This window comes from Saccostrea echinata, unplaced genomic scaffold (genome assembly GCF_033153115.1).
Source record: "Saccostrea echinata isolate AGI-Se365-2 ecotype Australia unplaced genomic scaffold, CSIRO_AGI_Sech_v1 ptg000015l, whole genome shotgun sequence".
NCBI lineage: Eukaryota > Metazoa > Mollusca > Bivalvia > Ostreida > Ostreidae > Saccostrea > Saccostrea echinata.
In genome coordinates, this window is record NW_026889764.1 from 6,151,606 (window position 1) to 6,223,694 (window position 72,089).

General features: G+C 33.0%; 2 protein-coding genes across 7 annotated transcripts; both read right to left on the bottom strand.

Moving 5' to 3' along the window:
• Positions 1-4,750: 4,750 nt before the first annotated feature.
• On the bottom strand, positions 4,751-8,630 carry LOC133187789 (complement C1q tumor necrosis factor-related protein 3-like). Its single transcript, XM_061323190.1, has 2 exons — positions 8,546-8,630; positions 4,751-5,158 (listed from the first exon to the last, which is right to left on the bottom strand). The coding sequence occupies exons 1-2, from the start codon at positions 8,616-8,618 to the stop codon at positions 4,764-4,766; spliced, it is 468 nt and encodes a 155-aa protein (XP_061179174.1). The 5' UTR covers positions 8,619-8,630; the 3' UTR covers positions 4,751-4,763.
• A 2,219-nt stretch (positions 8,631-10,849) lies between these two features.
• LOC133187450 (host cell factor 2-like) lies at positions 10,850-30,763 on the bottom strand. 6 transcript variants are annotated; one of them, XM_061322835.1, is made up of 23 exons: positions 30,592-30,763; positions 28,025-28,246; positions 27,844-27,931; positions 27,434-27,642; positions 26,929-27,120; positions 26,506-26,651; positions 26,121-26,154; positions 25,603-25,836; positions 25,097-25,168; positions 20,243-20,358; positions 19,891-20,062; positions 19,287-19,495; positions 18,832-18,981; positions 18,019-18,277; positions 17,613-17,720; positions 16,922-17,305; positions 15,791-16,429; positions 15,422-15,531; positions 14,803-14,955; positions 13,304-13,504; positions 12,509-12,809; positions 12,201-12,264; positions 10,850-11,971 (listed from the first exon to the last, which is right to left on the bottom strand). In XM_061322835.1, exons 1-23 carry the CDS (start codon positions 30,749-30,751, stop codon positions 11,902-11,904), a joined length of 4,293 nt encoding a protein of 1,430 aa, XP_061178819.1. In that variant the 5' UTR covers positions 30,752-30,763; the 3' UTR covers positions 10,850-11,901. The 6 variants fall into 6 exon arrangements, with proteins under 6 accessions (XP_061178819.1, XP_061178818.1, XP_061178817.1 ...); XM_061322834.1 differs by having other exon boundaries at positions 15,791-16,463; positions 16,746-17,305; XM_061322833.1 differs by having other exon boundaries at positions 15,791-16,327; positions 16,430-17,305.
• Positions 30,764-72,089: the final 41,326 nt, after the last annotated feature.

The following is a 72,089-nucleotide window of genomic DNA, read 5'->3' on the forward strand; positions in this document are numbered from 1 at the left end:
AATATTTTTTTTATCAATCTTTCCATGCTGAAACCATGTTTCAGAAGAGGATGCCTTAAAGATCGAAAAATTATTGTTGCTGTAGAATTCCTCCTTCAATAAATACAGGTAAGCTGGTTCATAAATGATTGTAGACTCTACATGTACCTCGTAGAGGGCCCCTTAATTGAGTGTGATAATTAGATGTTTGTTTAGTCCAGTAGACGTTCGGGGAACACACCCTTATATATAAGTGTGCAGGTTTTTTTCACACCTGAATAGGCAGGAAAACAGACAGGGTTTTCTTATTCATACACAGATACAAGTAATAGACTAAAGTCTTAAGTGTCTTTTCTTCATATATCCTTTACACTTAAGAATTATTTAGAATTATTTATTGCATGTTGACTACACGAACCTAAGTTTATTTCCGCGAATGTAGCGAAAATTAACTCTGCGAGTGTTCGGAAAGTTCGTGGACTACCGTCATATCTTTTTTCCTTAACGTCATATTATATCCAAATTTGGAAGAAATATTTCAACAGTAAATTCAAATTATGTGTACATGTATTAATTTTTTTTTTAATATCGTGGTTTATTTCAAACTTATTTAGACTTAAAAAAAATGCGAAAATCGGATCACGGAGCAGGTCAAAATTTTGTAATTTACAATAAAAAATTTCTGAAGTCATATCTTCTGTAAAATGACACAAAACGGAAAAATAAATTGTTTCATCGCTTCTGGTTCCAAATTATGACTTGATATTTTGCTTCGTTGAAAAGAAATTAGTTTCAGAAGATAAGTAGTCCTTACTGGAAAAGGCAAAAAAAGATGACGTCGTAGAACGTCACGGAGCAGCATTTTGTGCTGTACTCTGGAAAACTTCAGAAAAAAAATTTGAAAATACCGGAGGAAGTAGGAAATATGTCAAAAGCGAGCCATGCATGTGTGTGTACATGTGTGTGTATTTGAATGATAGACTACTCTGCTGAGACGATGGTGATCTGTGCGAAAACGGATTATCTGTAAAAATCTTATAAAAAACATTGAAATGTTATAGTAACGTCATGCTAAGATTTTGGCGTTTCACAGATGCTGATCTGTGAAAGCACACTTATGCAGTGAAAAAAATATAACATTGACAAACAAAATGATGCTACAAGAACAATAGTTAGCAAAATAGATTTCAAGTGATAGAGAAACAATTTTAATGCGTGCACTGGTATTGGGCAATACTGTGTGAAAGGTATAGGGATAGTATTTTTGAGAACCTCATGTCGGTATGTTTTTGACTTTACAGTGTTGTTGAGTTTGCTCCGTATTTATAAAACGTTTTAAAATTAAATAAGATGAATTCTATAAAATCACATGGAATGAAACTTCACACTTAAACAAAATAAATATTTTTACATATGATAATGTGCTCATTTTAAATTTCTTGAAGATAGTATAGGTAAGATTGGCATAGTCCACGAACTTTCCGAACAACCCTCGTACATTACTCAATAGCCATAATTTCAATTAAAATGAATTAATCCACGTTAAATTAACTTAGCACAAAAAAGTCCTTTCTGATCTTGCTTATTTATGACGAAAGGTGCAGAGACATCCTCATTTTTTCTTCCCAATTCCTTTCCAAAGTTATAAATATTCTATCTAGAAGAATAGAAAATACTTAAAATAATGCAACTTCTAAACACCCACCTTTATCCTCAGTAGTAGTTCTAAGTGAAAATACTAGACTAGGGCTGCTCTACAACCTATTTATATCAGCAAGATATTTCTATATAAGGCAAGGGTCACTGTATCAATTGTCACTGAAGTAAGAAAAAATTGAATGAAACCAATGGAAACGTCAGCATCACACTTGTTAACATATGTTGAGGATTATAAATTATATTATTAATAAGTTTAATCAGAATATACTCATTAATTCTATATATAAGTTATTTCAATAAGGAAGTTCTTAATATTTTCAAAAAGGTTTCCTTATTGTAATGCTGTGGAACCAATTGATGTACTCGTATTCCATTCCCTACTACTATACGTATATGTTATGTGTATTATTTTACAAGAAACTATTACTTATAAAAACTATAATGTTATAACAGTGCTTTTGTGTATAAGATAAATCATGATAAGTTTTAAATTGCTTGAAATGGTTAAATGTGTAAAGCTAATTTCTATGTAAAATTTTATATTGTTCAGTTTTTTCATAGCTTGAATATAGCGGGAGATTACAAAACTCCCAAATCACATCTACAAGACTAGGCCACAATACAACAGGTTAGCAGGGCGGTTGAGGAGAAGGGAGGATTTGGTGAAGTGACAGTGCGATTAATGGAGCATATATCCAACTCGATAAAGAAAAACGAAGAAATCAAGGTTATTTTTTTTTAAAAAAAAAAGGTAGTTGAGAACTCCACTTCACCTCGACTTCTCAATGGTATAACAGATCGAGATATCGAAGTTCGAGATACCATAGCTCAATTGTATATATACAACATAGGCAGTCCACCTGCATGACTATATATGTACGTTTATATTTTTCCTAATAAAAAAAACACACACATACTTGTTTTATGAAATTAGAAAGCTAAGTTACTGTACAGTGTTGCAACTGATCAGTCTGTGTTGGCAACAAAAAAATGAAACTAAAGGAAATATTTTCTTTTCAAATATATGTAATAAAACATCTTTTTACGCCACAAAAGATGTAACTTGGGATGCTCTACAACCTATTTGTATTGGCAAGATATGCCTACTTTTCGATTTAAGGCATTGGCCATTGCATCACGTGTCACTGCTTTAGGGAAGATTAGAACGTCTGCATCACACTTGTTAACAAATGTTTCAATGGTTTTTTTTTTTTTTTTTTTTTTTTTTTTTTTTTTTTTTTTTTATAAATATTCTCTTAAATTAGTATTCTTGTAGGTTTAAGATAAAAATTCTGTTCATTACACTTATGGTAAGAACATTCATTAATGCTATAGATATATCAATAAGGAAGTTCTTAATACCCCTGATGAGTTTCCTTATCATATGCAAATGAAGCAATTTTGTGTACTTGTATTCCATTCATTACAAGTAGTTATGTGTATTTTATGTTGTATGGTATCTGTATAAGTAGTCAAACCATAGTGTTATAACAGTCCGGATCATGATCGATGTATAATAGTACATGTAGTACATTTGGAGATGGATCCTACCCCGCAACTATGTATTTTACTACAAATACTTGCCTTCTTGTGATCGAACAATCTTCCTTTGATACAATCAAAAAGATTTTTAAAAAAGAAAAAAACATGATCTTGTTAAACCCTCGTCTTTTCTAAAAGCCAAAAAGTTTCGTCTTAACGATTCATAGAGTAAATCATAATTAGTCATAAATTTTAAGAAAATGTTGCGTAATGTTTATTTTTATCTAAATATTGTATTGTTCACTTATTTCACACCTTTATACAGCAGGAAACTGTAAAACTTTCAGATCACATCAGTCTTTCAATCCCTCTGATGGCTAAGTCTCACTACGGGGAGGACAGTAGAGCGCATGAGGGGAGGGGGGCTAGTTGAGAACTTGAGATATATAATGGTTTGGGCTAGTAGGTAGAGCACCTGACTAGTGAAGCAAGCTAGGGTCCCGGGTTCGATTCTCGGTCCAGCCAAATATTTTCTCCTTTCGTGTTACATATATATAATAACAGAACGCTGATTAAATCTCTACCAGTTTCAAGAGTTTTGACATATTTCTATAGCTACAATTGCCTACAAACATCTCAAAGTATATTGTGATTTCGTATACCTTCGAATAAGTGTTGCGCTTAAAAAAGTTAAATTAATTGTGACGTCATATTGTGTCAACATTTTATACAAATAGTGCGGAAAAAGCGTAAAATGTCAAAATGATAAGGCATTTAACATTGGTTGAAACAATTAAATAAATTTAAGGACAGACGATACGTTCCTAAATAATATATAATTATTTCCAAGATTTTGTCATTAAAGTATTGCCACTCACAAAAAAATGAGGTACCTTACCATGCATTTGTGCAAGATACCAGAGGGTAGTTTTCTTATATAATCCTTTTGGAAAAAAATTAATTTACTAATATCAAACTCTTTGGTGTTTGGACTTTTTAAAGATGTTTAGAAACTGGTTTAGAAATCAGAAGGTAGTTAAAATTTTGAATATTTTTCATACATTACGAAGATCTACAAAACAGATATTTGAGGAACGTATCGTCTGACCTTAAATGTTTTCCTTGGTTTCACGTTCTTTTCTCGAAAGTCTTTTTGTAGACTTGTATATTGGAAATACAATGCAATGTGAAGCTAGGAAGTATGATTTTTGCACATGTTCAAATATATCCGTTTACGGCCGTTCATTTCATTTCAAATAAAGTCTTTCAATTTGTGAAAAAGGCAATTTTCACAAAAATGTAACGTTTTTAAGCCATGAAAAATGTATACCGTTTACCATGGTAGCCACTCACCATGGTAACAATCGTCTTATTTTGAATTTTAGATTCGCACATCATTATAAAAATATGTGCCAAGTTTCATTAAATTCCAAGTCCTAGCATGCTACTGCTACACTCCCTATAAAAGAGTTTAAATGTTATTTACCAAGTATTATGCGTTAAGTTGTATTGTGTATTATTTGTTATCTATTGGTGACTTAGAAAAAGAATAAGCTTTACACTCATATCCTTAAACCGTATTTTATTTGAATTTTCCTGATTTCGTTTACAAACAGGAATTTAATCTCCAATCAATAAAACCATTAGACATTTTCTGATATCAGAACTCCGGTAAACATATTGTACCCCACATGGTCATGCAGATGCCTCCCGGTCCAGGCTTGTCTTGTCCAAACAGTGTCTCCCTCACGTAAAACTAGGACAATGGTCTGCGAACTTTGGTCAGTCGTGCTGGAATATAAGGTGGAGATTTTCGATCCATTTTTCATTATTTCAATGTGTGCGTGGTACCGATGCTGAGCCAGTATGGTACAGGAGAACAGATAGAGTCCTTTAAGGGGCGCTGTAAAATGTCCTGACCATCTGTTATAAGCATTACCCTTATTGGTGATCACGGTGTCGTACTTAACCGCTTCTCCCTTTCCTAACTGGATATTACGGGAAAGCTTGGCACTGAATCCAATAGCTGGAAGGTCGGCTGAAAAATAAGAAACAATTCTGTTTCAGAAATATGTTGGCTGTCAGTCTATATATTCATATTGTTAATATAAGTACAGAACATGATCACAAATCTACAAGTACATATAGCAGTTTGCCAGGAATGAAACTATTTAATCATAAGAGCTCACCACTATAGAGTTAGAGTGTGAGCAAACTTTAGCAAAATAGGAGCTTTTCACAATGTCTTGCCTGGGCTTCAGTGTAATAAACTCTTATTATAATCTTTTATATATATATATATATATATATATATATATATATATATATATATATATATATATATATATATATATATATATATATATATATATATATATTAGGGATGTCAAATCGGTCAATTTTTTTAATAATCGGTTACTCGGACGTTTTTCCGATCGAGTACCCGGGTACTCGGTAAAAATGAAAATACAAGACAGTGTGATAATTTTCTTGAGCCCGGTAAAGCTCTGTTAAATCCCAAAGCTGTTTTATCACGTTTATAAATGTATATAAACAACTGAGTCAAAGGGAAATGATTTTTGTACCAAATTTATTTATCAAATAAACTCAAAAGACACAATTAATGCATAAAAAAAAAATAAAAATGGTTTACAGTTCTTGTTTAGGACCTATTTCATCAACGCAAAAGGACAATCTGTTAGGCAGTTTTGTGATGTTAGACAAACGAAAGAGAAGGAAAAGACGTTCTTGGGATTGCTAATCTAATCATTTCATAATTTGGTTGTTTCCCATTTAACCTACTATGCAAACTGACTTTCAATTTTTTTTAAAATCTTTAGTTATTTCTAAATATTTCTTCACTTTTGAAGTGGGTAGCTGTATTTCTATGCATGTCCGATTTCGCTACCGTATATTAATTAAATAATTTAAAAACGATTTGACTATAATAGACCATACTTAAACGATGTTTTCAATTTAATGTGTAAAATTTACACACTTTAATCTGTAAAATTAACACTTTAATCTGTAAATTTTACACTTTAATCTGTAAAATTTACAGATTAAAGTGTAAAATTTACACTTGAATCTGTAAAATTTTCACTTGAATCTGTAAATTTTACACTTTAATGTGTAAAATTTACATTTTAATCTGTAAATTTTACATTTTAATCTGTAAAATTTACACTCTATTCTGTAAATTTTACACTTTAATCTGTAAATTTAACACATTAAAGTGTAAAGAACTAAAGCCAAAATCTACATAATTCAGCCCTGTCAATTCCTGAAAATCAAACTTTAATCTGAAAAACTTATACTGTAATATTTTAAATCGAACGGTTGTTTCAAGGTGTTATACCTATGACATTTGAAAAATTGTATAAATCTGAGATGTTCACAAGTGTTTGCATAAAAGTTTATACATGTATATAATTATTGTCTGACGTCATGGCGTCAGACAGTATTAGATTTAGCCAAGGCTTGTTGGTCAAGTCGTTCAATAGAATTCTTGTGATAACTTGATCTTGGAAACTTCATACTATCTAAACTATTAATTGGCGAGCATGTGGAGTATAGGAAACATGCTAAACACCCAAACAAGCCAGAGTATTGGAGCCAATGCCATTATTATCACATTATACATTACAGGTTACATAACATTTGGCCATTCTCGAAAATTGCATCATTCATGTACAGCAAAAACAGAAGGAATGAAGCTGGTCAGGTCAACACTATCAGATAAATTACTGATTGGATGTTTATTTTCAATGCATGCACTATGTCCCTCTACCTTTAGAATTTTTATAAATCTACACATATTCATAACTAGCAGACGTTTGATTTATTCATAGTTTAAAAAAAATATCAAAGTGAAGGATGAATGTTGAATATTCTTTTGCTTTAAATTAATTGCAAAGATATTAAGTCATTTGAAACACGTTTATTATTTTTAATAAGACATTTCTTAATTATCAAAATTGTTCACCAATTGATATTTAGATTTTTATGTGTTGTAACTTTTTCTTTCAAAAGCACTGGTTATATCTTTCTATTCATTAACAGGCCCGTTGGAATAAATTTCAGAAAATTTCAGTTTCGGGTGGACATAATCAAGGAAAAATTCCTTATCGGGCATAAAAAAAATATCCAAAGTTAATATTTACATAATTCAGGGGACACAAGCATAAAGTACCTATGTATAAATCCTCGAAATTATTGAGCTCACGGTTCCCGAACATAGAATAAACTGATGTCCAAGTTTCTGAATTGAACTTTTCTTGTTTCTTAGTGCTAATTCATTTCATGACTCAGAGTCATGTTGGTTACACTGGATTTAACTTTTCTTGATTCTTCGGGTAAAAATAAATTTGCTCAAGTCAGACAAGCTTTTTAGGAAAGCTAATACTTGTGATAAGTAAGGTTGGGCGATTTTCTCATTGGCCTCGTAATTTTCCCCAGCAAAATATCGGAAATCTGCTTTCAATCCAGTATATTTCTTTAGTACTATAGTAAAGAGCGTCGAACAGTAAAAAATATCTATCTCAAATATGTTTGTCTTCTCACTTGCAGTTCAGATTGCTGTACATGTTTATGGGTCTATGATCATGATGTAAAATAGAACAGTTAAAATTACGGTAATTTTAGAACGTAACAATAATAAAACCTCATTGAATCAAAGGATATTAATTTCTATGCTATTCCAAAATTAATATAAAATCATATACTTTAATTATTTACATGTATATACTTTAATAATTAATATATTAATTGGTAATTTAAAAATTTTCCATTCAGTATGTAATTCAATTGGTGCCAGTAATAAATATTGAATGTAATTCAATTAATGCTATCAATAATTGAACTGCCTAGCGCATCAAATGAATTTGATATAATGATGTCAGTATCATATTCATTGAGATATGTGTGTTTGCTTTGCTCTTCACTTCCACTGAATTCATAATTCTTTCAAATATTCTACGAAAGTCTCACTTATATCAGTGATACCAGATTGCTTATTATTTGTATTATATCAATACATATAATATCTGATAAGTAATTATTTTCCACGTTTATTGTAAAATAAGAAATCAAAATTAGATTTTATCACGTAGGATTCATGCTCTGTTGGCTTTAAGGCGCGTTACTTTAAAAGATGTATGAAGCTGCCAAATTGATTGTGTGAATTATGCAGATTAAAGTGTAGATTATACAGATTAAAGTGTAAATTTTACAGATTAATATGTAAAATTTACAGATTAATGTGTAAAATTTACAGATTAAAGTGTAAAATATACAGATTAAAGTCATGTGTAAAATTTACAGATTACAGTGTGGAAAATGAAAAATAAAAAAGTGTCCAAGTGGCACTAATACGCTTCAGTAGATATATTATTTCTGTATTGTATGTCATTATATTTTTACTCACCATACGAGAATGCAACCAACTGCAAAACACAGAATGTAATACCAGTTAAAACGCCGAAAACAGGTTTTGTCATTTTCGTAAATCTTCTGCCTATACGGATAAATAAACAATTATACATGTATCATCGCACATTTTTGGTCTCCGTTTAATTACATGTATATAGAATATATTTTACTATAAGGTTGAGGAGAAACCATATGAAACACGTGTACTTCTTTTCTGTAAATGCAGAGAACAGTTTTCTTAAAATTTGCATCATTCTGTTTTTCGGCTTTTCGAGATCGATCTAGATTTAGCTAAATTATTCGGCTATAACTATATATATATATATATATATATATATATATATACATATATATATATATATTATCACAGTACATTTCGTACATAATTAATAAAAATTTCTTAAAACTTACCAGAGTATAGGTGAACCTTTGTATAAGATACCAGCTTTCAGTACTGTATATACATATACTAAATCTAGGCGTGCATGTTCTATATATATCAATATATAGTTACAGTTTCATTGGACTTTTGCGTGCTGTCAAAACATTATTTCGTGTTCAACTCATTTTCTTTTTTATTTGGGGGGGGGGGGGGGGGTTCAAAAACATTCAATGGTGAGAAAAACCAGGATAATTAGTTCAGAATATAACTTCACTGCGTATCAATATTCATGTATTTAAATGTCATTCTACACCCATTCTCATACAAATCTTGTACTTTTTTATCTTCTATAATTATTTGACAACCTTTGGTCCTTATATACATGTATACACAACACTTTCTAAGTCAGGTTTCTGTTTGTTTTGATATTTGACGGGCAGGGTTTTCTATGAATTTTAAAAAAAAACACTAATCTTTAAAAACTAAAAAGATTTCAATGAGGATATCTCGTAGGAATTACAATAACGTTTCGACGCTTCAGAGTAACTTGAAGTTCTTCCTTTCTCAGGGTATCATATTGTGGACATGTATGTAGATAGACTGAAGTACTGTTTAAGAAGTAAATCAATAATTATTACACTTTGACTCTTGCCTCAGATTTTTTTGCTTGAAAGCAAGTGGAACGAGTTAATGAATTTCTTCTGTAATTAGTTCCACCTACATTGTACTTATGGAAAGCAGGCTCCTGGGAACCGGGGGCACAAGGGGGAGGGGGTGTGCCCCCTCCCCATGCAACAATACAATAATTTTCCCATTGTATACTAAACATTAGAAAACAAACTTGATTTGTTAAAGCCATAGAATTTAACTTTGTGGGTTATACAAAACCAATCTGATATCTAACTTCTGATCTTTAACATTTTGTTAGGATCACTTAAAATTTCGTAAAGGAAGATGGGCGCATTTGAAGTGTGACCTACAGGAATCTTGTGCGAATCATAGTTTTAATGTCCAGTCAAACAAACGATTTGGTCTGCTAACCACAGCTGGACAGACTTTACAAAGTTGTGCACAGAATTTACATAAATTAATACATTGAAAAACCTTGTCAACTTGTAATATGTAAGTATGCTCATCTTAACAGTTACTATAACATAGTAACACTTCTTATAAATAAATGGAAATGTACGAGTTTTAAGATTTCAGTAGATGGGAAAATTTGCTTTTGCTCTCTGTGCAACAGAACCAAAATTGAACTATTTTGAAATTCTAATAAATCAGTATATGAAATTACACTAACAATTACCTTGATTGTTTGTTTAAAAAGAAAATATTTTTTTCCCAATTTTGCTGCAATGGACAGGTCCCATTTTCCACTGACCTATCCTCGCTACAAGTAAGTATGGATTTTAAAACGACAATAAAGCTGCGCATGTACAGATTGGAAAATTCTTTTGGAAAAAGTTTTTTTTTATGGTCTCTGGGTTTTTTCTCCATTTTTTTTTAATACAAATGTTTGCCCATTTCTTTGAATTAACTTCACACAATGACATTTCAAAATTGTAGAGAGATGACCTTGAGATAGCAATTTACAGTAGAAAAACCTTCAAAAACGTAACATTTTGGGACGTAATACCATCAAAGCTTCAGACAATGGCCAGACCAAACACTGCACTCACTGCTGAATCTATAGCAGAAACCACACAGGAACTCATAGACATTTCATATCAGACCCACAAGTTACTCAATTTATATATTCTCCACTAAATCTATTCTCCTGTCCCTAATCACTTTAAGCTGAGACAGGTTTAAGATTTACATTATTTGCATGAATGTAGACTTTAAGTAGAAACATTTTGCATACAAAGGGAAAACTATATCTATACATGTAAAATGTCAGATATAAAACACAAAATAATGATTTTTAATTATTTTAATTAATTGTAAAATATACAGTTTATTTACAAAATATTGACAGATCTATGACATTGTGTAGCACATTGACTGCACTGGGAGAATAGCTTCCACAGAAAATTTTATCAGGGATGGTCGAGTATTTTACAGATTTAATTGCTTTTACTTTAACATTTATTACAATAACTTATGGGGGGAAAATATAAAAAAAAATATTTGAAATGAATAAACCAACTCTGGCAAAGCAAAAATACACTGCATTCAATTTTAATATTGTCTGTATGATAATTTGTAAAAATAATATTCCTTATACATGTGTATGCACAGATCTTCTTTAATTCCTAAACCACTAAAACTCTAAATTGAATCACTACTTTAAAAAGTCATTAACATTTATACATAAAAAAAAATAACAAAGAATTGCACTTCTTCAAACAAATGAAGCATTCAGTATGCAGACCTCCAATACATATGAAACACTGCACATCAGCAATTTTAATGAATGATAAAAATATCAATATTTCTAATATTTGATTCTCCCAAAGTAATGGTAAAAATAACCTACATTTAATTCTCATGTAATTTCTTAAATATATGTACTTTAAATTGAAGTTACATGTTGACGAGAGAAACCGTATGAATCTACTTTGACATGATTGTATACAAGGGACCTACACAATTGCTGTAAACAAAGTCGATGTACACGATAAAAATATTTCAACAGGAAGGGAATAGCAGTCACAACAGGAATGATAAACAGCAATGCTGAGAGCGAGTCCACTGGTCTAACAATCTAACAATGAAGACGATGATAAAAATAATGATAGATGCCCTATGAATAATACAAAGATTTAGCTGCTAATTATGAGTGACAACAGAAATAAAATTTCGTTCAAGAACTTCAACATCAAGATAACATTGCAGTAAAAGTGTATATAAATATTTTTATATACTTTTAAATAAGCACACAAATTGTCCCATCTTCTGACAATCGGGATAGGTCACTTTGGATAGCCAATCACGAGTTGCTTCCCTTTGGCCTTTTATTTTTCTCTTTACATTGATTTCTCATTTTCCTCGTCAGTCTTCAGCTTCTTCACTTGACCACCTCCAACCACCTGGGGTCTAATGGGGAAAGAAGTTATGCTTATTTTTTACATATACCTTGTTTTGGAAAGTACAACATAAAATCTTAGTTGTTGACATTTTTACTGAATTGTAGATATGATTTTAAAATGACGTGTTCAAGTCTATATTCAAAGCATTACATCTACATTCATGTCAATATGTGCAGCATAATATTACGAAAGATTATCAATTTTAATGAATCCTGAAGAACGACGGTATTACTCACCCATCCCCTTGAGCTGGGATGGCTCTTTTGATGGCAACTTTTTGAGCAGCAGGACTCTGGGCATCTACAAGACGTTCATTAAAAATCAATATTCACAGATAATTTCTTCTTTAAGTTACACAATTGTTAACATAATTTTATGAAGTGTAACACTGTAAACCACAGCACTTCATTCAACAAAAAACAGTTTTTGACTGAAAATCTGAAAGTTTTTAAATTTTTTTTGACAAAAAAGAACAGTACTATAATTTCCATGATTTTGGGACTGATGACCTAGGAATGAAACGGAAGCAGAATTCCAGACATACCTTGAAGCCACCTGACTTGCGTAGCTGGACCATAACCCTTCTCATTACGAGCAGCGATTCTGAAGATAATGGCTGGCTTTGTTGTGTAGTCAATGTGCGCTGATGCAAGGCTAGCTGCAGTCACTGTACAGGTGGGGGCAGGGCCGCAGTAAACTCGGACAAAAGCCAGCTGGGCGGGAGCTCCAGGTTTCTGATCTACATGGGCAGCAGCATTACGTACAGCCAGATATACAGAGTATTCTGTGATCTTGCCAGCTGTATTCTGTGGAGGTTCCCAGGATAGGTGGGCACCTTCTGTACTCTACAATACATATAGAAAACTCTTTTTTCGTGACTTTACATATCTTGAAGATGGTGCAGCTAAGAAACTTCTTAAATACTGAATATGAGGTGAAAATCTCATTCATATCACCATGTTTAGAAAAATGATTTTAGAATTCAAGTTTATTTTTATAACATGCTTTTGCAATGCTTTTAATAGATGTAATAAATTCCTTGTATTGTTTACAGATAAATCAAAAGCCATGATTTTTTACTACTGTTGATTTAATTACACAGTTGAAGTTTTTATAGTTAAATCAGGATACACATATTTTCAAAGATTTTGCTCTTATGAAATGTCTTTTATAAAGCAGATATAATGTTCCTTCCCCCATTTTTTTTTTCAAAAGCAATGACATTTACAAAGCAATGATACAGCACAATTCACACATGAAGTAAGCAAAGATGATAGAAAGATGGAAGAAGCAAATAAAGATGATAGAAAGATTGAACAAGCCTGTGGATGATGCTGACCTTGCCTCCTACCTTGCTGATCTTGATGGCGGAGGGGGCACCAGGGTAGCCGGGTAGACAGGTCTTGAAGGCCGATATCTCGCTGAATGCACCTCGCCCACATGCATTGATCCCAGCCACGCGGAACTTGTAGGCTGTTCCTGGAAGGAGTTCTTGTTTCTTCAAGACATTCACATCACCAACATTCACAACATCTATGTCCTATTTAAAAAGAGGAAAATTAAAAAATAATCACACTTCTGGATTTAATTCACAAGCACTCTCAAAATATCAATTGAATTTTTTTCAGATAGAATTGTAAAGTACAACGTAGCATTCTAATATTTAAATCAAAAAATCCTGTGGTATATAATAATAAAAAAAAAATATCTTTTTTTTTTCCAAATCCTAATAGGATGCAAAATTAGCCTTTTCTCAGAAAGTTAAAATTTTCTAAGGCTAAAATAATAAAGTGGAATTTAATTTGTAAATACATTAGGATAACATATTTGATTCCTAAGTCACATCTGCTTTTGTTGCACGAGTACAAAGATCAAAGGTCAAAATAACACCCTCAATGATGTATCACATTCAGGGCACTGATAGTGCTTTACATGTGCTTTCTATTATTTTCAAAAAAATTAGCACACCTAGATTTTTCCATGTTTTAACCTTCTCTGTATGTACCGAAATGTTCTTTGATCACCATGAGTTAAATACATGTAAATTGCAAAATGTTTTTTTGTACTACAGTTAATTTTTTCAGGTATTCATTTAATAGCTAAATAAGTTCCATTCACACAAGCATAAAAAATTTTGCTTTTTACACAATGACAATGAGCACAAGAGGCTACATTTCTGTTAGCAATGTGCCTTAAACATGAAAACTCCACTCAATGACAATATTTCTGGACAGTGGGAATAAGATACATGCATCTCTAAAACCCCAGTCACATTTCTAAAACCGACCAACGGCCGACGGTTTCTGAGGCAAAAATGGGTTTCTTCAGGCAACTATCGGCAGTTCATAGGTCGTTGTCTTGCCCATTTTTGACCTCTTTTTTTGTCGGCCGACCAATTTTTTGTCCGTCGGGCCTAATTATTATTTTTTTCCGCATCAGTGACAGATTCCTTCAATTGAGACAGTCTTTGATAAGTCCATCGACCAACCTTTAATCATCATCCGCTCATCAGCAGACAGTTTGTTTAATCGGTCGTTGGTAGGTCGACATTTAGGTATTGGGTTTTCGTAAATGTCGACCGACGGTGAAAATCAAACTGTAGCTCAGCGAACAATGATCGGGCAACGGTTGGCCGACTTAAAAATATTTGAACTTTTAAAGGCATCGGTGTACCAAGAAATCAATGCGACAACTCTGCGTCACCCAATACTACTCTAGGCCATCCATGTTTTTTCAGCTGACGATACGAGAAAAAATTGGTCTCCAGACCATCAGCTTAAATGTGACCTACATGCAGGTGTTAGACACATAAAAATTTCATTTGTATACAGTACTTACATTTCCATTACCGCTAGCTTGCAAGGCATCAGCAGAGAGATAAAAGTGAGACACAACACATGAAGTGCCTTTAATGATCCCCACATCATACCACTGGTTACCCTCCTTCTTCACTGGTGTTGTCGGTGTCCTGGGGATGGCCTCAGGCTTGTCCTGAAAAACAAGTCAATTTTTACAATTAATCAATACATTTCAATTTATGATGGTCACTCCTTGGTGTGATTTTATCTTAATTTCTATTGCAAAGTACATGTAAGTTTTAATACATGCTATCTTCATTTATGACATTCATGTCCACCTGTACATGTAACACAGTTATAAATACAATTCTAGGCCAATGTTCTTGCTTTTTTTTTTTTTTTGATACAGTATTCAGTTTGACCCTTTTTCAGCAGATAAATGACCGTAGCTTTTTTCCATGGCTATTTTTTTTTTTTTTTCAAAAAGTCTGCATTTTTTTTTTCTATAAAAATGTTTTAGTGGTTAATTAAGGATGCAAGCTAAAGGAATTTTCGTAACATAGATGTGTAATTTTTTTAACATTATCTACATTTCTGACTACTATACTCAATTTCAAATTTTTGAGAGACGATTTTTCTGCAGAGGTAGAGCCTATTACCTGCACTTCCTGTTTAATTCCATTGGCTGCTAGAACGCCTGGCTCCTGTTTAATTGTGGTCTGAGCTGTGCCAGATGATATTGCTGCTGAAGCCAGAGTTGCCAAAGGATCTAACAGTAAAACATAAAATTCAAATCAGTCATACTAATTAACACATATTTATCTTTTTACTGTGGTCATGGCTATCAAACAAGGGATACTTTTATCAAAGTAAGGCTGCTATGTGCTAAATAAAATCATTACATATTACAAACTACTGCTTCATGAAACTGTGGAGAAATGTGATTCATATCCCTATCAAATGATGATAAAAGTGGTTCTTAACAAAAGATACATGTATATAGACAAAGACTTATCAATCAATCTTACCAGAGTCTGCTGCTGAAGTATCTACTGGCTGAGGAGGTGTTGCCCCAACAGGAGGTCCAACACTCAATATTGCCCCCTGGAGGGTTGCTACAGGGGCTGGCCCAATATCCATAGGCTCTTCCTGCTTTGGAACAATAGAAGTTATCTCTCCTTGTGATGCAGTTACTGCTGTTGTGGAGTCTGGAGCAGGTGCTTCCTGTGGAGGCGCCACCTCTGGTGCCGGTGCCACCTCTGGTGCTGGCGCTACCTCCTGTGGTTGTGTTACTGGTAACTCTGGTTGAGCAGCGTCCACTGATGCCACTGTGTCCATGGCTTCTGGTTCCATTTTAGGTTCAGTATCCTGCATCAGGATTGCAGGAACTTGCTCCGACACAGACACTGCAGCATTCGTGTCCAGTGGGACAGAGGGAGCCACCACAGCAGCACTATCTGAGAGGTCAGAGGTCGCCTGCTGCCCTGCAGTTTGGTCTGGGTTCTCATCACCAGGACAGTTGTGGCCATCTGTGCATACATTTGATGGCTGGGGGTTTTCATCACCTGGGCAGTTGTGGCCATCTGTACACACTCCAGGCTGAGGGTTTTCATCCCCTGGGCAATTGTGCCCATCTGTACACACTCCAGGCTGAGGGTTTTCATCACCTGGGCAATTGTGCCCATCTGTACACACTCCAGGCTGAGGGTTTTCATCCCCAGGACAATTATGGCCATCTGTACAAACATTCGGTTGCTGCTGGTTCTCATCTCCTGGGCAATTATGTCCATCAGTGCAGACTCCAGACTGGGGGTTTTCATCCCCAGGACAGTTGTGTCCATCTGTGCAGGCATTAGAAGACTGTGACTGATTCTCATCACCAGGACAATTATGCCCATCAGCACAAACATTTTGGGACTGTGCATTCTCATCACCTGGACAATTATGTCCATCTGTACATTGTCCTTTAGCAGCAGGGGGAACTCCATCAACTTCATCACCAGGGCAATTGTGTCCATCTGTGCATACATTAGATGGTTGTGGATTTTCATCTCCTGGGCAGTTATGACCATCGGTGCATACAGCAGGCTTTGGGTTTTCATCACCTGGACAATTGTGCCCATCTGTACAAACAGCACTGGGCTGAGCTGTCTCATCACCTGGACAATTGTGGCCATCCGTACATACAGCAGGTTGAGGAGTTTCATCGCCTGGACAATTATGACCATCAGTGCAGGGTTGTGTAACTGTAGGTGTGACCTGTACTGTGGGCTGGGCCTGGACAGTCGCTGAAGCTGCTGCTGGAGTAATAGTTATCTGGACTGGTTTTCCACTGCCCGTGGCTTGGATGGGTGTGGCTGAGATTGTCTGAGTGGTCAAGGTGACCGGTGTCTGGGAGACTGAAGGCTGTGTGATGAGCGAGATTGTGGGCGTTGACTGTGTAGGGGCGGATCCTGCTGTGGTGTTAATAAGGAGAGAGGTGGCAGATCCAGCCAGAGTTGTGGGTGTGGCCTGAATAGTCTTCACTATTGTTCCTCCTGTTCCTATAGTAACAGTGAAACATTTACACAAAATCTTGAACTTAACAGTTTTATGTAATTTTTCAAATATTATTATTATGACATTTTCTTTTAATTTTTTTGTTATAGCCATTTCTATTTAATATACATGTACATGTACCTATTCATAAATTAATGACAGGAGCTGAAGGGAAAAAGGACATTGTGATCATATCTTCTGTTATTTGTCTAAGTATTTATTGTACAACATGGAACTTTGAATTAATGTGTGTCTATCAAGGAAAGGAACTCAGAGATTAAACAGATTTTTTAAGGACTTCTCCTTGTTTACCTTGCTGAATGACTGGCTTGGCGACTTGTGAGGCTGTGACAATCTGATGACCTGCTAATGTAACGCCTGACGTAGTCTGTAGAGTTGTCACCTGTATGGGCTTACCACCTATAAAGATTACATGCTGGTATTTATAATTAAGAGTTTAACATAAAAAAGCAGCTACATGTAAATTTAGTTATCAGCATTATGGAGTGTTTCACTTTAATTTTCTGTAATAACTATTCTAAATTGCTTAAAGAGAAATGTTTTTCCCCCAATCATTTAAGTCATCACTTTACACAGAAAAACAAGAACTTCCCCGTGTGTAAAATACAGATACAACTTCATGTACATAAAAATGACAGAAGCTCACCATGACATTGATAAATCTATGAATAGCTAGCTCTTCAAACATCTGACCCACCTGATGTGATGGTATGAGCCCCACCAACACTGCTCTGTGGACTGACCACTATGAACTGGGTGTTTCCCTGACCAGCTATTTTCGGGACTGAGCTGATGATTTTGTGTGGAGTCCCTGTCAGCCCCCCAGTGCTGCCTTTGGGTGCTGCTATGACGATGGTTTTAGCACCACCTGGTGTCGTTGCAGTGCTGGTTCCTGCCTTAGCCATTGACAACATGGAAGATGGGATAGTTTTGATGATGGTTTTTGTTGTGGATGACTGAAAAGTTAAATTATACAAGCTACAAGCTTCCTTAAATTAAGTTAATATTTTGTTAATCACTCCTTCTACATGTATATATAACTTAAAAAAAGACTTATTAAGTCAAGAATAAAATAAAAGTTTTGTGGTTTAGGTTGTTTGGTAAGGGGGAAGGGGGGAGGCAAAAAAAAATTTATTTCTGGAATAATAGAAAACTTTTGGTGTACATATCAAAGAAACATGTCTTTAAAGTTTTATTAACTAATGTTGAGATTTAGGACTACTCTGAATCTGTACAATATTTTCATTCTTCAGAGGATGTTAACTATAAATACATGTACAATATGCTCTAAATAGCCTGTAAAAACACTGTAAAACTCGTTTAGTGCGAACATGGATATTGCGAATTCACGGGTATAGCAAAGTTTTCTTGGATCCCCAGCAATATAAATTTAACAAATTCCTTATACAGATATAACAAATTACGGATATAGCGAAGTAATTTCACAGGTCCCAGTGACTTCACTATAACCGAGTTTTACTGTAAATGTACTTCTCCTGTTGTACTGTACCTGCGGTTGTACGCTGCTGATTCCAAGAATTGTTGATGGTGTCTGGCCTGGCTGACTTGTGGTGATGATGGCTGTGGGTTTACCAGTTCCACCGGCCTGTGTGGTGACAAGCTTAACAATGGTGGCTCCCTGTGGCAGAGGCCCCTTTGTCTATAAGCGAAACGAATCACTTTAATCCTACTGATCTTGGGCATATTTTTTATATGTGTATCACCGAAAAAATTACAAACTTAAGAAAACAATTTCATTGATGTTCAATTTATAAAATCTACAGTATATCTTTTATTTTTACATGCCCTTTCCTTTCCAAAAATAAAGAAATATTATTGGTATTCTTTAATATGTGCTTCTTGAATACTTAACCAAGAAAAACATTTTTTTTTCCTTGGAGTCAAAAATTATACACTACTAATGACTCAAGGACAATAAGGACAATGATAAAACTTGATACTTACTGTGGCCACCTGCATGCCTTGGTTTGTCTTGACCAGTGTAACAATCTGTGGCTGACCAGTGGTTGATGTGCCACCAGTACTGGCCTTATGGACTGTGATGATCTGTTTCCCACCAATCGTTTGTTGAATGGCTCCAGGTGTGGACTTAAGGATGGTGGCTCCAGGTGTTGCCACTCTCACTGTGGGGGTGGTTGGGTTGGCGGTAGTAGCTAAAATGTCAGAGACCATACATATGAACTTAGGTTTTTACTGAACACCACCAATGATTTACATTTTTATAACAGATATACAAGTATGCAGTCATGGTCATCAAAATCTGTTTGCAATATCATTGCTACGTGAACATGGTGAATGGGTAATAAACTGAATTAACAGTCAGACTTGTATGCTACCAGTTTTTAACCATATGACAGCAATTTTGAATAAGAAATATTCTAGACACAATAATTACAATCACTGAAATGTGTCAAAATGATTTTCCCTGCATGGAATATTATTTATGCTTAAAGCTTTTCAAATTATATAGATCTTTCAAATTCTTTAGAAAATGTGCTAATACTAAAAATGCATGTACATGTAAATGATGCAATATGAGAAGGCTTACTTTTCAGTGCTTGGTTACCAATAGGTGTGACCTTGACCCCTGTTGGAGTTACAATAGTCGGGGTCACCACCTTGATGCCTGGAGTGGATGGAGTGGTGGTGGTGCCCGGTATTTTCTGAGTGGCTGCCGCGGCAGCTGCCAAAGCCTGAATACCAGACATCTGATTACCAGTCTACAACATACACATAAAAAAATTGCGATCTTTCAATAACAGTAAAGTCGCCAGGAAAAAAACGTCAGATTTGACTATGTTACAGAACTTGTTGTATGTGGGATATTCTTAGGACATTTGAAAAAGAAATTGTAACACAGTTTTTAGGATCATATTAAAGCCTGTAATTAATCTGATTACCGTGTTAGATACTACAGCTCTCTGCTGTGGCAGGGTCACGACCTGAGGGGAGGCTACTCTGATTGTTCCAGGGTTGACTGTGATTGGTGTTTTTTGTCTGGCAGTTACTGCTGTTACTATAAGTAAAAATAAAAAAAAATCACTTTCTCTCCCTTCACTTTAATAAAATTTTCACACTGTCAGTGATATTTAAGTCAAACATAAGTAACATACCACCTACAGGAAAAAGCTTATCTAGTCATGTTCAATGCACATAGAATCAACACTGAATTTTTCCAAAAGATGTCTTTATATTTGAAATATGTAACTGATGCAATCAGTGACTGTGATAGTTAAACATGTCCAAAAAAATGAATAATTTCTGTTAACTTCAATTTACTTTGAACCTAAATAAAAGAAAACTTTCAATTTCATAAAAATCTTTGGGCAAACAAAACATAAAACATCAGGCACACATAAAAAGCATGGAGTTAGTTTTCTACATCAAGTTAAAATACCTGAATAATAAAATCCAGCACCAATGCATACAGATAAAGAAATCTACTGGAATTTCATACACTTTCAAAATCCTCATATCATTAACTTAATATATCCAGCACTTTATTTTTTATTTCTAAACTATAAAGCACTGCAATAAAAACTCTAAACCTTTTGAAAATAAAAATAAAAAATTAAGTTATGGACATAAAGCAGTGCACAACATGTGAAAAACAACACAGTACTCCTCCTCAGAGAAAATCCATGCAACAATACAGTATTCCTCCTTATACTAAGGCCATACTGCTATTTAATCAGTCTTTACCAAAACTTTTGCCAGTAGAACCAGCTAGGTACAGTTGAAGTCAGTGTTCGAAATTAGCGTCCACTCGTCGGTCCTTCGCTGATATATAAATGGAAGGACTCACGAATAGTATGACTAAATGGGTCCTTGAAATAATTTTGGGCCGACAATGATTTGCCGGGAAACAAGTTAACGTCAATCACACCTTCTCAGACCTTTCCGAGGAGCTTGGAAAAATACACCGTTGTTTTTCTTTACCGCTTGTTGGAAAGGCTTAAGAAGTTGCAATTGAAGTTAAAGTATATTGGTTTATGCATTTACATTAAGGTAGAACCTATGTCAGAAAAGTCTTTGTCACAGGATTTTCAAACTTTTCAAAATGAGTAATTAGCACTTGCAAATTAATCAGTTAAAAATACATGGCATATTTCCATGTTATTGAATGTAGTGCAGCCGGTGCAATTTAAAATGATTATTATACACGGCAACTATAATTTTCAGCCATTTTAGGGGTACATGGTCATAAGGAGAATACAGAAAATCACAAAAATACTTCTTCAAACACCTTTGTTTATAGACTTTAACTAAGAATGGTTAGAACTATTACTAAAAATTAAAATGGTTATTCTTAAATTGACATAAAAGATTAAATCCACATTTCAATAAATATACGCAAATGTGCTCAATATTTTTTAAAGGATTTTTTAGTCCATCTACAACCCTAAATTTGTAAATATTTACCAAAAGTCTTGTGACAGTGTTTTCAATCCTTAATATGACGAAGAACATACCCAAATGATTACGAAAAATTATTAAAATATATACCATACCCCGCAAACTAATGAGAGAGGTGTTTTTTATCAATACTAGACATGTTGACCTTTTTGCACTTACACAGGATTTCATGATTAAATGAATGTTTTGGTGATACTTTCAGATTTACAATATGAATAGTTATCAAAAAATGAAAATCTCTCTTTAGAAATTAATATTTTAGCGAAATGTTATTATTATACATGAACCACTAAAAATCCAAGTAAATAATTAAGAAATAATTATAAAAATAAATACATTTCATTTCATAATAGACATTACAAACATTAAACACAACCTTTGATAAATTAAAGACTCAGAGGATATATATCATCAAGATATTGCACTATTTAATAGTTGACTGAAGATTTCTTTGCAACTTTGCATTCCTTCAAAATAGTTGCATGTCATTCACTTATCACAGTTGTGTATTTTCATTAGCTGAGACAGTCTTGCATTCGTTCACTTAACTATGACGTCATACGACGTAGGTTCTACGTTAACATGATATCTCTCCTGCATCTTAATTGGATATATTAATCATTTAATTTCTATAAAATAATTAATTCTGATTGGATAAAAAATTCTTTTGATAATTTCATCACTAGAATCTGCAGTTCACTTGCACTTAGCAGCCAGAACTACTTTGCCTGACTTTACATGTATACTTCTCGCTTCCAGATTACTTTGTGAAAGAAAAATGAAATACTTTTACTTTATTTTCTTGAATTTCAAAACTTGTCCGTTACTTTACTGAGTTATCTTCTACTTTCGTTTCTTTTCAAATTATTCCCCTTTGCTAAAGAAATAAGATCGTCTGCAATGTCAACAATGCAATTGCGTGAAAGAAGGAAAGAAAACATCATACTTATGTTATATGTTTGCCTTTGAGATAACTGGTACGAACAATAGAACTGTGAAGAAATGTTTTTATGCTACCAAAGCGGGGAAAGCCGTTAATCTGTTAATTTGTAGGAAACGAATGCATGTGAAAAACAACACTACGCGCATTGATGACGTATTCCGTCCCAATTTTTTCTTTGATACTTCGGTCAAAGAAAAAAATATTACATTCATTTCTTAAAACAAATTAACCAATGAGCATCTTTAAAAGAAATTGGACTTAAGATGGGTAAAACATGAAATTTTTATCAAGATCGTATCAATTCTTCTTTTCATATGCATTTTAAATAAATACTGAAGATTTTGATTTTTTTTCCTGCGTGAAATAAATTTACGCTTTTTTAAATATATGCGGTTACAAACTTTACACGGAAAATTGTCCAAAATACTTAAGTACATTTTATCAACATATTGTGGCAATCTAAGAAACCTGCGTAATTTTCTACCTTCAGATTTTAAAAACAGAAATTGTAATTCCAAGGAAAAGTATGTTTACATTAATATAAACACGTTAAATTTATTACGTATTATATATGACCAAGTAAGACTGTGTGACGATTAATGTTTTACCGTTTCATATTGTTAATACTTGCGAGTTGTAGATACCCCTTATTAAATTGACATATATTTCATATGAAGCAAAAAACTTACCGAGATCATCAATACGTTTAAGGAATCACTGTCTAGTTAGTGGAGTATGCCAGGACATCAACGATAGTTGGAAACGTGGGATAATTTGCATAACGGGCGAAGCCCGTTATGCATAAATTATCCCACGTTTCCAACTATCGTTGATGTTCCTGGCATACTCTACTAACTAGACAGTGATTCCTTATATTTCCATTTCATTGTGAAATAAAATTGTAAATTTAAATTTTAAAAATGTAGACTAATAGATTTAAATTACACGAGGCCTCACATGTCAATTTCAATAGTCCCCGCCCACTGACGTCAAACACAAAGACAGCTGCACGAGAATTACATGCATATTAGGCCTCCTTAGTGTCAGACACAAAGACAGCCGCACGATAATTACATGCATATAAGGCCTTCTTAGTTTCTGACCTTTCACTTGGCGAAATTTGCATTCCGGTAGAATGATCAAGAAATCAACTCTCCCAGCTTTCAAAGAGTTATCACAGAGAAAACAAATAGAAATGGAAATATAAATGTTTATTTTTCCCAAATATTTTGATGGTATTATTTTTGGGCCTACGCAGCCCTGGAAGGACTTGTGTAGTCCCTTTATCTGTGGGTCCTTTGGACCCATAGAAAATAATTCTGAATTTCGAACACTGGTTGAAGTCCAACAGGCTATTTGATTTCCCCGCTCAAAATAGCCATCCTACATAAAAACCTTATGTAGGATACACCATACTCACTTGTTTACATTCACAAAATAAAGGTACTCGTTTGCATTTATGAAAACAATTTAAAAAAAAAAACAAACTAATTATAATAGACATTTTCTATCAGCATGAAAACTCAATTACGGATAAATAACACAAACAAAATTTGATGCATGGATTGATATATATATATATATAATTTTTTACTGAATTTGAATAGAAATGACATAAATAATAAATCCCTTAAATTCAAAGAAATCCTATCTTTTCTTTGGTACTTAGATATTGTGTCATTTATCTATGTAACTCAATGGGAAATTTGTATGTATTTTTAACACTATGACAAAATCTTACTAAATTCTCCCACTTTTCATGGCAAACATTATTCAGGTTACCCATTTGAATATAAATCTATGAAAAATATTGCTGATTTCTGAAAAAAGTTGGTGTTATTTATCCTTATATGGTATTTAAAGTTTTTGTGTATAGGGGTGACACATTGCCTGGAAAGGCCCCCTAATCATTACTGATATGGAATCACTTTTTCTGGTGTACAAAAACGGAGGGGGGGGGGGGGGGGGGGGGGATGCTACTAATTTTTCTCTGTTTTCCTTGACTAGCTAGTCCTATGACCCAGTGAGGTGAAAGAAGTTTTGTAAAGACTGTTTAATGCACTAACTCCAGGAGGAATACTGTAGATGTTCTAATGAAGTGTTCTTGAAATCAGCCACATAAAAGAAAATGAAATAAACAAAACAAAACAAAAAAATAAATAAATATGCACTGCTAATTGAATCCAATATGCAAAAACATTTTAAAAAAAAAAAATAAAACAGATATTAAAGCGCACTGTCATGCTATGGTGATTCATATATATACATGTAATGCTGCATCGCTTACACCAGGTTTGCTTTTTTAAAAATGTAATTTCTACACCACAACTCACCCATTATTTTATGGGGCCAGCTAAGATAATATACAGACATGCAAAAAGTCATAGAGATCTACCTCTAATTGTTTGTGGCGATGCCATGGTAACGGAGCCTATTGCTCCAGAATTTGTTCGAATCTGTGCAATTCCTAAAAACAGGTATAAATAAAGTTTACTATTGATGGGAACATTGTACATATACTGGCAGTATCATCAAATAACTATTAAGTGCATCATTTTTAATGTCCGGGTAGTTCTACATTTTAGTCAAGTACACCTACCAAAATTTATTTATCTATCATTTAACATTTGTTTAATGTCATTTTCTTTTTCTTTCTTATTATCAGAGGTAGAAATTTTTGTCCTTTACACACCTTCTCCCGAGAGTGTTTTATTGTCTAAATCAAATGGACTAAGTGCTGGCAATTTGGGCTTATTATTATGAAAAAGCAGAGAAAAGAATTATAAAATCACTGATACACCAAAACCTCATCTAAAGAAAGATAGGTGTAGAAAACATTCAACATTAATGTTCAAATCTCCAGAATTCATATATTTGAATTCTAAATTTATTTCCCCTTACCTGGAGTAGGTGTTCTGACCACTGTGGGTTGTGGAGTGCTGGGGGTGGTGACTGCCTTCATCAAGGGGTTGGTCTGAGGGACCGCTGTGGGAGTAAGGGCCTGGGAAGGGGGTAGGTCATACTTCTGTAGTTGTAGAAGATAAGCATCTGCCGTGGGCACTGCTCCCCAGCACACCTCTAGCGTGTTTGTACTTGCTCTGACCAGCTGAACACGGGAAGGAGCAGGGGGCTTCTCTGTAAAAGCATCACAATCCTTTAATGTTTAACATAAAAAAAATGATGAGTTTAACCTTTTATATTACATATTTTGTAAAAGTGTTCCCCCCCCCCTCCCCCCACATACCATCCATGATTTTTCTGACAGTTAATCAATATTATGTAACTCAGAATCATTAAATTTTATCACATGATATCTGAACATAAACAAATGATACTTACTTTTGAACTTAAAAAGAATTTTTCAGATATTGTTGAAAAATTTTGCTCAATTCTACGTAACTTATTTTTAACAAACTTACCTGTTTCAAGAAACCACAAGTCTTTGAAGCAGACCTAGAAAGAAATCAAAGTAACATTCTGTACATTGAAATTCACATCTTAATTGTAAGAAGACTTCCAAAGACATGTATTTTTACAATATAGTATACATTGTACAAAATCAGAATTACCAATATTAGTGATTACTTTTCTTCACATCATCAGACTTTTTCATATTGCATAAATTTCTATGCAACTCCTTTCATAAAAAGGTGAAAAAAAACTTAAATGTACATCTGACTTGCTTCCCAATCCTTTCCTTTTCCTTTCTTGTGACCTCCAGATATAATGTACTCAAGCTTCAGTATCTTTTAAATTAATTAAAAACATCCTATCTATATATATGTATATAGAAATCCCACATACTTGGTTGTTCCATGCTTTCCTGTATCCATCACGCCCACTCCAGATGTACAGACGAGTGTGTATGGCGACACAGCAGTGCCCAGCCCGGGCTCGGGGAAGGGAATCCTCAAAAACCTCCATAGCTAAGGGCTCCCATGTCATTGTTTCTTTAAAAAGTATAATACAAAAGTCATAATAGGCCTTATAATAAAAAGCTGCTAAAAAGTGGTTACCATTATTGAGAACAATGGATTGTCTTGCTTTGAATGCTCGTCAATGTTATCAAAGAGACTGAAGATCACTGTCACTTAAACATTTGAACCCAAGCAGAATTGTTCAAATTCAACACATGGTAAACACGACAGATTCAGTTAAGTATGTTTAAATTTCATTTCCCTTTTGCAAGGTTAAAGTCAAAGAAAATATTTAATATGCCTAACTTACCAATATTAAGAGAGGCCAGGGAATTTGTACATTTCCATTCCTTTTCATGCGTTGCCACTTTGACGTCATCCATGACCAAGGGAACCCATCCTCCAAATACAAACATCCGATGACCAATTACATTTGCTGAGTGAAGACTTCTGGGTAGAGGTGGGATGCCCTGAACTACTGGTTTAATCCATGTATATGTATCTGCCACAAATAAATAAGCATATATGGGTAACTTAATGCAACTAACATATTGAATTTGTTAATCAAGAACCCATTAATCAACACTTGATTTCAAAATTCTTAACTTGTTGTACAAAGAAAGCTAAATTCTGTACCCCAAAGTTTTATAATTAAAACACCTTTTAAATCTTATACATGTGCATGTACATAAAATTGTATATGAATTACCATCTAAATTTAGACTAAGACGGTCTTATAATGTTCTCATGTTTGACTTTGTTTAAAACAAATAAACCCTGGCTCCTTGTTTCAAAAGAAAATTAAAGTACCACACCTATATCTAACTGCCACAGGTCTCCCAGACGACAACCACTCATTCCTCCGTATATGATTAGACGGGGCCTTCTGCCATCTTTTTCTGCGTACCCTACACATGTGTGGGATTCCCGAGGGGGAGGGGGCTGTCCGATTGTGGGAGGAAAATCCCAGGAGAGAGTGTTAGAATGTGGTTTAAGTTCCAGTACATAAAGATCGTTCAAATATCTACAACAAAAAAAAATGATAAAATTCAATGAAACGTGTATATTCACTGATCTTTATAAAAATCACAATGTCACATTTGTTTTAATTCTTATTTCTTTTAAACATGTAATTTTTTTCATATTTCCCTTGCCTTTTTTCTCTTAGGTGAATAATAAATTTAATAAAATCCAAGTTAAATTAATAGAACTGACCATAACTTACCTTGGTATGTTATTCTTGGGATCCTCACTGTCATTTGCAAGCCCTCCAAACAAATATGCCTTATTTCCAAGCAAGGTAAAACTGTGCCCTATATTCAGTGAATAAAACTTTAGTAAGTACTGCTAGAAAATACTTTCTTGGAGTTATGATAATCAATGGGAAATTTTGAAACAATTCCTACCCAATCTTGGGCATGGCGGTGGCCCATTTTTACAAGATTTGGGCTTCAACCTCTTCCACTCCCAGCGACTAGCTTGTAATTCATAAAGCTCATTAGAATATTTTCCATATTCCACCATGCCACCAAATACCAGAATGCGAGTTCCGTCGCAGATGAAACCATAGGCTGCACATCCTGGTGGAATATCTCCTCTCACTGCTGGGACAAACCACTGGTTTGTGGCTGAAAAATTATGATAATTTAAAAATGAGGCATGAATGTCAATATTATGATAATTTGAAGTATTATTATTGTTTATACTAAATAGTACTATATTGCATATCCATTGGAAACTATTCAATTTTCAAATAATACCATGTTTCTTTAACTCCCAAATAGACTTATTTTACTGTGTAAATGCAGGCTTTTCAAAAGTTGCTGGTACCTGGTATTTCTACCCACCTGAAATCATGATTGTACTGGCCAAAATACTGTTGGAGAAAAACTGATAAATATTTTATTGAAATTGCTTCCACAAGGTACCTCCAATTTTTGGTAAAGTAACATCTGTTTTCTAATCTTTTTGAAAGTCCTGGCAAATGTAATGCAAATAATTTGTTCTCATTTCAATAGACCGTTTCACAATAACTGCGGTACTGCTCATTTGAAGGGCAAAATGATATGCTTCGGTGAAATATGACGTATTATTATGCTTCCTGTCAGTTTGTCTCTATAAAATCAATACCCAACTATTTTCGCATAGTGTTCTAAGGATTTATATAGCGTAAGCATACTATGCCGAAATAGTGCACGACTTCTTTTTCTGAAGAAAATCCGACAGTGCCCACACCGAGGAGCGAACTCACAACCCCGAGATTGTCAGTCCGACGCGCTACCGATTTCGCCACAGACGCCGTTAAATAAAGCACTGCAGTATAATATATATAAACTTAGTTTCAAATATTTTACACTTAAGAGAAAAAAAATAAACAAAATAATTTTTCTAAAATAGTTTCTTGCAATTTTTTCCTCTTCACTCAACTAAAATTCTCTGAAACTATCTGTACATTATACCTAATGCATGAAACATTCAAAATTAAAGAAAAAAGATTATGACGTACATGTAGCACAACGTGACGTCATAATAGGGTTGTACTCACATGATTGTGAGAGGTGATGAAACATTGGAAATTGAGAAAATGTTGTTGTTTTTTTACAACAGTCAGCATTATAATAACAATAGTGTTGTGCTTTGCATGCACTATGTATAAATAGTAGTCAGGGTTTGACAGTACACTCGCCTCCGGCTCGTGCACCATGTGTCAAAACCTGACTACTATTTAGGCATAGTGCATGCAAAGTACAACACTATTATATAAATAGCAACTGTTTTGTATAGGTCATTTAATTGTCTGTCAACAAAAACTTCGCCAAACATTATTAATTTGCCCTGCAAAAGAGTAGTACCACAGTTATCGTGAAGGGGCTAATACTAACAGATAATTAACCTTTGAAGTATTTTGTAATTTTTGTTACTCTCATAATCTATTGACTATTCTCAATTTTCTAAAATAATTTATGATTTTTTTCAACAAGTAGAATCACCATGATCACTTTGAATGAAAATAATTACTTTATATTTCCAGCAATTACATGATTCACTTGCATAATTCTTTGGTAATTATTTAAGTATCAATTTTTATACAGACTGACAACTGATTATCAATAGAGATTTATTTAACATGCCTGATCGCCACCACTGTGATGTACTGATGTGAAAAATAATGTAGTCACAATCTATTCTGGATTAAGTAAAGCCCACAATGTGTTTCTCAATTAACATATCCTATACTGACATCAGTTTACCAATTTTAAAACTATTTTTAGTGTTTACAAGCCTTATAAATATTGAAAATTTAGTTATCTCTTAATTTTCAAGTCATTTCAGTTGTAATTTCTTTTTTGTCTCTATAATACTGTGAGGGCAAAGCCAAAAGGCATCTTTGGTCAAAATGTTGATTAGGCCCCTGAATTATACTAAATTTCAAAGTGTTAAAATTATCGAAGTGTCTCAGGCCGAACTGTCTGGTTACCTTGGGTTCAACATGAATATAACCCAGCCTCGTTTTCATTACGGCCGCCGCTTCAAAGAAGGCCGCCATTTTGTTTGTTTGTAGACAACTGCCAAAAACGCGAGCCATTAACTTTGTCAAGTAGCAACATATTCAAAAGTCTTGTATTACAATTAAATCCTTGGGTTAAAAAAACTCAGTTCCTTATGATCTATTAATAAATCAAAGGGGTATGGAACAATTATACACTGTCCATATCATCGTGGTTTAATATAGGGCGGCGCCATCTTGAATTTTCGGAACAAATACAAAATTTTCTGCCAAAGTCAATCACGTAGTAATAAAGCATAAACTAAATTCATTCTTTTTTAGCAAACATGTTTTTTCTTTCATATGCTTACATTGTTCAGTCAACAACCACTGCAACTTTTCATAGTCAAGATGACGCTGAAGTTTGACATTTAAACAAGATGGCGACACTCGTTGGCTTTTATCTTCCGACCCAAACAAACTTACCAGTGTTGTAAACATGCAGTTCATCAACGATTCCTTCATTACCACCACCAAAAACCACCATCAGATCTTTGATTGCAACTGCTCTATGACCATGTCTGGGTCGCGGACACGGTCCTGTAGTATTGGTAACCCGCTTCCACTTCAGAATGGGAGCCGCCATATTTCAATACTACCCAACATGCATCGGGAAAATGACAAGTGCCCGTACATACCAACATAATTTGCATAATCGACAAAACCTTATATTTATTTTTTTCATTTAAAAAAAATAAAACACACTTTATTTATTTGGAAAATGTGTTATTCATGTGAAAGATATGTATAAGAAATTTAAAATTAAAAATAGAAATATTCCTCAATTTCCTCTGAGATTTTTTGCGGGAAATTTAAACACCAAGTTGAAAAACTTCATTTTTAGATACTCATAAGAAGATGTTCTTGATAGGCATAGGCTAAGATTGGGAACTGTTATGGATACATATCCAAGCATAGGGCCTATAATATATATTTAATCTTATAAACAGTTATTATGATAATTGTTCTTTTTAAACTTTTTGTTTATTTATTTTCAATTAGGTAGATGTTAAATAAGATATAATGGTGGTATGTTGTTTTTTTTGAAAATTTTATAAGTGTATGTACGATTTCTACGAAAGCCTAATATGTTGACGGTGCGACCATTGGGGCGAGCGCATTGTTCACTTCATTTTAAGATCCGCCTCTTCAAACCGCTCGAGACATTCGGAACGTCTAGACTGTGACGTTGCATGACGTCGTATGTTTGTTGCATTTCCATAAGCAAAGTTTGAAAAGTGCGAAGATTTAAACAAAGAACGTTTAATCCACTATCTGTATGCAATATCCATTAAATTAAGGTGAGTTTATTTTTTCTGAATTTTTAGTTGTTGTTACCGCGCAAACGAAGTTAGCAGCGAGAACAACAAGCAATAATTTAAACATATTTTATTGAGTAATTCAATAAGGATTGGGCAACAGGCAATGCAAGCAACAAGCAATGCAATGCATTGTGGATCCAGAATTACTGCGGAAAAATTCTATTGAATGAGTGTGCAGTAGTCCGAATTTTCTCTTCGCCCAGGCGTTGTCGTTAGAGCTCGCAGAGACGAGCGGCGCTTCGCGCCGCTCGCTGCGCTCGCTAATATGTTGACGGCGCGACCGTTAGGGCGAGCACAGATACCTATATTCAGTTTTATTTAGATCGGGCTCATCAAATCGCACGTGACATTTAGTACGTCTAGACTCTGACGTCACATGACCAGCTGATGACGTCGCTTGTAAGTTGCATTACCAAAACGAAGTCTAAACAGTGCTAATTTTAATAAAGAAGGTTTAATCTACTATTTATCTGCTATACATACATCAAATCAAGGTGAGTTTATTTTTATCTTGGAACTTCTTGTTACTGCGAGAACGTTGTTTGCGGCGAGATGCAATTCGCAAAGCATTATGGGACCACAGGTAACTGCGGAAAAAAATTCGTTTGGATCAATGTGCAAAGTCCGAATTTTCTCTTCGCCCAGGCGTTGCTTTAAGAGCTCGCAGTGAGGATCAAACTACGGTAAAAAAATATTTAAGGTATGTCACTCGTGAAATTTCTTATATCAAGGATTTTTTGAGAAGTATATTTTGGATAAGTACTCATATAGTATGACTCAAGATCGCAGAGAAAAGGGTGTCAGTGTGCATCTAACTGAGCTACGGTACAATTAAGTTGACCTTTTTGCACTTAAATTGTAACTCTTTGGTTAATCACTTTAACCGTTATCATATTTTATCAGATGTAACCATGGCAATAAACATAATCTTAATTTACGTAAAATAGTTTGAATAATATTTATCATTGAACAAATCATGCAAATAAATGCGCGTGAATTATTGTGTGACCTTTTTGCACTAAAAAAGTCTCATATTTGGGGTATTAAAAATCTAAATAGGCAATAGAATATTTTCTTGTATCAAACTTTTTACGACTTAAGTGCTGATCGGTCAAAAGTATCGAGTAGTTTAAAATATTGAAAGAAAAAGTTGGGGTCAGTGATGTAAATTTTGAAATATTGGTCAAAATATGCGATTTTCTGGCAAAAAACTGTTTAAATTTTATCTTGACTTCTTCATTTCTTGGCAAAATTTGTTGAGCAAAGGTGTAAATTTTGTTATTATATAAAAATATAAATTGAGACCTATATATAATATTCCAGGCATATCATAACGGAATATATTCTCTGAGTAAAAATATGTGAGGCTAAAGTTCCAAGATATTAAATATTATAAATAAATGTGTAGATTTGCAGAAATTTCTGCTAAATATCCTTCCACCACAAGAAATAGTCCCTTATAAATCTTGTTTCTTTATAGATTTTTGAGCAGTTTTTTAATTGAATGTTGAACATTTTACATTGTTTAATTTAAATATGTTATAAAGATTGAATTGTAATAAATAGTAAATGCAAATCTAATTATAATCAGCCCCCAAGATGGGCTAAGTAAGTCATGTATTGAAAAAAACGAGGCGTAATAACGCCCTTTGGAAAGGCGTAATAACGGCTATTACAAAGGCGTAATAACGCCTTTTTAAAAGGCGTAATAACGCCTTTTGGAAAGGCGTAATAACGTCTTTTGGAAAGGCGTAATAACGCCTATTGGAAAGGCGTAATAACGCCTTTTGGAAAGGCGTAATAACGCCTTTAGGAAAGGCGTAATAACGCCTTTTGGAAAGGCGTAATAACGCCTTTTACAAAGGCGTAATGACGCCTTTTTTAAAAGGCGTAATAACGCCTTTTGGAAAGGCGTAATAACGCCTTTTTTCGCGTTATAACGCCTTTTGGAAAGGCGTAATTACGCCTTTATTTGTGTTATAACGCCTTTTTCCACGTTATAACGCCTTTTCAAAAAGCGTTATTATGCCTTTTTTCGCGTTATAACGCCTTTTGAAAGGGCATTATTACGCCTTTTTTCGCGTTATAACGCCTTTTGAAAGGGCGTTATAACGCCTTTTAATTTTTTTTACCGTAGTTTGATCCTAATAGGCTTTCGTAGAATTCAATTAAATAACCATAAAAAAATTAGTTTAAGGATATCCGATCCTCAGCCAGGAAGGATAACTCTTAAATTTATTGATTTATTTAAAAAGTCTCAAAATGAAGCTTGAAATTGAGATCTTTTCATGCAACAATTTTCATTTTATGCATCTTAATATGATTCAAGGTACTTTGAAGTCTTAGAAACGGTCTTGTAAAAAGTTGACATTTGTACCCCATAAAAGAAAAAAAATAATTCATTTTTAAAGAAATAGAATTTCCTTTAGTCTAGCTTTAGATACCACTGCTTATTAGCATGATATGAAATTAGATGTGATAATATGTGATGTCTAGCAATGATAGCACAAGTTTTTACACTATGTTTTATATGAAAATTGAAGTAAAAAGAAGAAACAAAATACTGTATAAGCATATAAAAGATGCAATTTTCTCTAAATACCTGGATACCTATATTTTTCTATCCTAAATTATGTTTGTTGATCAATTTTCAATTAGAAAATGCATAGCTGTTGTTTTTATTCGCATTTCCTGAAAATATATTTGAGATTTGATAATTTTCCCTATATAATATGATTAACTATAATGATGAACTTTGAAGAAATTCCATGGGTAAATTCACGTTACTATGTGAAATCAAAGACATTTTTGTGAGCATTTTCAATTACTTAAAAGCTGATTTTCAGAACCTGAGGATCGGACTACCTTAAATAGTATAACCTGTGTTGCCTACATCACAATTTTTTTTTATGACTTTCGTAAAAAATGTATCAATCACATATGTAGCTTCCACATATACGTCACCATATGCAAATTAAGGTGCTTGGGGACAGGACCCCCCCCCCCCCCCCGATATAGACCCCGGGGCCATTTTGACCTTTTTCTCATAAATGATCTTTTAATGTCAAATTTGTGATATAATATAGGGCTGGGTATCGGTTGAAAATTTCGTATTGCGATGTATTGCGGTATTTGGAACTGTATTGCGATATGTATTGCAATCAGTGGCGTAGCTGCCGTTAGGCACTTTTAAAGGCACGTGCTTACACTTAATTTTTTTCAGAAAAAAACTTAGAAACAAAACTGTAAAAAAGAAAGAAAATAAATGACTAAATATCATTTTCGTCATTGCTAGAGAGATCATGAATGTATAAATTAAGTACCACCGATCTGTGCAAAGTAATAATAACCTGCAATAGCTAACCGGCTGTTTCACCGTAGGACTTCTTAAAAATGTCTTGTTATATATATAACACGGCTAAATAGAATTTACGTGTAGCACATCCGTGTAGTGTATATATTACATCCAACATGTCCAATGAACCAACTCTGTCATCTAAGCGTATTAGTGTCACATATTATTTTTTTTAAAGTTGCCTTTTAATTCCAACTCTAAAGTTGGAAATTCCTACTTTAATCTTGGCTTTTCCAACTTTAAAATTTTAAAACTTTAATATGTGTAGAAAACCATCCTGCTTTGATACGCTTAAAATTTTTTAACTCAAGATCATTTAAATAAAAAATTGAATAATATTTTCTGCAAATACATGTAATTTAGTCCTTATATATATTTCCTAAAACAGCCAGTAAATACATGTATTTACTGAATTGTGTAGGATATATATACATTCAGTTGGGGGGGGGGGGGACCAAGCAAAAATTCCTGGACAAGTGCAAAATAAATTGATTAATAAAAATAAAATAAAATAAAACTCATGAGATATAATTACTGAGGGGGCCCAATCAAAAGTAGCTTTGTTTTCTAAAGTACATTATATCATCAGCAAAATGCTGCCTCCCTCCCCATGTTCTTATATATAGCTACGGCCAATTGTTTTGATGTCGCCGCAAAACATATGTACTTTTCCTTCAATATTGAACTTGTAGCTTTGTTGGAATGAAGTGATATGATTTCAAGTAAGATATAAATTTTTAACATCAAAAACAAATATTCTATCATATGGAATGGTAAAAAAAAAAAACAATTTTTATCTCTTTTATCAATTATTGTTCCCTTTTTATTATAAATGAAGTGGTTAGGCCATCTTTTAAATAATGTTTGATTGCCCTCATCCGACCCAGGGTGAAAAAAATTGGGTCGGTAGGTAGGTGGGATTTTTTTCCCAGAAAATTTTAATATCAATGATGAATTTTCAAAATATATGAAAATAAAATACTTGTTGACGAGATGAGAAAATTCCGGAATGAAAAGAAAAAAAATTAAAGTTTCTCGGAGGTTACAAAAGTCGAGTCGGGCCATTTTTTGTCTTTCAGTCGGGAGAGGGCAAACAAATATTTTATTTTTTTTTTAGGATGTCCTTATTTAATTAATTGATATTTACCTGTAAGTATTTATCACAATATTATATATGTAAAAGAAAGCTTTCTTGTGTAAAAACAGATGAATATGTTTTTTTCATCTACTGACATTAATTTTGCTTTTCTCTGGAACAGAAATATAGAGGTGAAAATGGCCTGAAGTGCAAAAGCGATTTTTTTTTTTTTTTTGGTTATGTTTTGTTTTATTTCTTAAGTTTGTATAATTTGTTTACTTAAGTTTGTACAGTTTTAAGTAGAACATACAAAATTTACGTTACCATTCGTAAAATATTAAACAAAATTATTATACCTCTACTGATTTTCCCTTATATAACATTAGGTCGTTAGATGTGAATTGCTCCCTAGAAATCGTTATGAATGGACTAATCCCCGTTCGTTAGTCAAGTGAGCTAATCCCTGCTTCGAAAGCTAATTCCCGGTTATCCGTAATCCTCTAGATTTCACTTTTATATTGGTATGATACGTGAATGGACTATTCCCCGTGTGTTAGTTCAGCGAGATAATCCCTGCTTTGAAATCAGGCTATCTGAATCTGAATAGTATCAGTATAATAAAACAGTTAAAATATATCATAGAGGGAGTAAGCAAGGTTCCAGTTCCCCTCGACCAGGACTATTTCCCTCGGTTTCGCCTCGGGAAATAGTCCTGGCCTTGGGGAACTGGAATCTTGCTAACTCCCTCTATGATATATTTTAACTGTATACTGTCTGTGCTTTTAAAAGCTTTTTTTTTTTTTGGTTGCTTATTTGATCTGATAGTATCTTGCAATATCTGGCTTTGACACGGAGACATTCTATATCTTCTACAACCCCTTCCTTCTTTTTTCTCTCCTTGCACTCCTATTCCCTTCCTTTCTGAATTCTTGACACTTTTATTCCTTCTTTTTTTGTATTGTACATTTGTTGGTTGTACATCATGGTTTATGTTTTTGTCATTTTCTATGTCTTGGAGAGTACAATCTAAGTTTGAATAACTTGTGTCCAATCCCATCGATTATGATATCAATAAAATATGTTTAAATCCTAGTCTGAAAGTGTAGCATAATCTAAATGGCTATGTACTGAAACTTCGATTAAAGAATGACTGCCTTTAACGCCGTTTTGGGGACTCTTTTTTGGTCACTTCTATTGCTGTTAGGGCTGCATTTCATTTCGTGTTCCGGAATTTTAGAAAATTTTCAACTTTTCATTTCCGACATTTTATAGTTATGATTTCCGACATTTTAAAGTTTTCATCTCCGACATTTATCATAAAGTTCTTTTCCGGCCAAAAAAAAAAAAAAAAAAACAAACAAACATCGATATCCAACATAAATTCGGTGCAGTCTATAGTTCAGTGGACTAGTTGAACAAAAAATTAATTTGCATGCTCTGTTAACTCATGCAAAACTTTTAATAGACTTAGTGCTACATTTATATACAGTGCATTGTAATATTTTTATTTGGAAAATGTGGTTTGAAACAAAAGTAATATAAATTTATATTATGTTTATATTCTATTTCCATCTCCTTGGTTAACATTAAATTGCGGGAAATGCATCCTTAAAAAATTCCGGAAGTGTAAAAAATACATGTCGGAAATGAAAATAAAAAATGTCGGAAATGAAAATAAAAATTGTCGGAAATGCAATGCAAAATACCGGGAATGAAATGCAGCGTGCGGTTATATCTTAACCTAATTTCACTTGTTTATTTATTCAAGAACCAGCTAAATGTTAAAATTAGTGTTGTCAACGAGTACCCGGTTAACCGTTAACCGGTAACCATCGAACGATGCAAGTATCGGTTAGTAAAACTGCTACTCGGTTTCTCGGATATATAACATTTTACATGTTAAAATGTTTAAATCAGCAGGTAAAATTTTTTTTTTTTAAATTTTATTTTAAATTTCCTTATTTTATTTACCATCATTTAACGATAGACTCGAATTAGCGTTTTACAAATACAATCAATTTGTTTTGATAAGTATTTCACAGGATTTCATCGCCAAGGGGTATACAAGTCACTTAAAATATTAGACTGTGATAAATAAAATTATTCTCTCTCTCTTTCTCATTTTCAAATATAGAGAATTTACACTTACCTGCCCTGATTGAACAATATGCATGATCGAGAGGTGTAGCTAATATTTTAAGAATAGGTCTAAAATTATAGACTAGCATAAATAACAATAACATGTATTAAAAGAAAACTTGATCATTCTTTCCACGTCTCGATCCCTCTCTATTCTGATGGCACAAGTATACTCTTTTCAAAGATTTCAAAACGAAATTAATAATATGGCCACGTGTATGTAAGTTTAGAAGATTTTAAATCAATGCCTGGCAATTTTTAAATATGTTCGAACACAATGTCACATGATGGAATTTAGAATAATATTCACAAAGTTACCTAAGGTAAATCACGTGGCACCTGAATTATACTAATCAACATATCATAACAATTGGATACAACAGAGAGTGTCTGCAAGAATAAGTTTTCTCCTCTTTTATATCATGAGCGCATGTTTGTCTATTAAGCATGTTATTAAGGTCATTCCAAGTTTTTTCTATGTTTAGCGTCCACGTGCGCATTTTTGACATCCCATGTCAGAAAAACAAACAGAATCAAGACTCCTAATATTGACTATTCTGGTTCAAATCTTTGAATTCTGTCAATGTGGCGGTAGGTATAGAAGCCGATTACGTTTTTAATGTTGTTTGCTTTTTTAATTAAAGATTTAAACTTAGAGTCTGTAGAAAAAAATATCGATAAACATGAAGATGGCTATAGCTTGCGTTTGCGTTGAATGTTTACAATATTTTCACTAATTGAGAATGTTTCAGTTATCTTGCTGGTGTTTATAGTCACTAGCAATCCTAAGTAATAAACATTCGTGGTTAATTTATATCTGAACAGTTTCAATGATGATGCTGAACAGTTTTGTCATTTTATCTGAGCTTGAATAATTATAAAATATGGCGAAATAAAATAGTAGCAGATCAAAATTTGGTCAGCCCATGTGAAAGAGAAGGAGAGTAAAATTTCCTGTGTAAAAAATGGTCTCAGCATAAAATTGCCTATCCATATTTTTTTAGCGTGTAGATAATATTCGAATATCTTTTTTATTTCTTTTAAAACTATAAAATATAAAATTAAATTAACCAAGGTTTTAAAGATTTTTTCTTTGCCTTCACATTTGATACCAGTATGTGCGTATGTACATACTTTGAAAATTTTTTAAAGTGATTTACGTATCCAGACAATTCATTTATCCGGACCCCTTATGAAACACGTCCGATCTGGTTGGTGTACTCTGCCATTGAATTACTGCTAATGAAAATACAAGCCTATTTAAGTACTGTATAAGAAAGGTATTGTTAAATCTGGTGATATTTTTCTGAAACGCTGAATATTTCATCATCCTCTTCGAATTGTGTAATACAAAATATAAAAAAGAGGAAATCAGTTAAGGAAAAGACTTTGTAGGCCCAGTAAATTAACATTCACAGATCAAAAAGCATGAAGAGGGTTTGGGTATTTGCTCAGTAAGAACAACACTATGTGTAGAAAAATGGGGTTTCATTGCTAGCCCAACCAACTCTTTACCTTTCCATTTTTTAATATTTTGTCCCACGTGAATCTTTTTGTAGACAATAGAATACTCAGTGTTTCAGAAGTATCGCTAGTTTTGCAATTCTTTGATCATAAACATCTTCAATAAGCTTTTTTTTTTTAGAAGCAATCATTTTAATTTGAACAAGTGTACAAAGAAAACGGCGAGTTTTTCATGAGAACTGTATATAAAATAAGAAAGTAGCAAGACCATTTTCAAATTTTATATATATATATATATATATATATATATATATATATATATATATATATATATATATATATATATATATATATATATATATATATAAAACTATAAAAATAACTAGAAACAAAAAAATATTACGCAGTGATAAATATGACCATCGTACATTGACATCTTTAATGAAGAGAGAACACAATATTGTTCAATAAATATACACATCTATAGACCTAGAAAAAGAGTCCTAAAATGTGTACTTGCAAATAAATTTTGTAAGCACAAGACATTTACATTCCAAAACAATATAAGTGCAAAATTATAAATCCGATTTTACTCGAGGTAACAATTTGTACAGATCTAAAATCTAAATTTATGATGAAAGAAGGACTGTAAACGATTTTATAGTTTCGCTGTCTACTTCTAGGCCAATTTTCAAAAGTTGAAATATTCCAATGATTTTTTTTAAATTCTTATAGATTCTGTTATCGATTTTCATAACATTAGAATCATTTATCAAAGGAGAGAGAGAGAGAGAGATAAATATATTTTTGTAAAACTAGCTAAATTTTCAAAAAAATCGATTGGAAACTGAAAATATTTGTAACTTTTTATGCCTTCCCCGAAAAAAAAACAATAAAAACAAATCCTTTTTGAAGGTATTTCAAAATTGTTATTTAGCATATTCATACCAAAGCTTTTGTTGTTTCACGGGAGGGGGCATATGCTTACAGACCAAATTCGCCAAATATTCAATTTACGATCAATTTCAAATGATGTATAATTACAAAGCTTAAAATTACTTTTAAAATGAATCAGTTTTATAAATAATTAAACAAAATAATAATTATACTGAAGTCTTCGGACACCCACACAGTTTTTCCTTGTGAACGCCTACGATACGTTAAACATTTAAAAACAAGAGGCCCAAGGGCCTTAACGGTCACCTGAGTATAATACAACACTGTAAAGGATCCATAGAAGTATAAAATAAAATTAACTGATTGTCAAAGCAATGTTACCCAAGAATTTCAAAAATCTGGTAAAAATACCCTTGCTTATTGTAACATGCTAGACCCGAGTGATCTCCTTGGGACCATACTTTTTTTCCAAAGTATTACAGGGATGATAATGAATGCAAAATATACAAATACAATGGACACTTGCTCATTGGTTTTCAATATATAGATATGTTTTTGTCACTTGCCTAGTGCTACAATTCAGTGCACACGGATTTGGGTATACAACGAGGCTATTCGCCATTGTCACTAATTACAACAAGTCACCCTGGCTCTCTGTGATTCTTTGTTCACTTTGTTAAAGTATAAAACAACTTTATCCAGTCTTTTGTCAACCACGACTCTACCAATAACAATAACTCATTTACTGTCAAACATATCACCACAGTGTAAACTAAGCACAATTAGTATATAAATAATCTTTATGTCGATCTTTCATATTTGCTTTCCAGGCAAGAATCTGACTCTGAGCATGCTTTGTTCATTTCAACCAAACATTCATTTTTAATTTTGTTTCTATATACAATGTTTAACATTCTTTCTTGTTTCTCATTCAATCAAATAATCTGTTAATTAAATTATATACAAGGATTTCTTGATTAACAACATCTAACAAAGGGGAGTAACTCTCATTTGCTTCACTTATTAGTAATAAGTTATTACAATTGTGTACTCTGTTTGCCTCCTAGATACCCAGGAGCAAAGAAAAGGCACATTTACTTATAATTATATTCAATACATTTACATTGATATTATTGCATTTAGTTTGTTTGCTTAGTACTCAGGGGCAGAGTAGAAGACTTTCAAAGCATTAATGCATTTTTACTAATTAATCAATAGAACTCCACCCAAGCACAAGAACCCCTGACCCAGTGGTCATGAAATTCACAATTTTGAAATAGGCATTCTTCCTCATAATAACTATGTACTTAGTTCATCGGCTTAATACCCAGGAGCATAGGAGAAGATTTTCAAAGAATTAATGCATTTTCACTATATAATCATTAGAACCCCACCCCAGTGCCAGAACCCCTGACCCAGGGGTTATGAAATTCATAATTTTGGTAAAGGGCTCAATGCTTATTGCAATCATGTCAACAGGTTGACTGCTTGATGTCCGGGAGTAAAGAAGAAAATTTTTTAAAGATTGCATTAATTTTGATGGTGTTAGCCCCTTCCCTCCAGACCCAGAGGGCCAGGGGCCATGAATTTCCTAATTTTTACTCCCCTTCACCCAAAATTGGTTGAAATTGGTTCAGAGGTTTCAGAAAAGAGGCTAAAAAGTTTTAATAGTTTACGACCGACGGAAGACGCACGACGGACGACGACAGATAGCAATAGGTCACCTGAGTGACTCAGATGACCTAAAAAAAAAAAGCAAGAGGCCATGGGCCACAACACTCACCTGAGCAACTTTGGCCCAGTAGTTCTTCATCAGATTCCTCCATGTAATACCTATTGCAGTCCCACCCTACCCCAGGGGTCATGATTTGAACAATTTAGAATTTGCACTATCCCAGGATGTTTCCACATAAGTTTCAGCTTTTCTAGCCCACTGGTTCTTGAGCAGAAGATTTTTAAAGATTTTTTTCTACATATTTCAATGTAAAACTTGGATTCTCGATTGTGGCCACACCCTTACCCGGGGATGGGGGTGGGCTCGTCATGATTTTAGCAATTTAGAATCTGCACTACCCCAAGATACTTCTACATAAGTTTCACCTTTTCTGTCCCAGTACGTGGTTCTTGAGAAGAAGATTTTTTAAAGTTTTTTTTTCTGTATATTTCAATGTAAAACTTGGATTCTCTTTTTTGGCCAACCTTACCCCTGGGGTCATGATTTGAACGATTTAGAATCTACACTATACCAGGATGCTTCCACATAAGTTTCAGCTTTTCTTGCCCAGCGGTTCTTGAGAAGATTTTTTAATGACCCCCACCCTATTTTTGTCTTTTCTTGATTATCTCCCCTTATTTAAACTCACTTTTATCCAAGGATGCTTTGTACCAACTTTAGTTGAAATTGGCCCAGTGGTTCTTGAGAAGAAGTTGAAAATGTGAAAAGTTTACACAATGTGAAAAGTTTTCCGTAGACGAACTGACGGACAGACAGACGGACGATGGACAACGAGTGATCAGAAAAACTCACTTGAGCTTTCAGCTCAGTTGAGCTAAAAAGGTAATTATCGATGGTTTGTGCACAAAAGGGCTTTTCGATAGATATCTATTCTGAGAAAGTAAATGATAGGATTCATTACATACTGTGCACCGGAAATAATAAAACATACATGTTTTACAGACCGTGGAACAATATTTTCGTCTTTGACAACCAGAACTCTTATGAACCAATAAGGAACATTAAAACATAAAACAACAAGGATTATCAGTAAAAATGTCTTAATAACTTCAATATCACGCTTGAACTTCGATATTTTTAATGAATGAGTTGCATGCCTATTCATTATTTTCTGACCAGATGATTCATTTTGCTGTGGAATTGCATCTTCTTGCACATCTTCTATCAAATTTGGTGCTAAGTTACTAACTGTCCTCGCTGCGGTATTCGATGTTGAAAGAGGAATAATTATTGTTGATGTGTTAGGTACTTCAACAGGCGCAACCTCAATGCATCGTGGGTACCTCGATCTTTTTGAACTTTGTATTTTCAGTGGGGCTTGATGAGAATAGCTTTCATTCATCGGCTGGAGAGCCCTTCTTTTATTTAAATAAGATTTTATCACACGGTAACTGCAGACAGATGAAAGAATCATAATAATTGTCACCAACAGCAAGATTGTACAGCCGTATATAAACAGTATGTATCCGTGATTTTTTCCATATACGAACCGCGGATATCTTGAATCAAAGTCGTAGTTTACTCCCACAACAATGGAAACAAAGATGCCAACGATGAGGTAACTAAGAAATAAGTAAGCAATTTGTCTTTGCGTTGTAAAATATTTTCTATAAGTATTAAAATTTCGTCCGGTCGCAATGAATCGTTCAGTGGCAATAATTCCTTGATGCAAATATGACTGTAACAGCAAACAATCATAGTAAACTCTTATTTTGGAAAAATCGTCCGCTGAAATAATTTTTCTAAAGATTGTAGCCGTAAAAAGATAAGGGCTTGTTAAAATGGCGTTAAAACTTAGACTAATTAAAAGTCTAAAAAAGCGATGTTTTCTAAGCTGTGAATTTCTAGCAAGTACTATCAATGGTATTAAGTTGCTGACAGATATTGCCAAAACAACAACAAAGCCTACCCAAAGATATACATCGCCAGGATTGTATGTTTCACCTGAACTGTTCAAAGAAATTCCATCCAGGCAGTTGAAACACAAAATTGTTGAATTGTTTGCCATCTGAACAGCTTAACGTGCTTAGTACAACTGACGATCTCGACACTAGTCACTCCTGGTTAAAAAAAAAACAGGTGAGATCGATAAACAAATGATGAAAATGAATGATTAATATAATACATGTATTGATCAAAATATAAATGATGCTTTTGGTTATAAGGCAACATTATCTTTGAAAGAAAGGTACAAACTATTATATTATAATATCTATGGCTTTTACTTGATCCTATTCGCTTATTATTGTGTCCTCTGCTTAATAGATTATATGGTGGAGTGAAAATAATACACATTAAAAGAACACACGAACGACAAAACATCAGTGAAATCTTAGTAAGGTTTTTAAATGTTCTACTTTTCCCTCGTTCAAAGGTTAACTTAGGAAATTTTATCTTGTAGACTGACTTGTCGAAATAGAAAAAATAAAGATTGCGGTTAAATTCAAATTATTTATTTCCTATGATTTTGAAAAAAAGTCTTTTAAGGTCAGATGACACGTTCCTCAATAATATATGATTTCTCCAAGAATTTATCACTGAAGTATTGCCACTTTAACAAGTTTCCTCACATAAAAAAATGAGGTAAGTTACCAGGCATTTGTGAAAGACACCGGAGGATATTGTTTCCTGTATAATCCTATTTGAAATCACTTGAATTGTCAATAACACAATTTTTGTTGTATTTATTTTCTTAGACATTTTGCAAACATGCAGTTAGGAAATCACAAGATAATGTTAATATTTTGAATATTTCTTATATTTTACAAAGAGAAACAAAACAAATATTTGAGAAACGTGTCCTCAGACCTTTAACCTTCAGTTGGTGTTTGCTAGACATTCTGATAACAAAGTCCGGTACTGTTTTTTTTCACAATTATAAGATGCTATATTGAATTGAAAAAGACGATTTTTCAATGATCATTTTTAAGCGCTTTGAGTAGCGCTAGCGCTTATAGGCATCCTACAGAAACTTTCGATCCAGTGCCACCTGGATAATGGATAATGGCAGATGCAATCTTCTAAAGCTATCAATTGGAATCCCTTATTGTCTTTCGGTGTTTTAGTGCAAGACGTGTTACGTCTCGTAATAATAAGCGTTTATGAGCAAGGTCGTGGTTGACCGATAAATATAGGAAAAATTCAGTGTTGGTTGGTAAGGGCTGTTTTCATCTCTGTAATCGTTAGCATACACCACTTTTGTTGCATAGTAAACTGAAAAAAAAAAATGCAGTGATAATCCACAGATATAAGCAATAACCTTTCGCTGTTACAAGTATCCAAAAAACTTTACAAAATGCTTCTTCACTATGTTTAATGGAAGAAATATGAAATAGTATGATATATGTCAGTCAAAATACGACCTATTGATAGATATATATTTCTAACAAGGTTATTTTAACTACTTACTGTAGAATTTACGAAATGCTGACTTTATACGAGGTTGTTGAAGAAATCCCAGTAACATCAACTTATTTGTCAGTAGCCTTCCCGCTTTGCTTTTGATCGTACTCAGAGCATGCTCTTGAGAATCGAATAAGTTGGGAAACTCAAACACCATATGCAGGTGATAGTGAAATACGTTACTACATACTTGTCAATAGGAAAAGCTGCGGTAATCTCATTTGTCATAAGATTTAGTTCTAAGTTGGCCATTATCGTCTATACATGTAGACAGTTAAACATCAAAATATTAAACAGATGTGGCAGATGAAAGCAAATCAGAACACAATATTGGGAAAATCCCCTTTTCTATAACAGAGGAACCATACACATTGACAAAATTCTAAAATAACATCTGACGAATCAATGAAGTTTTTGTCTTTTTAAGTTTTCAAACGCAGTATGTACTTATGGTGTAATGCCCTCTTAATGTCATGTTTGTTCAGATCATTGATCTTGAACATAGACGGGAAAATTTAGAACTGTAAACAAAACGACAATGCAAGTGTAGCTTAACGCCCCTTTTGATATGAATTTGGCAACCTTAGAATATGCATTTGAATGTATTTACTGAGATAAAACTAAATAATAGTGTGGGTGAAATATACTTGAATTAATTCCAATACAATTGGGCCTTAAAATTTGAGCGATAAATTAACTCAATCGAATGGATTATTTCATTTTTTTTTTTTTTTTTTGTTTCCTTAATTAAAGTCAATTGCTTAACCTTCCCAGTACTTTCAGTACTTTGATTCTGATGAGCTATACATTCAGCAGGTCCAGGACATAACACTTGTCATGCTATCCTCAAAGAAAATTTATTATTTAGTTTCGTCTGTCAGTATAAAACCATGGAATCCCCTCGTTAAAATACTGCTAGAAAAAAAATGGTAATTTGCAACCTTGATCCATACGAATTAAATTTCAGTTCTTAGACATATCGATACGGAATATTATATATATATATATTTTTGCTTTCAGTTTGAGTTTTCAGCTATAGTTTTAATCTATCGGTTTCACTAAAAAGATTAACTCTTCACTTGAGTATACAATACTTCACTTCGATATACAAAATAGACTTCGTCCACAAAACATGTATATTATTAATAATTAAATGACATGTATACGGAAGCCCGTTGAGGCCAGTTCAGAAAAATAAATATTTTTTATTGCGTTTAAACGCAATAACTATTACACGCAAAACATTGCGTTTAATCGCAAAAGTATTGCGTTTAATCGCGGAAGATTGCGTTTAATCGCAATGTATATTGCGTTTAAACGCGAAACACTTTGCGTTTAATCGCAAAAGATTGCGATGAAACGCAATCTTTTCCGTTTAAACGCAATAACTTTGCGATTAAACGCAATACTTTTGCGATTAAACGCAACAATTTTGCGATTAAACGCAATAATATTTGCGCTTAAATGCTATACTTTTGCGTTAAAACGCAATAATATTTTAGTTCAAAGGCAATAATCTTTGTGTTTAAAGGTAGTAATATGTATCAAACCTTGCAGAGTACAGTGGACCCACGCATACTTATATCTTTTATTTCTTTCTCTTTTTACTTATGAGGAAATTGCGTATTGTTTAGCTTTATAGAATCAGAATTCTCCGATCAAACTCTCTCTGAAAGGATAAATCACTAATAAGAATTTATAGAGGAGAAAAAAAAATCGGGTTGTAAAAACAAAGGCAACCCAAGAACGAGACATGTCTTAAGCTCATTATTCTCTACATTCTTAATTAAGTTTTGGTCAGTTGCTCTGTTAAAAAAAACTGTCCCCTACGTTGCGGTCACAAGTTTAACCCATGTATAAAGGGATTTTTGGAAAGGTTGAGAAAATTTTGGAATGACGTACAACATGATGAAATATTTAGACTTTTATGTACATTCATAACCCTTCCTATGGTTGCATACAGTAAACACAAGAACATATGTGATGGATTTATATGAGATCAAAATCAAAATCAAATGAAAACAGATTGATCGATGTGCACTACATGTATCAAATTGACAAGTGCTATTGATACCACTGAAACATTCTCTATAAGTTGTGCTATACGTAAGCAATTGATCAGACACTTCATTAAGAGTTTTGGGTTCTAATACATTTAAGACATTCAGGTTGGTAGGATGCCATTGTTTTACTACAATTTACAAAAACTGGAAAATTTTGCAAAAAGACACAGAACAAATTGGATCTTCTTAAAGTTGAAGTGTCGGATCCTAGTACATGTACATGTAATTATAAGCTTTGACTAATTCATGTTTGATTTTGAAACTACAGTATCATTGTGTTTAAATGCAAAACAAATCCTTATAAGGAAGGTTTATTTCGTTTAATCGCAAAAATTATTGCGTTTATACGCAAAAATATTATTGCGTTTAAACGCAAAGTGGTTTGTGTTTTAACGCAATGATTATTGCGATTAAACGCAATGCTTTGCGTTTAAACGGAATAAAAAATATTTCTTTCTCTGAACTGGCCTCAACGGGCTTCCGTACAATGATACTGTAGTTTCAAAATCAAACATGAATTAGTCAAAGCTTATAATAAGCTTTATATGAGATCAGAATCAAAATCAAATGAAAACAGATTGATCGATGTGCACTACATGTATCAAATTGACAAGTGCTATTATTACCATTGAAACATTCTCTATAAGTTGTGATAAACGTAAGCAATTGGTCAGAGACTTCAGTAAGAGTTTTGGATTCTAATACATTTAAGACATTCAAGTTGTTGGGATGCCATTGTTTTATTCCAATTTTCAAAAATATAGAGAATGTTTCAGTGGTATTAATAGCACTTGTCAATTTGATACATGTAGTGCACATCGATCAATCTGTTTTCATTTGATTTTGATTTTGATCTCATATAAATCCATCACATATGTTCTTGTGTTTACTGTATGCAACCATAGGAAGGGTTATGAATGTACATTAAGGTCAAGATCTAGTAAATGACTTCAGAATGTCTTTTTGGTGCTAGATCCATTATGACGTCATAATCAATTCCAACTTTCTTTTTCCCGTACTTTGCGACGCTAATAGACTTATGTAGAAGATAAAGTATTTTCATGGCGTTCAATTTGAAATCGTATAAAAAGTAATCCCGGTTCTTATATTCAATTTTACATTATTTCAAAGAAGAGGCTAAGAACATACAAATAACTGTTTTCTGAGAGACTGTAGGCAATCTGGATACATTTCATTTGTCTAATATGACAAAAACTCCCATATTCATGACTGACTTTCTTAATTTTTCAATGAAAATGACAGTTTAAAATATGAGTTTTCGTCTTGTTTACCTACAAATTATACCCCTATACAAGGTATTTGACCAAGCTATAGTTATAAAGCATCATAAAAGGAATTCAGTTCTCAAATTTGAAAAATCTGTAGGCTCCTTTCATTTACTAGATCTTGACCTTAAAGTCTAAATATTTCATCATGTTGTACGTCATTCCAACATTTCCTCAGTCCTTTGCTCAAAGAATCCTGATTCTACAAAGCTAAACAATACACAATTTCCTCATAAGTAAAAAGAGAAAGAAATAAAAGATATAAGTATGCGTGGGTCCACTGTACTCTGCAAGGTTTGATACAAATGACTGCCTTTAAACACAAAGATTATTGCCTTTGAACTAAAAGATTATTGCGTTTAAACGCAAAAGTATTGCGCTTAAACGCAAAAATTATTGCGTTTAATCGCAAAAATCATTGCATTTAATCGCAAAAGTATTGCGTTTAATCGCAATATTATTGCGTTTAAACGCAAAAACTATTGCGTTTCATCGCAATATTATTGCGTTTAAACGCAAAAACTATTGCGTTTAATCGCAAAAATCATTGCGTTTAATCGCAAAAATATTATTGCGTTTAAACGCAAAAACTATTGCGTTCAATCGCAATGTATATTGCGTTTAAACGTAAAACACTTTGCGTTTAATCGCAAAAGATTGCGATTAAACGCAATCTTTTGCGTTTAAACGCAATAACTTTGCGGTGGAGGCAATAGTTTTTGCGTTTAAACGCAATAATATTTTTGCGATTAAACGCAATGATTTTTGCGATGAATGCAATACTGATTGCGTTTAAACGCAATAAAAAATATTTCTTTCTCTGAACTGGCCTCAACGGGCTTCCGTACTCTAGTTTAATGACATTAAATTATTTATGTCTGGTTCTCACATGAAAAAGGAAATAAATAATTAAATCAATTTAATTTTTTTTTTTGAAGATAAACAAAAGACAGACAAAACAATTATCAATTAATTAATATATATTACAATTTCTTGGAGAAATAAACTCTGCCGAAAAGAACAAAGAATTTGTTTTATTTTATGTGCTCTTCAGGATTTTGCGAATTATAAGCAACAGGTTCTCTGCACATTCAACATCAGTATAGATTCTTATAAATAGATGAGGCGATCTCTAATTACTTTTGTCGAAAATAATTACTGCAGAACAACGACAATATATAGTTAGCTAATTTTTATATCGAATTACCGGTAAAAAAAAACACCTTATTAATCAGGGAAGAATATTTGTCATGTGTCCCAGCCAAATCATCATAGATATTCCATATGTACACAGTAAATAGATTAATTAAGATCTACCACAAGGTGTTTTCCCATTATAGTAGAATATGTGGAACTACATTTACCCCTCTATGATATAAAAAGGCTAAAAATGAAAAGCTGATTAAATATGTACAAATACCTAATTATTCTAGGGAGTTTTGAGCATTCCTCCACCCCAAAACTCCCGAAATCCTTTTTTTTAATGAAAGGGACAGAGAATGCTGCATTTTCCTATATAAAGCTGGGTTCTGAAGAATGAAATCGGAGAAGCATATCCCTGTTGAATGGGGAAATTTACGCTGAATGATCCAGTAAACAAAACGAATCGTAAACGGCAAAACACAGACACCTATATAGACCAGGGCTGGGATTCATAAAATTTCTTAGTATAATCTTAAGTTTAAAAAATCACTTAAGTTTTATATTTTATACTTAAGTCCCCTAAGTATTACTTAAATTTGGTAGAAATACTTAAGTGTAATTCATTAACATATTTAGTGCTTAAGTATTGACTTAAAGTTAAGTGTCCTCAGGAGGTGTCTTAAGTAGATAAGAAATACTTAAGTTTTCTTTATCAAAATAAAAATAATGCTTTACAGAAGACAATTTACTCTTTCAGCAAGAAATCATGCTATTACATCCAACTAGAAACTTGTTTTGACTTTGAGATGTTTATCAACTGGTAAGATGCAGTGTTGTGCAATGTTGATGACAAAGTTGTATCAGTTGTGATGTAATACACATGGAACTAAATACCTCCATCACAAAAGAGTGCGCTTTTTGTTCGGGAAATTGTATGCGTTGCTAGGGTGACCTAACTTAAGTGCTCTAATTTTCTCAGAATTAAACTTAGCTAAGAATTGCACTTAGAATTTATATGAATATGACTTAAGAATTTTTTCTTAGCTAAGAATTTATTGTATACTTAAGTGTGAAACTTAGCACAAATCTTAAGTATGTTCATGAATCCCAGCCCAGAGGTGGGATCAAGTGTCTCTCAATTTCAACAGATAGTTGGAAGACCTCTCCAAAGACTATATATATATTGAAATTGTCTATGATCGAGGAACTCCAGGGTCTTTTTTTAATATCTTCAAAGTATTTGTGTGTAGAATCAGAATGCATTTTAACGAAGTAATTTTGTTGATGACCAATCGGAAGATCAATATGGAAATTTACGAGTTCTTTGTTTTTAACGAGGAAGTAATTTTCTATTATGTTAAAAAGCCTGCTTTTTAGCTCACCTGAGCTGAAAGCTCAAGTGAGGTTTTCTGATCACCTGTTGTCCGTCGTCCGTCCGTCCGTCTGTAAACTTTTCACATTTTCAACTTCTTCTTAAAATCTCAACTGAGCCAATATTCCCTAAAATTGGTACACAACATCCTTGGATAAAGGGAAGTTTAAATTGTCAAAATGAAGGACCAAGCCTTTTCACTAGAGGAGATTATCAGGAAAAGACAAAAATAGGTTGGGGTCATTAAAATAATCTTCTCAAGAACCAAAGGACCATAAAAACTGAAATTTATATGGAAGCATCCTGGGGAAGCGTAGATTCTAAAATTGTTTAAATTATGACTATACGGGGGTAGAGTGGGACCACAATGGGAATTCAAAGTTTAACATTGAAATATACAGGAAAATCTTGAAAGTCTTCTTCTCAAGAACCACTAGGACAGAAAAACTGAAATTTATATGGAAGCATCCTAGGCTAGAGTGAATTCTAAATTGTTCAAATCATGACCATCGGGAGTATGGTGGGGCCACAATGGGGAATCAAAGTTTTACATTGATATATATAAGATCAATCTTTAAAATTCTTCTTCTCAAGAACCACTTGACCGGAAATGCTGAAACTTATGTGGAAGCGTCCTAGGGTAGGGTAGATTCTACATTGTTCAAATCATGGTCCCCGAGGGTACGTTGGCCCACAATTAAGGATACACCAAAGGTTTCCAGATGCCAGAATTTAATTTGCATGTATTTCTTTCATTATCAAAGATAACATAATAAAAGTATATATCATTTGAAAGCTTGTTAAATTTCCTATTTAATTATCCTAATTTAAACTTTAATTAATAACTTATTTATAAATTATTTAAATATTAATGTAAATTTTAGTGCATAAATATTTTATAAATCAACTTTTTTTGTGTTTAACCCCTCAAAGCGGTCATTTTGCCTCAAGGTAGATTAAAGATTGAACTTAAAAACTGTATCTCAGATTTTTGATAAATCATCTAACTCAAAAGTTACAGCCATTTGCCCTTCAATGTTACCAATTTATTAGCCTAATTTTACATTTCCCTCAATAATTCCAAAACTAAGCTAGATATCAAAAATCTGAGATACGGTTTTGTGAACACACATTTGAGAAGCAACCCATCCAATTTTCAGAAAAATTGGTCAATAAATAAGGGAGATGAATCCTTTGAAATAATACCACAAACTGCCTGATCTTATTTTACAGTAGAGGCCAAAAACCCATTACACAACACAATCTGCCAAAGCTAGGAATATATGACACCTTGGAGATTCAGCTTTAGATACCCGTCGCTTAACCATATTTCCTATGCATATTCAAGAATGGGAGGTTCTTTTCTGTATTTAGATGCTTTTAATTAAGGAAAATGGGTTCAATTCTGATTCAGAAAGATTTCCCGGCTAAATGGCAAGAGCTAAGCTCCACCTCCTATTTTATGGTCATCAGTGATCTGTTAGATCTCCTTCTCTAAAGCTTGAGTCCCTGTTGTTTAATTACTGTGTGGCTAGTGAAGAATTCCTCAAGTGGTCACAGTGATTTATTTCGTCTTTCATGAGCATGCAGTCACAGATCAAATCAGAAGCTTCAATAACGGAACATTCACATGTGGTAGTGTTTATATTTCATTATTGTTAAATAATTAGAAAACCATTTCATAATTACCAAGAATTTTACATGCATTATAAAGCAGTTATTAACTTCTTTTTCTTAGCCAAAAATCTCAAAATTGTTGAAAATCTTGAAAAAAGCCTTTGGTGTATCCTGAAGGAATCAAAGTTTTACATTGAAATATCTAGGAAAAATCTTTAAAAATCTCCAACTTAAGAACCACTGGGACAGAAAAGCTGAAACTTATGTGGAGGCATCCTGGGATCGGGTAGATCCTAAATTGTTCAAATCATGACCATCGGGAGTATGGTGGGGCCACAATAGCGAATCAAAGTTTTGCATTGAAATATATAGGTTAAATATCTTTAAAAATCCTCTTCTCAAAAACACGACCAGAAAAGCTGAATCTTTTGTGGAAGCATCCTGGGATAGTGTAGATTCCAAATCTTGGTCCCTTGGGTGTAGGGAGGGGCTACAATAGGAAATGAAATTTTTATATCGAAGTATAATGAAAAAATCTTTAAAAATTTTCTTCTCAAGAACCACTGAGCCAGAAAAGCTGAAATTTATTTAGAAGCTTCCCGAGGTAATGTAGATTTTAGAATGTTCAAACCATGACACCTCGGGGGTAGGGTGGGGCTACAATAAGTATTACAAGGGTGAAAATCTGGTGAAGAACAGCAGGGCCAATGATACTCAAGTGAGCGTTGAGGCCCAAAGCCTCTTGTTAATTTATCGCGAGGAATTGTTGTATGTAGCTAAAATATCACATATGATGCTATTGATGTATGAAAATTTTTGAAAATTTGAATTTTCCAAAAGTTCTTTGGAGTATAGAATCAACATATGATTTAGGCCACTTCTTGAATATCCTGTGGTACAATATATATCTTAAACTTACTCATGATCCCTCCTCTGGAATTACAGGGGGTCCATGCTTTATGCCGTGTTCACAGATTTGTATTGTTTGTAGAATTTTATGAGGTCGATCATCCGTTCAAATGTTTTCCAGCGTGGTTCCATCTGATAAAACATTTATAGGCACTGATGCTCTTATCTCCGAAAAGTATAATGTGATGTAATTTATAATATAAAACAATAACCAGGGTTCTCCATCATTTGAAATGTGTGGCACTGTTATTCATGTAATTTGCGGTCTTTTAGCGACCAAATTCACGGCAAAACCACTAAATAAGATTAATTGACACACACACACACTTAATTTTTCTACTTCGCACTCGTGAAAATTAAAAAAAAATTTTTGTCTGGACTCAGATTCTAATAATAGCATTATTTTGTTATATTTCTTTCGAAAGAACTGATGAATTGATTTACCCTCATCGAGAACGGGGAGAATGCAGCTAGAAGGTCTCTCAGCCCCACTCTTTATCTTTCCTACCCCAATATTGGTATTCATTCATAACCCGTATGACATCGATATACTTCAATACTATAAATTTGAGTTAACGTAAAATAAATGAAAAAAGTAAGCTTTCCGGAAAAAAATAACGCACCCTATTATATTAAAGAAGAGGGGTCATATTGCTGATCTAAGCAACAATAGCAAACTGACTATACTTTGGCCAAAGTTTCTTAAGAAAATCTAATACAATAAAAAATAATAATAATAATAATTGATAATAACAAACAAAAAACTTGTATAAAATGCATAAATATTTATGTCATACCTCTGAATACTAATCAAATAACTGTAAAAAAGAAAGGCCATCATATTGTTCGGTAATGAAATTTTTTTTTCATATACTTCTAAATACTAATCAAATAACTAAAAAAAGTACCATCATCTTGTTTGGGAAAATTATTTTCAATGAAAAAATATCATTAATGCTAAGATGCTTGATGCTTTAAGTCACTTATCGTCCCCTACATCTACAGAACTTATTACAGACTGGATAAATAAAAAAAAAAGAAAGAAAAGAAACGAAACTGTGCTATTTGACAATCATTCCTCCTTTATTTTCCTTTCATAACATTTACTAGAACCTTTGGGAACAAGACAACCCCTAAAAATCTTTAAAACGTCTATATCTCAGATCCTGAAGTAACGTCATCACCGAAAAAATATTCATCCAGGTACAAATAATTAAATATCATACCAAAAATTTGCAAGAATATTGACCAAGCCTTGCACTATTTTTAAGTGCGTTAATATGGTTGATATTAACGCACTTTGTAAAGAAATAATTTTTTTCTAAGTGCGTTAACTTTGTCCCGGAGGATAACTGCACTTAAATTTGGATTTTGAGTCTTTTCCATCGCTTCTGTTGATCTTATATCTTACGTTCATTGATACTCTGATAAGAGACATAACTCGTAATGACATAAATGTCTATTATGCCTTTATAGATTTTTCAAGTTAAACCTTTTTTTGTTTAATTTTGCCCCGCAAGCTATGATATAATTGTTTGTATTTTACTTATACAATACATTTCTTTCGGAAAATTTTATATGAGTGATCAAATGGTTTATGAACCTTAACCTTATTCTACTTTCGTATATTTACTAAAGAATTCTGTCAATGTGACACCAAATTTAAATGTTAAAATGATTTTAGACTGTGATACAATAAAATAATTTTTTTTGTCCTTACTGCTTTCCAAATACAGTATAGAGAATTTACACTTATCTGCCCTTGATTAGACATTAGGTTTGCATGAGATGTGGAATTTAACTAAAATTGTAAGAATGGTTCTAAAATTATACTAGATAAATAACAACAACATGTATAACAAGATGTGTTTGTGAAATACTATCCCCCCGATTGTAACAATTCTGGAGTGGGACGTAGACTACAGTGCAATAGTTATGGCCAGTGTTAAAGTTTTTCAAATGTAGGTCAAAGGTCACAGTTGCGGTCACTTGATCAAAAATTTCTGTACCAATGGAAAGGTCTTGTCATAATGAACACTCATGTCAAATATTAAAGCCTTACCCTTGACAGCGCAATAGTTATGGGCTAGGTTAAAGTTGACAACAGACAACAGACAAACAGACAGACATACAGACAGACAGGACAAAAACAATGTATGGTCTATAAACGGGATCTTTCGATCCGGGGGGCATAATAAACAAGATTACTCTTTCCCATGTCCCCATTTATTCTGTATGGCACAAGTACTGTAACATTATTTACAAAGGTTTCAAAACGAAATGAACAAGATGTGTTTGTGAAAACTGATGCCCCCGTATGGCAACTCATAGCAAAGGTAAAACTTTCTCAGATGCAAATCAAGTATGTTGATACCCAAAATAAGGTCTTGTCTCGAGGAATAAACCTGTGAAATATGAAAGGCCTAGCAGCAACCATTGAATAGATATGGAAAAGGTTAATTTTTTTCAAAAGTATGTCAAACATCAAGGTAAAGGTCAAATGGTCAAAATTAATGGTGCCAAAGGAAAGACCTTCTTCCGAGAAATACACAGGTGAAATATAAAGCCGAAGCACCAATAGTTTAAAAGTTATGGCCAAGGTTAAAGTTTTCCAAAAGTAGGTCAAACCCCTAGGTCAGGGTCAAAGCTGTTGGTATCCAAAAAAGGTCTTGTCACAAGGATTACAGATGTGAAGTATGAGAGTCTTAGCACCAACTGTTCAAAAGTTATCGCAAAGGTTAAAGTTTTCCAAAAGTAGGTCAAACTCCAAGGTCAAGGTCAAAGGGTCAAAGTTGTTGGTATTCAAAGGTCTTGTCACAAGGATTATACATGTGAAATATTAAAGCCCTAGCTTCAACCGTTCAAAAGTTATGGCCAAGGTTAAAGTTTGGTAAAATTTTGCAAAACTTGGTCAGACTCCAAGGTCAAGGTCAAAAGGTCATATATGGTGGTATCCAAGGAAGGGTCTTGTCATAATGAACACTCATGTCAAATATTAAAGCCTTACCCTTGACAGCGCAATAGTTATAGGCTAGGTTAAGGTTGACAACTGACAGACAAACAGACAGACAGGACAAAAACAATATACCCCCGGGATCTTTCGATCCAGGGGCATAAAATGAGCACGTCCATGTAAACAAAGAATATTTTAAATCGATGCCTGACAATTCAACGTGTTCGAGCTTAGTGTCCTAGTTAGCACAAAACCTGCTGCCTTACAAGTCACGTGACGAAATGTTGTCTGAGGTAAGAAATCACGTGGTAAATTATAATATTCAAAATGTCACAACCCTTGGTTACAACACAGAGAGAGCGAATATAAGAAGAAACAGTTTTCTTCTCTTTTAAACCATAAGCGCATGTTTGTCTATTCATCTTTTCACACAACATTCTTAATGCAAATATACAACTTCTGTTAAACGGAAATCAACAGACGAACATGCGTTGACTTTGTATAAAGTCAGCGAAAAAGTGGGCGTCTTCATTATTGTACGGAGATTCAAGAAATTGTGATGACCCCTACCTTTGAAAACAGCTTTGTACTTCGAAAATACATACTTTCATTTAATGTAATTACGTAAAATTGTAGATTAGATGTTTTCCATCCCTGCAATTAAAAGAAAAATGTGTTTTGAAGTTTATTTTGTCTCAATTAATTTCGCATGTCCTTAAGTGCAACTATCCCTTGACGCACTTTGGAAAACTTTTTCAAAATGCATAATTTTTCCAAGTGAGTTGTAACAAGAACCGTGGAGCTGCTGTCAAGACCTTATGCCTCTGCAGGCATACCTAGTGGAGATCACATTATAAGTGAAATTTAAGACAATTATGATGTATTAAAGGGGTCTGGACACAGATGCATTTTTTGAATTTTAATTTTCTATGCTTATTCAAAAACTTGAACCAGTTATATGAAGTGAGCTTACATTAATATTATTAGAATTCAATTACAACGACATTCTTTTGTACATCACGTCAAACATCTGTTTTTGTAAACAAGGCACGAAATCTGTTAATGTTTACGTTTCACAGGGCGTGTTCAATTTGTTTAACTTTGCATACATCACAGAGCACGGACTGACAATACTGGTGAATTGGTTTTGCTTTCGAACATTTCTACTCTGAATTTTCTGGATTATAGTTGAAATATTTTTCATTAAAACACAACAAATTTTCTACTTGTCTTAAGTATTAAGGATAAAGTTTTCTTTGTGAAAGTTCAAGGATGTGTCAATCAAACGCGTCCCAAAATTCGTAGCTTCAACAAAAAGACGTTTCTGAACACGCTTTCATTATATTTCTGTGTGAAATGCTATAGCAACATATAAGTCATGATATTATACAGAAAATTTGAGAAAATATTATCTTCAAATCTGTGTTCATGTCCCCTTAAGTTAATTCGTTAAGATAGGTATTAATTAGTGAGAGGATACTTTATGATTGGTGTTTCTTATTACCATATGGACACTTGAGAAATACATGTATCTTATTTAAATGCGCTTGAATAATATTTTTAATCTCCATATTTCATGTAAGCATCTAAGGTTTTGCAGGTCCATTAATATTTGTTCATTTATTACTTCAGCTAACACACACCCACCCACCCACCCACCCACCCACACACACACACACACACACACACACACACACACACACACACATATATATATATATATATATATATATATATATATATATATATATATATATATATATATATATATATATATATATATATATATATATATATATATATATATATATATATATATATATATATATATATATATATATATATATATATAGTGCATTTTGACTGATGGACAATACAGCCTGCGATAAGCTTAGCAACCTGCTTTGTTTGCTTTGATAATACATTTGAGTGTATTCACAACCGTGGTTTCCACTCACTTGTCAGGAATCGAAAGATGATGCGGTCGAATATATAAAGAAATAATTTAATTAACGTTTTTATTATATATTAAAATTTCTTTTGGTTACACGTAGGCTCACGTATTGTACAAAAATAAAGATTACTGACAGATGTTTATTCCCCTTCTGTCGTATTTCTGACGTTTCGACACTGGAACGTGTTTAATATTCTCTAATTTTTTTTAAATCGATATCCATGAAAAAGATGACATACAGGTAATACATTCTTAGGTAATATTTTTTCGACAAAAGTAAATTCATTCGCTTCACTTCTCTTCAGTATGAGAAATCATAGTCTAGTTTGCCCGTTTTGCAAATTACCCCCACGTTTTCAACTACTTTTGTTGATGCCCTGGCATACCCAACAAACTAGACGGGGATTCCTTATATTTACATTATTATTATTATATATATATATATATATATATAGAGAGAGAGAGAGAGAGAGAGAGAGAGAGAGAGAGAGAGAGAGAAGATATTCAATGTTTTGTAGTTGAATATAGAATTTATTTCACGAGTGGGACAGGATTTTTTGATATTTTCACGAGTGCGAAGCACGAGTGAAAATATCAAAAAATCCTGTCTCACGAGTGAAATAAATTCCATATTCATCTACAAAACATTGAATTTTCTGTCTATTACATTTTCTTTGATTTTTACTTTGCCTCTGTCTTTTCATAACACAGTGTCATAGGCTTGACGTCATAGTTGAGCGGTTGTGACGTCATAGCTTAGCAGTTGTGGGATCATTGAAAACATAGCATAGCATGGATTTTAGCAACATATTTGGGAAGAAATTTGCAGTTTTAGCTCTATCAAGATGCGTAGTTACTATCTCTATCTTATGACGGGCCAGGAATTATTTTTTACTTACTTTGATATCCTTTCACACTGTGAGAGAATATAATTTTGGTATCCTTTCACACTGTGAGAGAATATCACTTTTATTCAATAAATAAATCACAGTATTTCACTGTTGAAAATGTAATAAATATATATATGCAATAAAACCGTAAATAAAGATAAAAAAAATGCTGTCTAAAAGATTCAAAATACTCGAGGCAACTTATGTAAATTTCACTAGTGGGCGAATTAATAAAAAAAAAATGACCATCAAACTGATTTTTTTTTTTTTTGGAAAAATTCAACTACTTATAACATATTTTTCATTTATATCATCGTATTGTACATGCGTTCTAGTTTAAGATCGTGAAGTGGCAATAGAATAGACTTTTGGATTAAGAAGTTTCAGAATTTTAATCAGTAAAATTTCTTTTGAAAAAAGAAAATATCATGACACATTAAAAGACTTTCTAAAATACATAATCACAAGAAATTATAGTTTTTTATGCATCAAAATGGTAAAAGGGGTATAAATAATTAAATCTAGACCCTGATTGAGTATCTTCTCTTGTATATGTGACAAAAAAATTGGCTTGTTGATTGTTATTTTACATTATTGTTTTCAATTCTGGTTTGAAGTTTTAATATGAAAAAAATATGAAGTAATAAAATTCCCCAAAATTCACTTTTTTGTCCGTTCAAGTACCTTCTTTAAATCTAAACCAAAAAATAATTTTTATATACGAATTCTTTTACAAAAAGTACTAGATTTTGAAGTGACCCTATGTTACATTATTGTGTTGCCCTCCTGACCTCTGATATGTATTTAACATTGTTTTAAAAATTATAGCACACAATAACCCATCTTACTTTGTAAATCGTCGCCCGCGTGGCGCAGTGGTTAGAGCATTCGCTCTAGAGTCGCTGAGTAAGGAGTTATCCTTACGTCGCGGGTTCGAATCCCACTGTTGGACGTGGAGACCGGTCCTTCGGATGAGACCGTATAAACCGAGGTTCCGTGTCGCAGTAGGTGCTGGCACGAAAAAGATCCCTCACTGCTCAATGGCCCTGAGTGCCGAGTATAGGTCAAAATTTGTAGCCCTCCACCGGTAGGTGGTGGCGTCTCCATCTGAGTGAAAATTCTCGAGGGGACGTAAAACAATAAACAAACAAACAAACAAACTTTGTAAATCAATTTGTCGTTTTGATATTTTTCATCGCTTACGGCAGGTTTTTCATATTCTGAAGACCTTAAAGCATGATTATTTGCAAAGTGTAATATATATAAACTGTATTTAAAATTGTATGTGAAATGAAAACTATTCCCTGAATTGACTGTAAAATTTCTGTAATTTGTTGATAGACATAGTGTTTTGAACATCAAATAGTATCAAACATTTTTTCAACTTATTTTTTAGTAAAGATAGTAAAAAAGCATTGGTAATTATGAAGCAGTTTTGTTGCATTCATGACTGCAGTGAAATTTAAAATTAAAACCATAGAACACAAAAATTCATAAAGTGTTGGCAACATCAAGTGGTAATGAAATTGTGCAATATTTATAGTCCAATACTTCATAATTAAAACAGATGAAAGTATTTAAAATTCGCATTTTATCTGGAATTATTCCCTATTTATGCCAAAAAACTAGCTTAAATGTATATTTAGAAGATAAAATATATTTTATAGCATATTTTCCTTTAGAGGACAAACACAGTAACCCACCAGAAAAAATTCTACTTATCATTTTTTCTTTATTTTCATTTTTATTGGATGTTTATAATTCTAACATATTTGTTGCACTCCTGACCAAAAGCAGTGGGGCCTTAAAAGTAGAATTGTGAAGTGAAAATTACATAAGAACCTGTTCTGTTCTTTCAGTGAAGTTGAGGAGGAATTGCTTGAATTTTATTACAATATTTTAGTGTGTTTATTTTTAACTTTCATTAAAAAAATCACAAAAAGATAAAAACACATCTGAATTTATGAAATTCAAAAAGGAAGGATTCTAATAGTAAAACTGTCAATAATTTAGTATTAGATAATACAAAAAGATCATTATTAATTAATACTTCTAAGCATGAATAGAAGTGTTTTCGTCACACAACTTGAATCTTTAAAAATATGTGTTGCACTCCTGACCATAGAAACATAGATCTGAAGCCCAGACAGATCCTGTATTTGATAAATCTATTTGTTAAAAATGTTCTTTGTGTCTTTATTTTCCAAAATATAAATCAGAAAATCATATAATGACAAAAGTTTTTTTTATGCTTGGGAGCAAAACATCAAATGCTGCACTCCTGACATTACTGGGTATGCACATATACTTGACTCTCATTAATGCTGCTTGTGATTTATATAACATTTTTAAGTTTTAAAATGTATATCAGTTATTGTTTTTTACTTTAAAAATTCTTTTTTGTCTTAATTTTCTTTCAGAATATATAAAACAATAAAACATTGCTGTGACGTCATGCCATTGTTCTTGCAGTCTACAAATTTACCTGTAGCCATCCGATAATAATAATTACCAGTCCAATGATATATTATCGGACGACAATGATAACAAAATTGGACAGTATGTAAAAAGCAAAATATAGAGTGAAATCAAGGTTTACTATGCCCAGAAACAAAAAAAGGGTTAGATAAAAACAAATTCAAGGAAAGCAAATGCAAGGAAATTAATTTGTTACAAAACAGCAAATCCGTGAAGAGGGAAATCGAGTTTTAATCTCGTGGCGAAAACAGTAACACTTTCTATTGGGGCTAAGTCATTTTCAATTTCCATATTGATGATATCATCCAACACAATCAATGTCAGATAAACCTAATAAAACAATGAATGCCATGTTACAAATAAAAATAAAATCCTTCACATCTGACCACTGTCCATAATTCCTGCTAACCTAAGCGACTGCCAGTGAATGAATGAAATGAAACCAAAGAGTTCACTCACTGTTTTTAATGTCTAAAGAAAAAAAAACCTTTCTCTTTCTTTTGTCTACTTATTAGATGGTTTCAGGTAAAAAAAAAACAAAAAAACAAAAAAAAAAAAAAAAAAACAATATTGATGCCAGAATTCCTATTGTGTAATTATCGGACTCCTCCAGGTAACTTTTGGACATTTAAATGGCAATGTTTTAAGTAAGATATATGCCTCATACAATTCAATATGTAAAATTATCAATATATATTATATTCTATTACGTGTATAAACAAACTACGTATATTCATTACATAGGACTGCAAGTAAATGAGTACTGCAAGCTAACTCAAACACGCGTAATCAGTGCAAGTATAGTAAATATTTACCGTAAACGGAAGCTATCTTCATGATTATCTTCTTTTTTCTTCAGGATCTAAGTTTAGATTTTGATTTAGTCATAGCGTTTAGAATACTGCTTGAATGTCACTAATGGTTATTTTTGCGCTATTTTTCAATTTCACAACAGAGCTACATGTAAAAAAAAAAAGGGGGGGGCAAACTGCAGAGAATATGAAGATGAACACAGAATAAAAAATACAAGAATGGATTATTTATTTATTCATTTATTTTGTAAAAGTGAATTTATACATTTTTGGCAACAAATATTTCTTTTAAAAAATGCTATGAAAAATTACGGAGTGTATTATTTAAGCGTTTAGAATAACAACTGTTTTCTAATACGTTTATTGAATCATAAAATATGTATAAATAAAATATTATATAATTTTTATATAACTCAAAGAAATGGGCGAGATTGATATTCGCAGATCAAAGTTTATTTTGGATTTTTTATCCTATTATTATTATCTAGAAATGAATTATTTGTCAAGACAAAGAATTCTAAAGGGCTTGGAAACGGCATGTCTCTGGGGTTTTTTTTATTTGCACAACAAGTGCGTCTTAGATAGAGACAACCACATGTGGTGTAAGAAGTTTCACACGTGCACCTGGTTGCCATAGAGAGAGACCTATTGAATTTGGCCATTTTTGGCCCTTTCAAACCAAATAAAAAATATGCAATTTGAGGAAATGTAAACGCATTTTTATCTTTCTCTGGTAAACTCAAACATTAATCATTGTATCATAAGAAAACTTGAACTATTAAGGTATACAGTGTATATGATTGTTTATTCCAATAATATCCCCGCTCTAAGAAAAGACACGGTCTATGCAAATGTTAAAAATGAGAAAATTGGTATTTTTGAGAAATTTAAGGCAAACATATAAAAAAAATCAAATCTTATGTGTGTTTTTATACTTCTGGATTAGTAGTGTGATCTCAGAAAAAATGTAATGAGGTATCAATACTATTTTTAGTAACATTTATTTTCAAATAGACATGTTTTAGAAAATGTAAAAAGAAAAAAAAATCATCGCACTATCGACCGAAACCTTGATGGTGCAATGATGCAATAATGGACCACCTGACCATATCCAGATTCCATAAATATGCCCTGGATGTAAGGAATTTTACATAGGAGAAACTAACAACCACCAAGAGCTAAGATATTTATGGAATCCAGATAGGGCCATGTAGTTCACTGTGACGCAGTGGTGGGATACCAATGATGCAATTGTTAATCAAATTCAAATAAGTCATAATCAATCTTTTAAAGGTAGTCTTAACTGTATGAAAAATATTTTTGTTTATTGAATAATTTCAATAAATTGTGACTGCTAATTGTTGGTCACATTTTGTTTATGACACTCTGCAGATTTTCAATCCATATTGAGCCGTCAACGTGGCTCAGTCGGTAGAGCGCTCGCTAAGTGAGCGGAAAGTCGTGGATTCGAATCCCGGCCGCAACTGACCTAAGTCGATAAAAATAGATAGCAACTGTTCAGTTGCGAGTCCTTCGGCTGAGACCTTAAAAACCGAGGCCCCACGTCACGGCAGGCGTTGGCACGATAAAGAACCCTCACTGCTTAAAGGCCCCTAGTGCCGAGTAAAGGTCTAAATTTGAAACCCTTCACCGGTATATGGTGACGTCTCTTTATGAATGAAAATTATGAATAGGACGTAAAACAACATACAATCAATCAATCAATCCACCCATATTGTCTAAAATGACTGAGCATGTACATTTTTTTCAAATAATCACAATATATATATATATATATATATATATATATATATATATATATATATATATATATATATATATATATATATATATATATATATATATATATATATATATATATATATATATATATATATATATATATATATATATATATATATATATATATATATATATATACATCATTTGTTGTTTGTTGTATGATTGTTTTGGTTTAACGTCCCTCTCGAGAATTTTTTACTCATATGGAGACGCTACTACTTGCTGATGGAGAGCTTGTGCCAGCACCTACTGCGTTACGGGAACTCGGTTTATACAGTCTCATCCAAAGGACCAGTCTCCACGTCTCACAGTGGGATTCGAACCTGTGACGTAAGGATCAACTCCTTATTCCGCGACTCTAGAGCAGACGCTCTAACCACTGCTCCATGCGCCCGACAATTTGTTACTATTAAATTTCTTTTTAAAAATCCATCCTCAATAATTTGCGAAATATTGTATGACCATCTGTTCTTGACATAATTATAAAGGAGAGCGGTAGAATTGTAAATATTTTTTCTATGAATTTTCTAATTGGTGTAAAATTGTAATATGCTGAGGGTATGTTTTTGTTGGTGTTTGTTTCTTTAAATAGTCATAGAATAGAAAAAAAATCCAGTGATAATTCTGCATTTCAATTAATGTTGAATAATACTTGTAAGTCACAAATTAGCTATGACAGAAAATGTCTTATGTCAAATAGTGCAAGAACCTACAATGTTATTTTTCCTCATATCCTGAGACGCCTACGTGTTTAGTGCTATAAATAGAAATGGAAATCTCTACTGGTTATTCTGCATTCAGTTATTTTTGTCTTTTTCTTGTCAGTCACATTTGTTAATATCAGTTAGTCTGCAAATTGTCCATCCACAATGTGAGAAATAGTGCAAAAGTCTACATTTTTTAAAAATGATTTTCAATATTTCTATTTTTAGACATTTGTTGCAGTTAATAAAAGTGGAAACCACTGCTAATTATTCTGCATTTCAATTAATGTCGTCTTATTCTTGTCAGTCATTATGTGAATAACAGTTTGCAAATTATCCATCCCTTATGTGAGAAATAGTGCGGAAATCTACATTTCCTTGATATTTCCTATTAGTCTATTTTTAGACATTTGTTGCTATAAAAGGAATTGAGAGCCCATCCTCAATCAATATTGTGGGAATAATTGTATAATGGCTTGTTGTATTTGATGAGATATTGGTGAGAGCAGTATGTTTGGAACTATTTTTTGTGGAGCCTCTAAATGATAGAAAATAGTCTCTCTCTTTTTTTTTTTTACATATTCTGAGACATGCTATTTTTAGGCATTTGAGCTATATAACAGAATTTTTTATCATTAACATATTGATTTATACTGTAAATTTCTTAAATATCTAGCAACGGCATCTTAAACTCTGCTAAAAATAGTTTTTTTTTTTTTTTTTTTTTTTTTTTTTTTTTTTAACACTTTTCTGAAACATGTCAATTTATAAATAAACGTTACTAAAAATATATTGAGATCCCACTGAACTCTTTTACTGAGATGACACTACTACATGTAATCTTGAAGTATGAAAACACACATAAGATATGAAAATTTTCCTTAGACATTTTTTTTAATTTAGTCTTAAATTTCTAAAAAAGAAATACCAAATTTCTCATTTTTCACATTTTCAGAAACCATGTCATTTTGCAGGACCTTTTTCTTAGAGTGGGAATGTTTCTGAAATAAACGATTATATGCCCTGTATACCTTAAATGTTCCTGTTTTCTTGTGATACAAGAAAAGTTAAGATTTATGTTTAAGTTTATTAGATAAAGAAACAAGATGTGTTTGTGAAACACTGATGCCCCCGTATGGCGGCTTATGGCGAAGGTTAAAGTTTCTCAAATGCAAGTCAAAATCGAGGCCAAAAGATAAAAAAAAAATTGGTACCCAAAGAAAGGATTTGTCTCGAGGAATATACCTGTGAAATTTGAAAGACCTAGCTGCAACTGTTCACAAGTTAGGGCGAAGGTTAAAGTTTTTTAAAAGTAACTAAAACGTCAAGGTCAAAGTGGTTGGTATCCAAAGGAATGTTATGTCACAAGGATTACATATGTGAAGTATGAAATCCCTAGCATCAGCCATTCAAAAGTCATGGCCAAGGTTAAAGTTTTTCAAAAGTAGGTCAAACTCCAAGGTCAAGGTCAAAGGGTCATAGTGGTTGGTGTCCAAAGGAAGGTCTTGTCACAAGGATAACATATGTGAAGTATGAAAGCCCTAGCTCCAACCATTCAAAAGTTATGGCTAAGGTTAAAGTTCTTCAAGAGTTGGTCAAACTTTAATGTCAAAAGGTCATAGTGGTTGGTGTCCAAAGAAAGGTCTTGTCACAAGGATTACATATATGAAGTATGAAAGCCCTAGCACCAACTATTCAAAAGTTATGGCCAGGTTAAAGTTTTTCAAAAGTAGGTCAAACTCCAAGGTCAAGGTCAAAAGGTCAAAGTTGTTGGTATCAAAAGGAAGGCCTTGTCACAAAGAATATACATGTGAAGTTTGAAACCCCAAGCACCAACCGTTCAGAAGTTATGGCCAAGGTTAAAGTCTCATAAAATTTTGCAAAGGTGGGTCAAACTCCAAGGTCAAAAGGTCAAATATGATGGTACCCAAAGAAAAGTCTTGTCACAAGAAATACACATGTGAAATATGAAAGTCATAGCTCCAACCAATCAAAAGTTATGGGCAAGGTTAAAGTTAACAACAGACAGACAGACAGACAAACAACAAACAGACAATCAGACAGACAAACGGACAAACAGACAGGACAAAAACAATATACCCCCGGGATCTTTCGATCCAGGTGCATAAAAATGCGTTTACATTTCCTCAATTTGCATGGTTTTATTTGGTTTGAAAGGACCAAAAATGGCCAAATTCAATGAATCCGTCTCCATGGCAACCAGGTACTTCACTCACCATATTTGGTTTCTATCCAAGACGCATCTGTGGTGAAATTTTTTTTTTGGTGTTTACAGAGAATGCATGTTATAATTTGATTGTTCAAAAGGAAGGAAAAAGTCTCCTAAATGCATAACTGTTTAATCCTACAAGACATTTCAAACTTATTTTTTAACATTATGAATGAGCAGACAGATACAAAAATATCAACAATAATGGCAATATGTTAATGCTCAACATCAGGGTCCATAAAACTGAAATGGGCTGACCTTTGATCTCACTCTCAGTTTTCCACTATTAAGAGCCCTCTTTACACTACACGCTATAGAGTTCTGACTTTGTAGTATTATTATGCAGTGTGAGTAATCCACCCATTGATTGAATAAAATTGACTGAAATGTATTGTTTGTTACTTAATTTTTGTGATTAAATAAAGCATTCATAACATTTTAATAGGCCAATATGAATAGACTGAACACTTCATTTGCAGGTATTTTGCTCACTTAAGTAAATGTAAGGTACCCTACGTTGAAAATGCAAAAGATACACTCAATATTTACACATTACACACTATATTTTTTCCCTGTCCAAAAACCTTTTCCTATAGTGTACAGAGGGTCCTTAAATCCTTACGTCAAAGTGAGTCTGAGATAAAAGTGAACTCTCCTATTTTTTAAGACTCCTGTCAGTTAGGTCTCAAGAAACATCAATAAGAAAGAAAAACATTCGTTCATAACGGTAAAGTAATTTGTGTTTCTTCTTTACCTAAAGTAGAACACTACGGAAGCCCGTTGGGGCCAATTCAGAGAAAGAAATATTTTTTATTGCGTTTAAACGCAATAATTATTGCGTTTAATCGCAAAACATAGCGTTTAATCGCAATAATCATTGCGTTTAAACGCAAAAGATTGCGTTTAATCGCAATGTATATTGCGTTTAAACGCAATGTATATTGCGTTTAAACGCAAAACACTTTGCGTTTAATCGCAAAACATTGCGATTAAACGCAATCTTTTGCGTTTAAACGCAATACTTTTGCGATTAAACGCAATAATTTTTGCGTTTAATCGCAATGATATTTTTGCGTTTAAACGCAATAATTTTTGCGATTAAACGCAATACTTTTGCAATTAAATGCAATACTTTTGCGATTAAACGCAATACTTTTGCGATTAAACGCAATACTTTTGCGATTAAACGCAATACTTTTGCGTTTAATCGCAATAATTTTTGCTTATAAACGCAATACTTTTGCGATTAAACGCAATAATTTTTGCGTTGAAACGCAATAATCTTTGCGTTCAAAGGCAATAATCTTTGTGTTTAAAGGCAGTCATTTGTATCAAACCTTGCAGAGTACAATGAACCCACGCATACCTATATATTTTATTTCTTTCTCTTTTTACTTATTAAGAAATTGTGTGTTGTCTTTATAGAATCAGATTTCTCCGAGCAAACACTCTCTGAAAGGTAAATCACTAATAAGAATTTATAGAGGAGAAAAAAATGTCGGGTTGTAAAAACAAAGGAATCCTAAGAACGAGACATGTCTTAAGCTTTTTCTCTACATTTTTAATGAAGTTTCGGTCAGTTGTTCTGCTAAAAAAACTGTCCCATACGTTGCAGTTACAAGTTTAAATCATGTATAAAGGGATTTTTGGAAAGGACTGAGGAAATGTTGGAATTACGTACAACATGATGAAGTATTTAGACTTCAATGTACATTCATAACCCTTCCTATGGTTGCATACAGTAAACACAAGAACATATGTGATGGATTTATATGAGTTCAAAATCAAAATAAAATGAAAACAGATTGATCGATGTGCACTACATGTATCATATTGACACGTGCTATTAATACCACTGAAACTTTCTCTATAAGTTGTGATACACGTAAGCAATTGATCAGAGACTTCATTAAGAGTTTTGGGTTCTAATACATTTAAGACATTCAGGTTGTTAGGATGTCATTGTTTTATTACAATTTTCAAAAACTGGAAAATTTTTCAAAAAGACACAGAACAAATCGGATCTTCTTAAAGTTGAAGTGTCGAGTCCTAGCACATGTAATTATAAGCTTTGACTAAATCATGTTTGATTATGAAACTACAGTATCATTGTGTTTAAATGCAAAACAAATCCTTATAAGGAAGGATTATTGCGTTTAAACGCAAAGATTATTGCGTTTAATCGCAAAATTATTGCGTTTAATCGCAATACTATTGCGTTAAATCGCAAAAGTATTGCGTTTAATCGCAAAAGTATTGCGTTTAAACGCAAAAGATTGCGTTTAATCGCAAAAATTATTGCGTTTAAACGCAAAAATATCATTGCGATTAAACGCAAAAATTATTGCGTTTAATCGCAAAAGTATTGCGTTTAAACGCAAAAGATTGCGTTTAATCGCAATGTTTTGCGATTAAACGCAAAGTGTTTGCGTTTAAACGCAATATACATTGCGATTAAACGCAATCTTTTGCGTTTAAACGCAATGATTATTGCGATTAAACGCAATGTTTTGCGATTAAACGCAATAATTATTGCGTTTAAACGCAATAAAAAATATTTCTTTCTCTAAATTGGCCTCAACGTATATTATATCGACCCCATATAATCTGTCTTTTTGATGTACAATCACCATATACTTGCAATTACATTTTGTCTTTATACTTACAGGTATATATTTGTGTGAAACTAATTAGGCTCATATTCAGGCTCATATTCAGTTCTGTTAATGGGAAAATATTTCCTTCGAATTACAAAACTGTTCTTCATCAGAAGAATAATAAAAAGTCTGCTTGGTACATGTAATTATAACAAACTAGGCCATGGAAAAAAAACATACAAGAAGAAAACGGTGTACTTTTATTAATAATCCTAACCTTTTGTCTATATCCGTTGAAGAGGACTTCTGTATAAGATGCCTGCATGCCGTAATAAGCTTAAACCAAGAATAAAATCAAATGTTGAACTCATTTTGATTTAATGACCTAAAAGTCTACAAAACGTCTTTTGTAAATCGTTGTTATCCATATATTGACAATCTCCCTTGCTCAAAAAATTCCACGTTCCTGAATTACTGCGAGATAAAAGTAAACAATATCCTTACCAACATTCCTCGTGCGTTGGCCTTGACCCTCTGGTATGAGATGTTCCAGAAATACTTTATTAATTTTGATTTACATCACTAAGATTATATTAATAGCGTTGGCATTTGTACTTGGCCTAATACAAATGTATCGAAAATCTGAAGGTTTTTCTTTTAACTATTCTCTAATTATAACGTGGATATTGATTATGATGTAAGTACATGTATGAAAAAAAAGTATGAAGAAAATGTCCGAGTTACTGCCTAACACTTACGTGAAATTGTCAGAGCAAAACTCTAAAATTTCGGCTTTTTCATTTTGCTAAATTATTTCAGAAACTGTTGTCATTTGTTTCCATCCATCCTCTGCTTACGTTCTAAATATGAAGACTGTAAGTAGAAAAGTACTTGAGTTATCGTTCAATGTAAAATTTTCGACGGATAGACATACATATATATGAGGAGGGTGGGGTTGGTGGGGGGTGGGGTGTGCGTAATTTTAATAATTTAAATAATAACTCTATAAAAAGCACTACCATCAACAATAAAGACAAATGGCAACAAAAAGAAATGTGTTAAAAGTTTATTAAAACAAAAACAAAATGTGGAATTTATCACATCGTAAAACAATAAATCACATGACGTCAATCACACATAGTCTCTTTCTTTTTTTATTAAAAAAAGAAATCAATATATGGATTGATTTGTTCTAGCAGCCCTAATCACGTCAAGGAGCTTCCATTATTCTTAAAGGGGCATGGACACCGATTTGAAGTTAATATTTTTCACAATTTTCGGTACATGTTGCGAAAGCATATCACAACGATATATTATAAAACCTTTATTTGACACTTCATTTGTCTGAAATTATTAAAAGTACAAATTTTGGAAGTGTTTGTTTGTCATGCATACTTGCACTTTCTCAGAAAAATAAAATTTATTCTTAGTATTTAAGGGAAAAAACGTAGAAAATTTGCATTGTATTTGTAAAAGACATTAAACCAATAATCAAGTAAAGTTAGAATAGAAATGTGAGAAAGCAAAACTAACAAAGCAGTGTTGTCAGTTCGTGTTCAGTGATGTGTGCAGAGTTAGTAAACCGAATACTCCAGGTAAAACTTAAAAAATTATCTATAACAGAGCTCGTGTCCATGTTTACATATTTGTTTTTGATTTCATGAATATTATTATTTTCATTGAATTTTAAGGATTTTCATGTCAGTTATATTCATTAAACT

What these genes read in the sequence shown, in the direction of transcription:
- LOC133187450 (XM_061322830.1), bottom strand. Translation starts at nt 30,751, where the DNA reads ATGGCGGCTCCCATTCTGAAGTGGAAGCGGGTTACCAATACTACAGGA. An exon ending in AAGGCATGCAGGTGGCCACA is followed by an intron (nt 18,982 to 19,286) that starts GTAAGTATCAAG and finishes TTTCGCTTATAG; the next exon opens with ACAAAGGGGCCTCTGCCACA. An exon ending in ATCCCAGCTCAAGGGGATGG is followed by an intron (nt 11,972 to 12,200) that starts GTGAGTAATACC and finishes TTTCCCCATTAG; the next exon opens with ACCCCAGGTGGTTGGAGGTG.
- LOC133187789 (XM_061323190.1), bottom strand. Translation starts at nt 8,618, where the DNA reads ATGACAAAACCTGTTTTCGGCGTTTTAACTGGTATTACATTCTGTGTT. An exon ending in GTTGGTTGCATTCTCGTATG is followed by an intron (nt 5,159 to 8,545) that starts GTGAGTAAAAAT and finishes CTTATTTTTCAG; the next exon opens with CCGACCTTCCAGCTATTGGA.